At 58.0% G+C, this 67,812-nt stretch overlaps 2 protein-coding genes across 5 annotated transcripts; one reads left to right on the top strand and one right to left on the bottom strand.

Annotated features, from left to right (window-relative positions):
* Positions 1 to 12,153: 12,153 nt before the first annotated feature.
* MRPL21 (mitochondrial ribosomal protein L21) lies at positions 12,154 to 25,335 on the bottom strand. Its single transcript, XM_027045247.2, has 7 exons — positions 25,218 to 25,335; positions 20,577 to 20,634; positions 18,472 to 18,557; positions 17,145 to 17,308; positions 14,747 to 14,799; positions 13,684 to 13,787; positions 12,154 to 12,268 (listed from the first exon to the last, which is right to left on the bottom strand). Exons 1-7 carry the CDS (start codon positions 25,315 to 25,317, stop codon positions 12,204 to 12,206), a joined length of 630 nt encoding a protein of 209 aa, XP_026901048.1. The 5' UTR covers positions 25,318 to 25,335; the 3' UTR covers positions 12,154 to 12,203.
* A 39-nt stretch (positions 25,336 to 25,374) lies between these two features.
* On the top strand, positions 25,375 to 50,120 carry IGHMBP2 (immunoglobulin mu DNA binding protein 2). 4 transcript variants are annotated; one of them, XM_053202809.1, is made up of 15 exons: positions 25,375 to 25,539; positions 27,822 to 27,991; positions 30,518 to 30,701; positions 30,937 to 31,034; positions 32,326 to 32,489; positions 34,906 to 35,106; positions 36,930 to 37,077; positions 38,501 to 38,675; positions 41,272 to 41,454; positions 41,768 to 41,886; positions 42,308 to 42,402; positions 43,338 to 43,461; positions 44,297 to 45,133; positions 45,287 to 45,363; positions 47,319 to 47,409. In XM_053202809.1, the coding sequence occupies exons 1-14, from the start codon at positions 25,454 to 25,456 to the stop codon at positions 45,325 to 45,327; spliced, it is 2,625 nt and encodes an 874-aa protein (XP_053058784.1). In that variant the 5' UTR covers positions 25,375 to 25,453; the 3' UTR covers positions 45,328 to 45,363; positions 47,319 to 47,409. The 4 variants fall into 4 exon arrangements, with proteins under 4 accessions (XP_053058784.1, XP_026901432.1, XP_026901435.1 ...); XM_027045631.2 differs by lacking the exon at positions 45,287 to 45,363 and adding an exon at positions 49,907 to 50,120 and having other exon boundaries at positions 25,376 to 25,539; positions 47,319 to 47,491; XM_027045634.2 differs by lacking the exons at positions 27,822 to 27,991; positions 45,287 to 45,363 and adding an exon at positions 49,907 to 50,120 and having other exon boundaries at positions 25,401 to 25,539; positions 47,319 to 47,491.
* Positions 50,121 to 67,812: the final 17,692 nt, after the last annotated feature.

Genomic DNA, 67,812 nt, shown 5'->3' with positions numbered 1-67,812 from the left:
CCTTCCCCCTGGTTTTAGCCTAGGTTATTGTTATGGTTATTATAAGATGGTATGTTTAGGTCCAAATTCTGACCACCGTGCTGGGGCACTCGACCTTGTACGCTCCCATTTTTGTGCGCGTGTAGTGTGCACGTGAATACGCTTCTGTTTGATTTTCTGCCTCTAATCTGCCTTTGGCCGTCCGTTCACAGGGCCCCGACCGCGGAACCTAGGGTGGGCAGAGGAAAATATTTTTTCCCTCCCCTGCAGGCATTGTTTACAAAAATGCATCCTACATTATATAACACTTAGTAGAGACAAATGCGTTGAAAAAAGTCCGGAAGACTTTGCCATAAATTGTTCCTTCTGGAGAGGATGTGCATTTGAATAACGGCCAATAAAAAGGGATTCTTTTTCTTCCTCCTCCCTCCCTCCTTTCTTTTTTTCTTTCTTTATTCCTCCTTCCTTCCTTCCTTCTTTTCTTTCTTCTCCTTCCTCTTTCTTTCCTCCTCCCTTCCTTCCTCCTTCCCTTCTTTCTTTCCTCCTTCCCCTTCCTTCCTTCTTTCCTCCTTTCTCTCTTTCTTCCTTCCTTCCTTTTTTCCTTCATTCTTTCTTCCTTCCTTCCTTCCTCCCTTCCCTTCCTTCCTTCTCCTTCCCTTGCTTCACTCCTTCCTCCCTCCTTCCTTCCTTCCTTTCTTTCTCTCTTTCTTTTTTCCTTCATTCTTTCTTTCTTCCTTCCTTCCTCCCTTCCTTCCTTCTCCTCCTTCCCTTCCTTCCCTCCTTCCTACCTCCCCCCTCCTTTCTTTTCTTTCTTTCTTTCTTTCTTTCTTTCTTTCTTTCTTTCTCTCTCTCTCTCTCTTTCTCTTTCTTTCTTTCTTTCTTTCTTTCTTTCTTTCTTTTCTTTCTTTCTTTCCTCTTTTCTTTCTTTCTAAGACAACAACAGGCCCAAAATGGAGTACCTTCACTCTGGCCCGCCAAGACTTCTTACCTAATCTGACTGCGGTTTCAGCCTCTCCCAGGCCTGGGGCTTGAAACCAAAGGTCTAGAATTTCCTGGTCACACTAGTGAGCTCATCTGCTTGATAGACTCCCCCCTCCTTTCCTTTCTTTTGCTAATATCCTCCTTGTCCGCCTGCTCTGTTTCTGCCCATGAAATCCTATAAAATCCTTCCGTTTTGCTCAGATCCTCAAAGCTCCTCCCTACCTGCTAGGTCACCTGCTTCCCAATTCATGAATTGAATCTGTTGAATAAAGCTGATTAAGTCTTTAAATTTGCTCAGTCTCAGGGCGCCTGGGTGGCTTGGTCGGTTAAGCATTTGACTTCAGCTCAGGTCGTGATCTCGTGGTTTGTGAGTTCAGGCCCCGCCTCGGGCTCTGTGCTGACAGCCTGGAGCCTGTTTCAGATTCTGTGTCTCCCTCTTTCTCCGTCCCTCCCCTGCTCGCGCTCGGTCTCTGTCTCTCAATAGTGAATAAATGTTAAAAATTAAAAATGTGCTGTTCCATTTCTGTTACGCCCCCAGGTAGGCCACTGTGTGTGTTGTAGCTTCTCTAAGCTTCAGGCTTATTACCTGTAAGGCGAGGATCACAAAACCTACCTTGCCGGATTTTTTTTTTTTTTTTTTTTTTGAGAGAGAGCTGGGAAGAGGGAGAGAATCTCTAGCTGTCTCCACACTCAGTGTGGAGCCCGACCTGGGGCTCGATCCCCTGACCCTGGGATCTCCAGGGTCAGAGAAATCAAGATACTCTACCCCCTGAGCCACCCAGGGGCCACCCCTCCCCCGCTTTCTAAATATAGTTAACCCACCCTGCAGGATTGCAGGATTGTTGTGAGAAATCCATGGGCGTGATGGGTGATTTTATATCAACCTGACTGGGGCGTCCGGAGACCTGGGAAAACGTTATTTCTGGATGCGTTCTGCAAAGGTGTTTGCAGAAAAGATCAGCCTGTGGCGGCTGGAGTGAAGAGGGTCGCCCCATGTCCCCAGGGATGCGGGCGGACACTGTCCCATCCTCGGGGGCCTGGATGGAACAAACCGGCACAGGAGGGACGAACTTGCCCTCTCGGCTTGGGCTGGGGCCTCCACCTTCGGTCCCCGGACACTGGCCTCTCCGGCTCTCAGGCCTCCAGTTGGCTCTGGAATCATTCTTTCCAGGGTGTTCGGCTTGTACATGGTAGATCACGGGCCTTCTCCGCTTCCCTGCCCGTGTGAGTCAGTCTCTCACGATAAATCTCCTCCCGTGTGTCTCCGCAAATCCTGTGGGTGCTGTTTCTCCGGAGAGCCCTGACTCCCACGGCGCGCCCATTTGGTGACACGCAAAAGGGCTATGGTGCAAAGGGTGCCTCCTTGCCCTGAGAGATGCACTCGGGCCAGACCCTGGCGGCAACTTCCAAAGATATTCCGTGTTGTGACGCACATCGACTTGTCTGCAATTCCTTTCCCAAGTAAAATGGTGTCTGAAGACGGCTAGCTCAGGGGCGCCCGGGTGGCTCCGTCGGTTGAGCGTCCGACTCTTGATTTTGGCTCAGGTCGTGATCTCACTCATGGTTCGTGGGTTCGAGCCCCGTGTCGGGCTCTGTGCTGACAGTGTGGAGCCTGCCTGGGATCCTCTGTCTCCCTCTCTCTCTGTTCCTCCCTCACTCGTGTGCCCTCTCTCTCTCTCAAAATAACTAAATAAATGTGAAAAAAAAAAACAAAAAAAGGAGAGAAAGAGAGAGAAACAACCAGCATAAGCACCTGAATGTGCCCGGCTGAGGACGTCCCAGCTCTGCGTCTGGGTCACCAGTACTGCGTGGCTGGGACCCTACACAGGAATTTGGTTTCACCTGTGTACGAATATTTTTTGAGCATAACTGGTCTGAGAAATCAGCTTGCCAGGCAGGCCTGTCTTTAAAACCAGCATTCAGGGGCACCTGGGTGGCTCAGTCGGTTGGGCTGCCGACTTCAGCTCAGGTCATGATCTCGCGGCCCGTGAGTTCGAGCCCCGCGTCGGGCTCTGTGCTGACCGCTCAGAGCCTGGAGCCTGTTTCGGATTCTGTGTCTCCCTCTCTCTCTGACCCTCCCCCATTCATGCTGTCTCTCCCTGTCTCAAAAATAAATAAAGATTAAAAAAAAAAATTAAAAAAAAAATAAAATAAAACCAGCATTCATTCATTCACTCATTCATTCTTCCTTTTATTTACACAGAGTTCACGTCATATTTTGTTGTATACCCTTCATATGACTCCATGGGGTTTTGACCATTTTGCAGACAAAAAGAGTGAGCCAGAAACAGGTTAAGCAACTTTGTCTGAGCTCCCATGGCTCACAAGGGCAGAGCTGGGATGCCAACCCCGAAGGTACCCTCCAGCGGAGACATGCAGCACTGGGCTCCACCAGCCCAGGTCGGGGAACGGCTTGTCACCTTGTCCCGTGTGGGGTGCCGGGCCAGGCTTTGTGCAGAAGGCTGAATCTACGATTATGTTGTCCTTGTTTGCGAGGAGCTCAGCCCCCCGGGCGGATAAACAAAAAGACTTGGGGAGCTTCTGAGTGCGTGTGTCAGGACCTGGAATGAAGGGTGAACCCCAAGGCAGGGAGACCGGCCCGATGGCTCGCGCGGTGACCCAGGCATCGGCTTGCCACTGTGGGGCCAAAGGAAACAAATGGATGTCCCAAAGGAGGGACAATCCAAGCGCTGCTGTGAAGGTTCAAGGGCAGAACTCCTGAGCCGTTGGTTCGAGGAGGAGGAGGGGGAGGGGTGCGTGATGGTGCCGGTCCCCGTCGGGTTCCTGGAACAACACATGGCTGGGGGCCCAGCCACGGTCCCCAGATGATTTCAGAAAGAACTCCTGACCCCGTTACACGGCCCCTGGGGCTGGCCTCATGTCCCTGCATCTGCAAGGTGACGTTTCATCACCAAAAAATGTACTATAATGGATTCAAATGCACATTCACTGGGTTCCACTCGCCCCCCTCCCCCTGCTGTCTGTGGCCGCATTTGGGGTTAAGGGATCGGCAGGGATGGGAGTCAGAAGGAAGGAACAGAAGTTGGAACCGGAGGTTTTGTTCTTAGCCGCCCCTAGGATGTCTGTCACGGGAGAATTTAGATCCATGCGCCTCGAGGTGACGTCTTAGCAGCTCTGTCTGGCAGCGACTCGAGGTGAAGGGTGACAGGCTGGCGGGTGGGCCACTGGGGCCGTTGGGTTGGCTCATTCATGACTCCAGCCAGCTGGCGCTGGGCGATCCCTGGAGGGGTGTGGGATGCCAGGGCGAGGAGGAACCGGGTCTCTGGGCAGCTGGCTTGGCCTTTGAAGGAAAATGTAACACATGTGGATGGAGTCCATGGCTAGACCCGGGCAGGGCCACAGGCTGGGAGCCGCGGGGCACGTCAGCAGAGTTCAGGGCTGACCCAAGGATGTGCCTTTGGTGTCCCCCCCACCCCCGCCCCGTCTTGACCACTGTCTTGGGCTTGGGTTCCTGGGCCTGCTGGATGAAGGTCCCGCAGACCGGGGATGGGGGGCGGTGGGGGGTTCACACGATTTGTTGTCTCGCGGTGCCGGGGGCTGGAGTCTGAGATCACGCCGTGGGCAACGCCACATTCCCCCGCAGGGGCCGGGCAGGCGTGTGTCCCGGGGCCTCTCCCCTGGCTTCTGGTGGCCCCTCAGCTTGTGGCTGTGTCACATGGTGACCTCGCTATGTGTGTCCACATGGCCCCTTTTCCCCAAGGACACCGGTCACGCTGGATCAGGGGCCACCCTAGTCCAGCGTGACCTCATCTGAACTCATCACGTCTGCAATGACGCCGCCTCCGAGTAAGGCCATGCTCTGAGGTGCCACGTGGGTCCGGGGGGGGACACAGTTGAACCCGTGACGACCACCCACCCCGTGTTCTTTTGGCCTCCCTTCTCCGTGTTGGTCCCGGTGGCGGCTACACCTGTGTGTGTGTGTGTGTGTGTGTGTGCCCTCAGGGTGGGTGCTTGAGGCTGGGCTTTGGCTTCCCCTCGAGTAGCCTGAGGCCCGGGACTTGGCTCCTGGGTGACGAGAGGACGGCTGGGCCCCTTGGGAGCAGAAGCAGCGCGTGGCTGCGGTCAGAGAACCGTGTCCTGATAGGTGGCTCTTCCCCATGTGGCCGTGAGCAGAGTTGAGGAGACGCGCCTGCCCACGGCCTCTCCCGTCTGCGCGCAGCCCGAGAGTCCAGCTGCCTTCCAACCTCTGTTCACGTCCAGATCGCAGATTCCCCGACAGGTGTTTCCCGAGGGGCCCCCCGCGTGCCAGGTCCAGTCGCCATCCGGAGCCCTCGAGGGGCTCCGCTCTGGGAAGCCGGCCCAGCCGCGATTTGTTCGACGCGGGCCCCGGAATGCGGCTCGGGCGCATCCGGTAAGTAGCGAAGTGTCTTGAAACTCAAAACGCATTTGCGTCAAAGCCCATAATTTACTCTTACCCCGGGGAGGAAGATTTCTGCTCCACGGTCCAGCTTTTTGTCGCGGAGTCTCTGGGTCTCTCGCACGACACTGGGTCTCATTGTGGACTCAGAGATGCAGGAGTCTCCCGGGATGTTCTGCGTGCGCGTGCGTGCACGTGCTCGTGCGTGTGCATGCATGTGCGTGTGTGCGCGCGCATGCATGTGCTTGTGCGTGTGTGCATGTGCTCGTATGTGCGTGTGTTCATGTGTGTGCGTGTGTGCACGGGCACGTGTGTGTGTGCATGCATGCATGTGCTTGTGCGTGCATGTGCTCGTATGTGCGTGTGTTCGTGTGTGCATGGGCATGTGTGTGTGTGCATGCATGTGCGCGTGAGTGCGTGCGTATGAGCATGTGTGTTTGGCATGTCCTCGTGCGTGCGTACATGCGTGTGCTTGTGCGTGTGTGAGTGGCTTCCCCAAGAGGAAGGAGCAATGGGCAGTGCTTTGCCGTGTGCTGAGCATCATCACACATGGGATTGTATTGAATTTGCACAAGTGGCTGAGGGGTGGCTTGCTCTGAGTTGTGTGTGGGGAATAGAGGCTCCCAAAGTTTCTGTTTTGTTGGTCCAAGTGTATGTCAACTGTGTCTCTGATTTTCTGCATTTCTTTTTCTTATAAAAAAATTTTTTTGAAGGTTTATTTTTTTTTCAGAGAGGGAGAGAGACAGAGTGTGAGCAGCGGAGGGACAGAGAGAGAGGGAGACTCAGAATCCAAAGCAGGCCCCAGGCTCCGAGCTGCCAGCACAGAGCCCGATGTGGGGTTTGAAAGCACAAATCATGAGATCATGACTTGAGCCGAAGTCGGACGCTCAACCGACTGAGCCACCCAGGCGTCCCTATTTTCTGTATTTCTGAGGCTCTGGCAACAGGGGCCTTGCTGACCCTGGAGGGACAGCCCCCCCCCAGGGTTAGCGATTCCTAGAGACAGCAAATAACTAGCCTGAGAGGGTGGCTTTCAAAGGAGCCCACACAGAGCCCTCTCTCCCACCTGTCTTACTGGGGTCTCACCCTCAGGACCACGGTCCCGTGCCCTGATCAGCCCAGGGCAGGTCCCAGACAGCCGGGACAGAGGCCTTGAAATGATCCAAACTAGCCAAGCCCCCACTTGTTCATTCCGCCTGCCTCTTCCTTCCCTCGAAACCACAGTGATGGTTCCTGCCCCCAGCCCCGTCTCCCTCTGCCTCCTGACTGACCCTCGTGCTTTCCCGTGTGGCCTCCTCCTCTCGGGCTCTGTGAGCCGCAGATCTGTTGTCCTCACTGTACCTGAATGACAATGAAAACCTAGATTTAAAAAACAGAGGGGTGCAGAAGAGGGGAGGAGGGAGGTGGAGCAGGAGGACCCCAGGCTCGTCTCGTCGCACAGACATGACTAGAGAAGCCATCGGGTCTGAAACTCCCAGAAATTGACCCGCCAGAGCAGACTTCACAGCTGCAGAGAGAGAAGAATGCTTTTTGCTGCACAGAATCCCACCTCGCGTATTTTATTGCACAGAAAGCGGAATGCAGAATTTAACAAGCCCGGTTATAAAAGACTTACGCCAGATGCAAAAGAATAAATAATCAATAAGAGATACAACAGAGGGACGCAGCTCCCCGCCGGCCAGGAGAAGACGTTCACATAGGTGACCACCTGGCACAGGCGTTGTGGTCCTGGGCAAGGGTACCGAACGGCCAGGGAAGGGGTCATCGTGTCCTTCTGGATACTAAGACTAATGGCCCAGGCCAAGTGCCTCCTTGAGGCCAATAGCACTGTGGCCCCATTTGGCCGAGGCTCGGGAGGCGAAGTCGTTTGCCCATCAGAGCTGGGACTCTGAACAGGGTCACCTGTCCTGAGGCGGTGGAGGAATCCCACCAGAGAACCCCATACGGCCCCTGCAGAGTGAGCGCGGCAAACTCATTAATGCTACGTGTAATGCTACGTGTCGTTCGTACAGTGATGTTAAAAATCTGATATATGGGGCGCCTGGGTGGCGCAGTCGGTGAAGCATCCGACTTCAGCCAGGTCACGATCTCGCGGTCCGTGAGTTCGAGCCCCGCGTCAGGCTCTGGGCTGATGGCTCAGAGCCTGGAGCCTGTTTCCGATTCTGTGTCTCCCTCTCTCTCTGCCCCTCCCCTGTTCATGCTCTGTCTCTCTCTGTCCCAAAAATAAATAAACGTTGAAAAAAAAAATTTAAAAATAAAAATCTGATATAACTGGGGAGGGCACGGGGGAAAAACAGGTGGGCTTTAGGGGGGAGGGAAAGGTGATGTGGGGGAAGGGAATTTTCTGGGGTGACGGAGGGCTCTGAACCCTGGTCTCAGATCCTGCCCCCTGAAATAACCCCACTTCTAGAATCTTCTCTTAACATCCTAGGATTTTTTTTTCCCCCAGTTCAAACATTCCAGGAGAGAGAACTCCCCAAGCTGAGCTCCAGGAAGTCCCGGGCAGCAGACAGAGGAGGGGCTGGGGGCGTGTGCAGAAGGAGACATACTTGGCTTTCACATTGGGCATCAGGCTGGTCAGGAGAACAAGTTCCCTTAGGCTCCTTCGGAGACTTGGAAGGTCTCCTTAAGGAAAACATTCCTTATCGGTGGAAATACCAGTTTCATTTCAAAGTATGGGGTTGAAAATTCAGTAGAGTCTTCCCTGGAAGGGCAGGCAAATCACGAGAGGACACATGTCTGCACTGCATCCTCCTGTGAGAAGAGTCTTTCCTCGGGGCGCCTGGGGGGCTCAGTCAGTTATGCATCTGACTTCGGCTCAGGTCATGATCTCACGGTTCATGAGTTTGAGCCCCGCATGGGCTGTCTGCTCTCAGCATAGCCCACTTTGGATCCTCTGTACACCCCTCTTTGCCCCTCACCTGCCCTCTCTCTCTCTCTCTCTCTCTCTGAAAAACAAATAAACATTGGAAAACATTAAAAAAAAAAAAAAGAAAGAAATTGGGGCACCTGGTGGCTCATTGGGGTTGAATGTCCGACTTCGGCTCAGGTCATGATCTCGTGGTTAGTGAGTTCGAGCCCCGCTTTGGGCTGTTTCAGATTCTGTGTCTCCCTCCCTCTCTCTGCCTCTCCCCCGCTCTCACTCTGTCTCTCTCTCTCAAAAATAAATAAGCATTAAAAAAAAATAATAAGTAAAATGATCCTTTTACATTAAAAAAAAATGTTTATTTATTTATGGGCTCTGTCCTTCAGAGATCATTCCCAGAGACAACCTGTTAAACTGCTGACCCTGAGGTCTGGTGAGGAGCCTGGGGGCAGGTAAGACCCCCCCACCTCGCAGTTCTGTTCTGCACACGGAGCCCAGACCCCTTGGCCCTGCCTGTCGTGGTGGCCTTCAGCCGGAGGAAAGAAAGAAGAAACCTGGAGGGCGTCTTTCAAGGACGTCAGGCGGCCTGGGTTTCTGTGTCTCCAGTCCCTCCGTGTGGCTGCACAGGAAGCGGGTCAAAGTGCACCCAGCCTTCCAGCTGCTTGGCTCTCGTCTCCTGCGGCCGCTGCTGTGCCCGCCTCCACGGAAGCGGTCCTCGGGCCCAGGTGTCGGAGGCCCTGGGTGTGGGGGTGCCGGGAGGAAAGGTTCTGACCCTTGGGCTCCCAGAGCCATGTGCAGACAGGTGAGCTCCGTGGGCACCACTTTATTAGTTTAGTTTTTTTAAGATAAGCCTACTCTTTCTGATATATATAAAGTTCATCCATTTATTTTGGGAGAGAGAGAGCATGAGTGGGAGAGGGGCAGAGAGAGAGGGAGAGAGAGAGAATCCCAAGCAGGCTCTGCACTGTCAGCACAGAGTCCCACGCGAACTCACAAATGTGCCATCACGACCCGAGCCGAGGCCGGACTCTCAACCACTGAGCCACCCAGGCGTCCCCCTGGCCGACCCTTGTAGACATCGCTGAGTCCCACCTGCACTTTAATGCTTCCAGGGCTGTGTCTTTCCGTGGCTCCCGTAGACGCTGGGCCCCATCTCCTCCACAACCTCCCGGGTCATCAGCCTCGCCGGTGAGTAACACAGAATCTCATCCTTGTCCTGGAGCTGGCTGTCCAGGGCGGGGGGAAGGCCAGTGAGAAACCCGGGACAAATAAATACACATGTGCTGACCCCGGGGAGCAGACAGGGAGTGGACAGCGACCCAGGGCAGGGTCCTCCTGAGATGAGATGGCCTGGCAGCCCCCTCCGAGCTAAGACGCAGATCCCTCGCAGCCGGGCCTGCGGGTTAGGGCGGGACTCATAGCCCTTGTGCCAAACCCCTGGGCTGTCCTGCCTCCCAGTGTCCCCTTTCATGCTTTTCTTAGTCTGCCCCCTGACTGCGTTCTCAGGACATTCCAGGATCCGCTGGGGGGCTCTGAGAGGGTGAGCGGACTCTGCAGGCCAAGGTGGGTGGAGGGAGCAGGGGGCTGGGTTAAAGGGAGGTGAGGCAGGCAGGTGCCTGGCCACACCCCTCCCCCCTCCCCCCTCCCCCGTTGTTCCTGGAGCTGCAAGGTGACCCCGTGGAAAGAACGGAAAGCTGGCCTAGGGGAGCAGGGAGGTGCTGTGGCCCCCCTTGCGCCCTACCAACCCCGGGGGGCGGCCTGTGGCGTGGCTTCCGCCCCAGAACAGCACAGCTGTCGGGAAGGGCCTGTAAGGAAAAGTTCACTCTGCAAAAATACAGATGTGGATCTTTTTTTTTTTTTTCAATTTTTAAACAAATGCTTGTTTATTTTTGAGAGAGCAGGAGTGGGGGAGGGGCAGAGAGAGACGGAGACCCTGAATCCCAAGCAGGCTCCGGGCTCTGAGCTGTGGGCACAGGGCCCGACGCGGGGCTCGAACCCACGGACCGCGAGATCATGACCTGAGCCGAAGTCGGACACGTAACCAACTGAGCCACCCGGGGGCCTACCAACTTAACCATTTTCAAGCGACAGTTCGGTAGCATTAATGATTGTCACAATGGTGTGCAGCCATTACTGCCGTCTACTTCCAGGCTTTTCCATGACCTCAAACAGAAACCCTGTACCTATCCAGCAAGAACTCCCCGTCCCCCCCCCCAACCCTGCTCTCAGCCCCCGGGAACCTCTACGCTTTCTCTACGGATTTGCAAATTCTAGACGTTTCATACACGTGCAATCGTACGGTTTGTGTGCTTTTGGGACTGGTGGCTTTCGGCATCGGGTGCTCAAGGTTCACCCGTGTGGTGACAGGTCAGGGCCCCATCATTTTTAGGGCTGTACGACATTTCACTGTGTGCCCACCGCCCACATCTATCCACCCACCTGTTGACGGACACGAGTTCTTTCTGCATTTTGGCTACTGTGCACAGGCCTCGTCCAGTATGCTCAATGCTTCGTGGGCACCCGGCCAGCTCCCCAGAGCGGGGGTTCCGCCTCTTTCTAGGTGGTGCGCGCGGTCACTTCTTTGTCACCCGAGTCCTCACAGCCGTCCAGCGAGGCGGGCACCGCACGCCCGGCTCCGTCTGGCTCCAGAGCCGAGCGGTACGGCCGGAATCGGTTCCGCGTCCCGGCGTGTGGATGCGCCAAAGGCAAAGAACGTGGAAGGCGGATCCCGTCCTCAACTGTGTCAGCACGACGACAGTCCTCAGAAGTTCCTGGCGTGGCCTCGGCGGGAGTGCACCCCACGCTCCGGGGCTGGCTCCCGCCACCCCTCACACCCAGCATCACGGGCGGGGGGGGCCTGCTGCCCACTTGCGCAGCCCCGTCCTGCAGGGCTGCGCCCCCTGCTGTGCACGGAGGGCACTACGGGAGGGAGACCCCCCAAGGGTGGCCGGCACCGGGGGGTGGGGCGGGGGCGGGCCTCCGCCTACAGAGCTGTCTTCTTCCTTCCCTCCCCTGCCCACCCCCTTGCAGGGAGGACCTGACAGGCGACTACCCCTCCTCCCCATGACTCCCCGACCCCCCAAGCAACTCCCCAGGACTCCTGCCGAAGAAAGCATTCACCCCGGTTCCACAAAAGGTTGTATTGTGCGACTTACAAGCCCTAACTGTTCTTTGGGAGGAAGGCCCTGCCTCCGGGGAGGACACAGAACAGGGCACACAGAACAGGGGGAGAGCCCCTCTCCCCCACTGGCTCCCCCTGTCCCGGGCCCACTCTGGGTTCAGGACCTGTCGTCCCTCCTCGCCTGGGGGGTTAGCTGGCCTGACTCCCAGCACACAGATCTGGGCGGCCCCAAAGGCTTCTGGGACAGGCGGCTGCTTCCAGGACCCACTTGGGAACCCCTCCCGCCCCTCACTGCTCCAGGCTGCCCACTGTCCCTCCTCCTGTCCCCGCTGCCCTGCCCTTGGTGAGAGCGCCACCTCCCTGCACCGCAACCCTCCTTTCCTGCTGGACCGAGAGCAAAGGACAAGAACAGGGACTCTGGGCCCAGAAGGTTCGAACCCCAGCTTCTTGAGAAACCCAATCACTAGACACAGGTACACCCGGAGATGGGGTCCACTCGCTTGCTGTCCACCCACCTTGCCCAGAAGTGGAAGCCGGACTGTTTCTCTTGGCGTGGGCTCCCGGGTCCCGGCTGCGCCCCCCTCCACACCCTCGGACCCCACCGCCTGCGCTGGGGTGGAGGACGGCCAAGAGAACCAAGTATCCCTTGCGCAAGCCTCCAGGCTGCAGCCCCGGGAGGGCCGTGCTTGTGATTCTTCCCGAATTCCAGGCTTCTCTGGCTCTGGGAGGCTGGCTGCTTAAAAAACTATGCTCGCAGACGGGGGTTCAAGCTGCAGTGGCCTGCCACGGGCACGTGGAGATTTTACGTCACAACTCAGAAACCCGGTCTCCGGAAACCGGGAGTTTATTTTTACACTCTGTAAATAGTAGCTTCGCGATCAACACAAACACGGAGCGATCTCAATGGCGTTCACCCGGAGGACAGTCTGTGGGTTCACGATAGCTGGAAAAGACAGACAACAGGGTCACCGCTCGGCCACGGATTCTGCCGCTGTTCGTGAGCTATAGTGAAACCCTGCTGCTGGGCCACCCGAACTTTCCATGGCGTTGGCCTCACACCGGCTCTCCCCAGGCGGCAGGCACGTGTGGGCCCCGCCGGCCACCTGCCGTGAGCGCGCCGTGGCGGGTGCTTTCCTCTCTGCCCACACGGCCCACGGGCACCATCAGACACAGCAACACCAGGGCCTGGAGGCCAGGAGCGTCCTGGCCTGGGGGCGGACGGCCCGTCTGCCCGAACCTGGGGCTACCTGATGGCGGCAGAGTGTAGGAGAGGCTCCTCCTGGCCTGACCTGCGGGGGGGCCGGCCTACTGGTTCGGGATATTTTAGGGACTCCCCACTATGAACAGCTTAGGCAGCCCTTACGGCGTCACCAAGGACCGTGGGTGCTATGCGCTCCCGGAGGCAGGATTCCATAGCCCGCGCGTCCCAGCCACGAGGAGCCCCCACCCTGTCAGTTAACCGGGCAACGGAAGGTGGCCGTGGACTGGGGCAAAGAAGGGTGACGTGTGGGGGTCAAAAAGAACGGGGCGCACGGGCCAGGCCTCGGCTGGGCGCTCCCCCAGGACGGGGGGGGGGCAGAGAGTGGGTAGTGCCAGCTGGACTGAGACCCAGGTGGGTCTCCTCCAGCCTGGGGCCTCCTCCCTGTGAGCCCAGGTGCCCCGGTGCCCTCTACCCTGGATGCGTGGAGCCCGGCACCCACACCAAGAGGCTGGGCGGGGAAAGCCGGCCTCCTGCCCTTGTTCAGGGGACGCTCTCGCCTTCCTGACCCCTCGCATCGCACCCTCTGCAACACTCCTGCAGCGCGCTCCAAAACGCCCCGGGATGAGGCCTCCTCTCCCCTTCCCGCTCACTGGCCGCTGAGCCCACCCCACGGCCCCTCTCTTCCCTCACGTGCTGCTCACGAGCCCCTGCCTGTGCACCCACGCGGGGGACACGCACAGGTGACACGCACGAGTGAGGTCTCTGCTGTGAAGTCACCCCTCAGACTCGCTGCTCCCAACTCCACCCTGGGTCTCCTCGACCGCGCCAGGGTGCCTCCTCCCTGCGTGGCTCAGGCAGTCGGCCACCGCGGGTCAGGGCCTGCCTTGTCCCGTCGTCCTCACGCTGCAAGCTGCCCAAACCGTCATCACACAGCTCCCCCTGGTCCACGGTGGGCTTTGCTTCTTCCCTCTCTGACCTCTGACCTCACCCCCTGCCACCTGAGGGGAGCCTGAGGCTCCCGGGCCCTCCCTCTGCACCCCTCCACCTGTCTGTCCCCCTCAGACCTGTGAGGCCGGGCAGAGCTCCCTCCCCGGGGTGTGCCTGCTGTACCCCGGCGGAGCACGAACAAGGTGCCAGCCACACTTTCTCTAACTTACCTTTCTTCTTCCTGTAGTTTTTCCTTCTCTGAAATTTCATATTGATTTTTGGCCATGATTCTGTCTTTTCAATGACTGTGGCTTCTACCCGAACGAGATCCTTTCTAGAAGACAGAAAATACCCTTTTGATTATTTTTCAAGCTTACTAATGCTTTATATATAAGAATTTCCAAAATGAAGTTTTACTGTTGCGCGTGTGTGTGTGTGTGTGTGTGTTATAAAAGCGATATGTCCTTTTCCCTGCAGATGTTTTGAAAAGCACGTAGCAGCCTGATCAAGATCAGTCAGAAAGGACAGGGCTGGGGGGACTGGCAAAGTAAGTGAAGAGGGATAAACTCCCAGTGATGAAATAAATCAGTCATGGGGACGTGACTACAGCAGAGAATACAGTCAATAAGGCTGTAATCGCTTCGTGTGGTGACAAACGGTGACCAGGCCCGTGGGGGGCGTGCACTCTGCAACGTATGAAGGTACCACACGCCTAAAACGAACACCGTGTCGTATGTGAATTATACAATTCAACACCGTAAAAAAAGAACAGCATCAGGGTGCCTGGCCGGCTCAGTCAGTGGAGCACATGGCTCTTCATGTTGGGGTTGTGAGTTCGAGCCCCACATTCGGTAGTTTACTTAAAAAAAAAAAAAAAAAAAAGAAAAAGAAAAAAAGACAACGGGGCGCCTGGGTGGCTTAGTAGGTTAAGTGTCTGACTCTTGATTTTGGCTCAGGCCATGATCTCACGGTTTGTGAGTTCGAGCCCCGCGTCGGGCTCTGAGCCGACAGCAAGGGGCCTGCTTGGGATCGTCTCCTTCTCTCTGCCCCTCCCGCTGCTTGCATGCATGCGTGCACCTTCTCTCCCTCTTTCTCTTTCTCAAAATAAACAAACATTAAAACAAAACAAAACCAGCAAGAAGATCGCAGCATAGTCCGTCAACAAATCGTAAGGGCCTATGCCGTAATAAGTTAGTTAACGGGACAACGCTGTGGTCCGGGGATCCTCTGCCTGGCGACCCTGAGGTGGCCCGCGTGGGTCCTGGACAAAGCCAACGTGAGTGAGCGTGTTACCCGAGGAGCGGCTTGCCAAGTAACGTGAAGTTGTCGGCTCCCACCAACAGCACCTGCGGAGCGAAACAGACACATTACCGGCAAGTGACACGAGAGCTCGTCGATCAGGCGGCGACACAAACACCCTGGAGAATGAGACAGTGTGCCGATGGCATGCCGTCGACCAGGCTACCTCATGAGTCAGTGCCTGGGACGGGAGCCACTCAGGAGCTGGCGAGTGGCAGCCGGGGCAGGAAAAACCGAGCCCTCGACCCGGTGATTGTGCACCCCGGGCTGTGTGTTCGCCGTCTCTGCACATGGTGGCTCTTTTTTTTTTCCTTTTTTGAGGGCTCCTGGGTGGCTTGGTCGGTTCAGCGTCCCACTTCGGCTCAGGTCATGATCTCGCGGTCCGTGGGTTCGAGCCCCGCGTTGGGCTCTGTGCTGACAGCTCAGAGCCTGGAGCCTGTTTCAGATTCTGTGTCTCCCCCTCTCTCTGCCCCTCCCCTGTTCATGCTCTGTCTCTCTCTGTCTCAAAAATAAATAAAATAAAACGTTAAAAAAAAAATTTAACTTTTTATTGGAAGTTATGACATAGACAAGGAGAAAAATGCACAAATCCTACTGGGGTACTTTTTTTTTTTTAAGTTTACTTCTTTATTTCAGAGAGTGCAGAGCAAGCAAGGGAGGGGCGGGGGGGGCGGGGAGAGAGGATCCCACGCGGGTTCCACACTGCCATCAAGGAACCCCACGTGGGGCTCGAACTTATGAACCGGGAGCTGAAATCAAGAGTCGGATGCTTAACCGACTGAGCCCAGCGGGAGCCTCGTTCTGTGGCATCTTTTGAAGCAGCTCGTAATGCTAACCCTGCGCACTCAGGTTCAAGTGTATTTTCTGAGGACTGCGGAATCCCATCCAGCAGCCTTTCTCGGCACGGCCAAGTGTGGCCTCCCAGGAAGACCTCTTTGCGCTGCAAGGGCAGGGGTTTTTATTGAAGTTGGAGACCCACCTGAAGTTTGACTGGTAAGAAAAATACCTGAGCGTATGAAACTTAAACATCTAAAGGCAAAAAGCGTCTTTTGTAGCAGTGTAAACGGGCTCTTTATGCCAAACGATGACAATCAAAAAACTTTCACAGTTACTTCAAGGACGCTATGTTTCCTGCTCCCAGAGGCTAGATTTCCTAAGTTAGGGATAAACAACCCGCGTTAGGTGAGGCTTTCGTCTATGTTAATGTGATGTGCTTGAGAACAACGTCTTTGGGAGGTGCCTGGCCGGCTCCGTCAGTCAAGTGTGGGAGTCTTGATCTCAGGGTTGCGAGTTCGAGTCCCATGTATAGAGATTGTTAAAAAAACAAAACAAAAAGCCTTTTTAGAAGCCTTCACAGATACATTCTTTTTTTTTTTTTTTTAATTTTTTTTAACGTTTATTTATTTTTGAGACAGAGAGAGACAGAGCATGAACAGGGGAGGGGCAGAGAGAGGGAGACACAGAATCCGAAGCAGGCTCCAGGCTCCGAGCCATCAGCCCAGAGCCTGACGCGGGGCTCGAACTCCCGGACCGCGAGATCGTGACCTGAGCTGAAGTCGGACGCTTAACCGACTGAGCCAACCAGGCGCCCCCAGATACACTCTTAAAGGCTCCCATTACTTTAGACATCACAGAGTAAACCCGCTCGCGGTCACGAGCTCATGACCGGCCACTGTGTCATTAAGGAGAGGAGAGTTCTGAGGGTTGCTGATGTCCAAAACAGTTAATTAGTCCAGCTCTGGGCTCAGATCACAGGTTGGGAGAAGAACTTCTTAGAAACAGAATTTAATGCTCTGCTTCGTGAAATACATAAAGAGTTTGCAATCACAAAGGAAGAAGTCTTAATGAAAAAACCACACGTGTTATGGTACGTTACGCTAACAGTTAAACCTATCCTACAGAAATGACCTAGTGCAGAGAACTTAAATTTTACATACTTTTATAAGTAGAACAGGCCAAAAACAAATAGAGCCGCCCCAAACAGCAAACAGAATCCTAAGTGATGGGTAGAAACGCTAAGTGCACAGACGGAGCGGTGTAGAATGGCCGGCAAGATCAATCAGTCCCAGGGAAATGCCACTGAATCCATCAGGGGCGCCTGGGGGGGCTCAGTCTGTTCAGCATCTGACTCTGGATTTTGGCTCAGGTCGTGATGTCATGGTTTGTGAGATCGAGCCCCACGTCGGGCTCTGTGCTGACAGTGTGGAGCCTGCTTGGGAGGGTGGGTGGGGGGGCAGCTGCCCGCCCCTCCCTGCCTGCCACCCCTGGGGAGGATGCTGCTCTCCTGCCCCATGGGGATGCTTGCCTTCACCCGCCGACCTGAGGGAGCCTCCCCAGTGATGCGCCCGGGGAGCGGGATGGCACGTCTGGTGACTGTCACTGACGGTCTCACCTTCTCCAGCCGGATCCTCTCCCCACACGCGACGTCTAATTCATTGTCAATTAAAATCAGGTCCTCGGAGGTCACCTTCCACTGGTGGCTGGCAAAGTGCACCACGGCGAAGAGCCTGCCGTACTGGCCGGTGGCGATCAGCTCGTTCACCTTCCCCACAACCTCTGGGGGGGGGGGGGGGGGAGAGGGAGAGTCAGGACCGGGCCGGGTCGGTCAGCTACTCATGACCAGACGGCAGCCGCCCCACCCCACCCGGCCCCAGCCGCTGTGACCGTGGTACAGGATCACGTGGCCCCTGCTCCCTCTCAGCGGGACAGGAAGCTTCCCTGGCAGCTGGCACCCTCGAAAGGGGAGCTCACAGCCGGGGGGCTGCTTCCTCTCCCTGCTGCAGGCAGTGTCAGCCTGCTGTTCCCAGGAGCACAGGCGCTCGGGGCACGTGGGGCTTTTCCAGACCAAGTCCCCAACCCCATACGATACCCCGCTCTGGCCTGAGCACTGCCTCTCTGACTCTGGGGAGGACAAACCTTCACCCTGTTCGATTCCCCGTCTTTACTAAGAAAAGGCCAGAGGACAGGCAAAGCGAAAGGAGAGGCCGTTTTGCAGATAAGGAAAAGCTAGAATTATGCCGCATAGCATTGGGGTCTACCTGGAAGCTTCTGCCCACACAGCTCCCTGCTTCCGCCGCCCCGGCTCGGGTCACAGCCCCTGCGGAGCCCTGACCCACCAGCCTGCACGGGGGAGGAAGACATCCTTCCTGCCCTGAAAGCGGAGCCCAGGCCGGAAGCCGCACCGAAGAAGGGCAGGACGCTGTTTAGCTGGCGCGGCATCTCAAAGACACCACCGTCTACCCTGCGTGTCTAGCTCTGTAAAAAACACCGAGGGTGCCGCGCCCCCTCATGGCAGCCACGGCGGCCGGCCACACCGTCCCTCCTCACAGCCACAAGCCCTGGGCGGACACCCGTCCCGACACCCCGACGGTTTCTCCAACGCCCAGGACGGCACGGGCTCCCGCTGCCCACTGTGCACCCTGTTCTTCTGATCGCAGACAGATCTGTCCCTGACCCCGTGCTCCTACCAGCGGCGGGAAGCACGGATGGCCCGGGGGCCCCTCCCTCACTTACGCAGGCAGCCTGCCCTGAACGTGCTCGGTGCTCAGGAGTATTTGCTAAGTGAACGACGGTTTAACTTTTTGTGTTCGGTGGCGAAAATGGGCCTGAGCATTCACACTGGGCCACAGAGCGCCCGGCTACGTGACGTCCTGTCTGCGGCCAGGTGACTGCCTCTGTCAGGGAGGGGGGCACCGCCCTCCAGCTTCTGCCCCCGTTACCTGCGTGCTGTCTGGTCTCCTCAGCTGGGTCTGGCAGAACAACTTCTGGCCAAGGCGGTGAACTCAGCGACGTTTCAGGAACGTACCTGTAAAACGTTTTCACACGTGTGCATCACTGTTCAGAATCTGTAAGACAGGGTATGTGCTCCCAAGCCCGGGGGCCGAGGGGGGGGCACAGCAAGTGCAAACTCACGGCCGTGCTGCCACGTGACGACCGAGGACAGGCTCCCGCACAGCCTCTCGGAAGCAGCAGGGATTCCAAGGAACACCCACTAATCACTCGTAATTAAAATGGAATTCCGACCATCTTATTCCAGAAGATCCCCTCCTTGGAATAACCACGCCCCGAGCCGGCCGGTGGCCCATCCAAGGAAGCCGGGCCCTCTCAGTGTCCTCAGGGCACACGTGCTCGGAGGTAACAACACTCCACAAGAAGATAAGAAGCTCTCAGCACCTCCCCACCCCAGCCCACCGGGCTCCCGTGTCACATCTTGGCCCTCGAGGGCCCTGAGGGCAGGACTCCAACGTCAGGACCGTTTCCCGTGCTCTCCCCCTTCCCCGCCAGCCTGAACCTCTAACTCCCACCCGGCAGGGGCCTGCTCGGCCTTCATGGGGGGACAGGAGCCAGGCAGGCCTGCATCTGAAGCCCAGCTCTGCCGACAGAGTAACGCGACCTTGGCAAGCGTCTCACTAAACGGGAATAAAAGCCCCCCCCCCCCCCCCGGGGGGCCGGGCAGGGTCAGGAGGGTCAGTGTGCCTGGAAGGCTGGGCAGCGGGGACGCGCTCAGCAGCAGCGGCAGTGCTGTCGCGGGTCTGTCCTGTGCCGCAGCCAGGTGTCTGCCCGCGGCACAGGAGCCGGGCGCACCGGGCCGGGAGCCTGGAGGCAAAGAGGGCCGCGGGGTCTTTCTGACTTCCCGATCTACTTCTGCCTCCAACTACTGTCGCCTGCAAAGAGGGGAGAGCTCAGGAGAGCCCAAACTGAATTACTCAGAAACGTCTTAGGGCTTCTGTCCCTTTGCTGCCAGACGGTGACAGGTCGGCGTTTCTGCTGCAGAGCTCCGGCAAGGAGAAAAGGCCACTCGACAGGCAGAGCCGCCGACTGCGCAGCAGGACCCACGTCACTGGCGGTCAGCAGGTGCTCAACACAGACCCGTGAGTCAAACGCTCTCCGGGACGGGGTCCGCTGGCCACAAAATCAAACCGGGCTCGTCCGCTGTGCTGACCTCGGAGCTCCCAGAGACACGTCCCGGCTCTGCGGCCAGGCAATGACCTCTGACGGACCTGGAGGCGCGGAGTCTGTGCGTGGGAGCCCTGGCCCCCCTGCCGGGTCGGGCGGCACCCCGCGGCAGACTGGCGAGCTGGAGGCCCGTGGGGAAATAGGAAGAATCAGGCAAATTAACTACAATCCCCCTTCAGGGGCTCTCTCTGTAAGCAGGTTCTGTCTTCTCAATGTAAGAGAGCCCTGAATGTCTCCATTTCTGAGATCCTGTGACGCAGGGGCAGCTGACACTCTGGGACAACTTCCCGTCGGACAGGCACTGCCCTAAGCTCTTTAGACGTGGAAATTTACTGAGTGCTCACAGGATTCCACCGGGATGGACACGAACATCACTCCCATCTTGCAGAAGAGGAACCGAAGCCCAGAGTGGACCACCCGCCCAGGGACCTGCCCCAGGCTGCGAGAGGCGGGGCCGGGATAGGAGGCGGGGCTTCCTCGCTTTTAACTGCTACGCTGTATAGGGCGTGACTTTGTCAGATTCACTTCCTGTAGTTTTCCCCAAAGCGTGATGCTTTAATACTGAGTCCGCTCTTCCCAGTGGTATTTAAGCTGTTCCTAGAAATTCTGATACAACCTTCCATACTCCCAGTTGGAAGTCTCTAACTCGGGAGTTAAAAACTTTCCTTAATAAAACACAGCTACGTAAGGCCCGGGAGCACACTCGTCTTTGGGTTTCTCGATGCCCCATCCACACTTACGTTGAAGGTTTTAGAAAAACACTTTCAAAAAAGTTACATATTCTCGAAAACCCACGCACATGCAGTTTGGGCTTTAGAACGACAGTCCCACAAACGAAGGGTCGCCCGAACCCACATTTGGACATTACCCTTGTGGAACTGAAGTGCTCTGTGAACCGAACCTTCGGGAAGCCGATCCCAGGGAAGCTGAGGGGACAAGAAAAAGGGGTAGTTACTGGTATGAAATGCCACAGCTCTTCACAAAGCTAAACACACAACGCTCTTGCTGGTGCCCGAGTTAGACCACCACACTATCACGTGCCTGTGGAATAATCTAGGTCACCGAAGCTAAAAGAACGTCACTTAGTTACTGCTTGTGTGTGTCGAGATGTGCTCATCACACCATCGAAAGTTTTCAAGCAATCTCTACACTCGACGTGGGGCTCAAATTCACGACCCCGAGATCAAGAGTCACAAGTCTCTTTCTGACGGAGCCAGCCGCGTGCCCCTGACCACATCATTGAAAAGAGCCCCAAACCGGAATCCCTCACCCACGAATCCACTCCTTGACCACCAGGTACCCAGCAGGTTCAGACGCTGTTCTGGGCCTCCAAGACGGCCCGAGGGGCTATTCTCACCCCTGTACTGTCCCTCTCAGATGGAGCCGGTCTCTGTGACTGACGGCACATGGCATAAGTGATGTCGCAGAACTTCTGAGATTAGGTTATAAAAGACTGGAACGGAGGGCTCCTGCCGACAGGCAAGGAGTGAGATTGGAAATGGACTGTCCTTGGGGCGCCCGGGGGGTGGCTCAGTTGAGTGTCAGCGCATGATCTCACGGTTCGTGGGTTCGAGCCCCGTGTCGGGCTCTGTGCTGACAGTTCAGAGCCTGGAGCCTGCTTCGGATTTGTGTCTCTCTCCCTCTCTCTCAAAGATAAACAAACATTAAAAAAAAAAAAAAAAAAGAAATGATCGTCCAGCACCAGCCGACAGCCTGACTGCCATCTAATGAGAGCCAGAACCACCCAGCAAAACTGTCCCGCACTCCTGACCACCTGAAACGGTATGACATAAAGTTAGTCGTCTTTAGCGGCTGGGTTTTGGACTAACTTGTTATGCAGCAGGTGACCAATACACCAAGGGACAAAGGCAGTCACCCCCCTACTGAGTCAAGAGCCTGGAAATCAGATGCAGAGCTTAGGAGCAAAAAGAAAAGAGTAGCAACTCAGTGGCCGTTGAGGGTTTATTTATTCATTTATCTCTGAAGATGTTCTGTTATTAAAGTTCTTTTGCGGGGGTGTGTGGCTGGCTCAGTTGGTAGAGCGTCTGACTTTTTTTTTTTTTTTTTAAATTTAAATGTTTATTTACTTATTTTGCAAGAGGGAGGGAGAGCATGAGCCGGCGAGGGGAGGAGAGGGAGAATCCCAGGCAGGCTGCATGCTCCGTGCAGAGCCTGACGCGGGTCAAACCCACGAACTGTGAGATCGTGACCTGAATGGAAATCAAGCATCGGATGCTTTTTTATTTAAAAAAAAATTTTTTTTAACGTTTTTATTTATTTTTGAGACAGAGAGAGACAGAGCATGAACGGGGGAGGGGCAGAGAGAGAGGGAGACACAGAATCGGAAGCAGGCTCCAGGCTCTGAGCCATCAGCCCAGAGCCCGATGTGGGGCTCGAACTCACGGACCGTGAGATCGTGACCTGAGCCAAAGTCGGATGCTTAACCGACTGAGCCACCCAGGCGCCCCTCAGATGCTTTTTTAAAAAACGTTTTTAGGGGTGCCTGGGTGGCTCAGTCGGTTAAGCGTCCGACTTCGGCTCAGGTCATGATCTCACGGTCCGTGAGTTCGAGCCTCACATCGGGCTCTCTGCTGACAGCTCAGAGCCTGGAGTCCATTTCAGATTCTGCGTCTCCCTCTCTCTCTGCCCCTCCCCTGTTCATACTCTGTCTCTCTCTGTCTCAAAAATAAAATAAAACGTTAAAAAAAAAATTAAAAAAAAAACGTTTTTAAAGTTTATTTATTTTGAGAGAGAGAGAGTGAGCAGGGAAGGGGCGGGGAGGGAGAGACAGAGAGAGAGAGAGAGAGAGAGAGAGAGAGAGAGAGAGAGAATCCCAAGCAGGCTCCCCACTGTCAGCACAGAGCTCAATGCAGGGCTTGAACTCTCGAACTTGAGATAATGACCTGAGCTGAAACCAAGAGTCAGATACTCAACCGACTGAGCCACCCAGGGGACCCAACATTTTTTTTTTTAAAGTTTTATTTTTATTTTGAGAGAGACAGAGACAGTGCAAGTGGGGGAGGGGCGGAGAAAGGGAGAGAGAGAATCCCAAGCAGGCTGCACGGTGTCAGCCCAGAGCCTGATTCGGGGCTGGGTCCCACAAACCGTGAGATCGTGACCTGAGATGAACTCAAGACTCGGATGCTTACCTGACGGAACCACTTCCGTGCACCAGAGTAGACAACTCTTGATCTCAGGGTTGTGCGTTTGAGCCCTATGTTCGGCATGGAGCCTACTTAAATTTAAAAAAAAAAAAAAAAGTTTCCTTTGTATCTATTTTTCTGTTTCTGTTATGAACACACGTTGACCTTTATCAAATATTTCCTATATCTATTGATGCGTCTTTTTTTTTTTTTTTTTTTTTGAGCTATAATTGACATACCATAAGATTCACCCTTTCGTAGCTACCTGTTAGCAGGTGTTCCCAGCTATGGGTCTCTTGGGTTGGTTTCCTCCTCTCCTCTGCTACCTCGCTGCGCCTGGGGTTTAGCTCTTGGACCTTCTCTCTCCTTTATCTACCACCACTCGTCTGGTGACTGCACTTATCTGGATGGATTTGAGGACCACCAGTATGCTTAAGGTGCAGCCTGGACCTGACTCCCCACTTGACCATCTGCCATCACCACTTGCGAGTCTAACAGGCATCTCGAAACCTACAAAGACTCCAGGTTCCCCCGAGTGCCTGCTTCTCCTCCCCATCTCACGTGACCACAACTTCATCTCTCCAGGTGCTCAGGCCAAAAGTCTCCATCATTTCGGACCCTTCTCTCTCCTGCCTTCACAGCTCTTGGCAGTTCTTCCTGGTTCTCCTCTTCAAGAGATCCGGGTTCTGACCACGTACGTTCTCCAACCCACCCCCACCTCCCGCCTGAACTACCACTAATGCCCTGCTCTCCCCATTACCTCCCTTCTCTGCACAGCAACTAGAGTGATCCTGCTAAAACCTAGGTCGGATCCTGTCACTATTGTGCCGAAACTCTCCACGAGCTTCCTATTTCATTCAGAGAAAAAGCCAAAGCCCTTGCAGTGGCCTACAGGGCACGGGCAGCGTGATCCCCTCTGTCTCTCTGAGCCCATCTTGTTGTTCATTCCACACCCGCCGCTCAGGCTGCCTGGCTATTCCCATAACATGCCAGGCCCGTGCCAAGCACATGCCCACCTCAAAACCTGTGTTCCTTGACCGTTCTTCCCCTGGAACCTCCCTCCCCCGCAATCCACAAGGCTAATTCCCTTCTTTTCTCTGGGTCTCTGCTCAAACACTATCTCAGTAGAGAGGCTTCCTTGACCATCCTATTTAAAACTGATCCCCGGGGCGCCTGGGTGGCGCAGTCGGTTAAGCGTCCGACTTCAGCCAGGTCACGATCTCGCGGTCCGTGAGTTCGAGCCCCGCGTCGGGCTCTGGGCTGATGGCTCAGAGCCTGGAGCCTGTTTCCGATTCTGTGTCTCCCCCTCTCTCTGCCCCTCCCCTGTTCATGCTCTGTCTCTCTCTGTCCCAAAAATAAATAAACGTTGAAAAAAAAATTTTTAAAACTGATCCCCTCCCTCCCAACCTACGCTTTCTTTTTCTCTGTAAGACTTATCAGCTTCCAGCACACTATGTAATGTGTGTATTTAAAAAATATTTTTAAAGTTTATTTTCTTGACAGAGTGTCCAAGTGGGGTTGGGCTGGTGGGGAGGGGGGGAGGGAGGGAGAGAGGGAGGGAGACAGAGAGAGGGAGGGGGGAGAAGCAGGCAGGAGGGGGAGAGGGAGAGGGGGGAGAGAGAGAGAGAGAGAGAGAGGCAGAGAGGGAGAGAGGGAGAGAGGGAGAATCCTAAGCAGGCTCCACTTCGTCTGTGTTTCTTAAAGTGGGCGTCCGGATTTGAACACGGCGTTCCAGGGGTGGTTTTACGTGGAGGTAGAAAGCAGTGGTTTCCAGTGCTTTTGTAAAAACGTTCCTGCCAACTTAAAGCCAAGTTTCACCAGGGCACCTGGGTGGCTCAGGTCATGATCTCACGGTGGGTGAGTTGGAGCCCCACTCGCGGCTTGCTGCTGTCTGCTTGTCAGCACACAGCCCACATCGGATCCCCTCCCTCTGCCCCAACCCCGCTTGCACTCTTTCATCAACAAACAGTTAAAAAAAAAAAAACCTTCACCATTTCCCAGACGGGGACAGGGAAGGTTGGAAGAGTGGCTCGTAGCCTGGGGGCGATAGTAAAGCACAGGGGTCTGGAGGTCTGTATCCCTCTTCCCCCACCTCCCCGCCGTGTGACCCTGGGCAAGTTACCTAAGCTCTCTGAACCGAGCCTGTTTGCCCCCCTCCGGGTAACACCGGGCCTGCAGAGAAGTTGAAGGGCTGCGGTCAGCAGCTAAGCTCCTAAAGGACCCAGGATCCGAACCCAGGTTTCACCCACCGCAGGGCCGGTGCTATATTCGCCGCATCAGGGAAAGCGGTCAACACCGAAGGCACCGGGGCGGACACAGACACGCGCGCCCCGACCCCTCCTCTCACCCCGCAGCCCGGGTCTCACCCGCTCCGGGCCCCGACGCGCTCAGGACGCTGCGGCTGCAGGCGGACGCCAGCCGCCCGAGGCCGACCCGCACGGCCCGCGCGGCCATGGCCGCCGCCATCTTCCCGCGGCCTCGGCCGGAAGCGGAAGCGGCAGCGGCGCGAACCTTGTGCGTCGACGCACCGGGCCCGGCCTGGAACTCAGCCGCGCGACGCAGGGGGACCTCTGCCGCCGCGGGCCCGGGCCGGGCGGCGGTCATGGCCTCGGCGGCTGTGGAGAGCTTCGTGAGCAAGCAGTTGGACCTGCTGGAGCTCGAGAGAGACGCGGAGGTCGAGGAGCGCAGGTACTGGGTGGACCGGCCGGGATTTGCCCTTCTGCCCCCTGAGTCCCGCCCGCGGCGCTGTGCGTGCGTGTGTGTGTGTGTGTGTGTGTGTGTGTGTGTGTGTGTTTGGGGGGGGGGCTCGACCGCCTCTGGAGATGGGACCCTGTCGCCTCCCGGGTGGCCGTACCGGTTTGGGGCCTTCAGGAAGCCCTTTCTTCTTGGCTTGGAGCGCCTTGCCCCTGCCCCCAGCGCGTCCTCAGCCCTTCTCTTTTTCGGGGCCGGGCGGGTGGGAAAGCGCGACGATGCGGTTTCCTGGGCCCTGGTCTGGGTAGGGGACGGGCCTGGCTTTGGGCAGGGAGTGGGCCTGGACCTGGGCCTGGCGGGGGGGGGGGGACGGGGGGGAGTGGGGAGTAGTGGGGAGTAGTGGGGGTGGGGGGGCAGGGGGTGGTCCTGGGCCTGGGCGAGGGGGGTGGGGGCTTGTAGGCCTGGCTTTGGGCAGGGAGTGGACCTGGGCCTGGCGCGGGGGGGAGTGGGGGAGGTGGGCCTGGCGTTGGGCAGGGGGTGGGCCTGGGCCTGGGTGGGGAGCGGGGTGGGGGGGGGGTGAGGGAGGTGGGCCTGGCTTTGGGCAGGGAGTGGGCCTGGGCCTGGGCAGGAGGTGGGCTTGCCTGGACCGTTACTTCCAGTTGGGCACACTCATGCTGTGTGTGCGGAAAGGGCTGTGCAAGCTCGAATGGCGACCAGCTCCCCCTGGGGAGGGCGAGGCTAAGGCTGGCTTTGGGGACAGGTGGTGCCTGAGCAGAAAAACAGGAGTGAAGGTTTCCTGGATAGAAGAGGAAGGAGAGGAGCCTTGAGGAGCCTTCCTGGATGAGATGGGAGGGCAGCCTTGCACCTGAGGGTGCGTGCCATAGAGAGCCCGGCTTGCTTCTCAACGCGAATATTCATTTAGTTGAAGAAGTAACAGCCAGGGCTTATGGAGCACTGACTGTAAATGCTCTTTCCAGACCCTCGTTCCTTCAAACCTCAGTGTTCTTCTCATTTGGTGCACGAGGAGGCTGTGACAGAGCGGTTCAGTCACTTGCTCAGGTTAACACAGGTGGAGTCAGGATCGGAGGCTAGGAGTCTGTTTCCAGGGTCCGCACTGCAGACATCGATGGGCTTTGCTTTGTGTGTGGCTGTGTGACTTTGCAGGTTACGTCTCTGAGCCTTAGAGCCACCTCGCCTGTAAAGTGGGATTATTCCCACCTCATGGGTTTGCTGTGAGCACAAGATGGCCTGCTGTCAGGTGCCCAGCTCAGTGCCGGGCGCAGTGAGCACCCACAGAAGGGTAGGCATTGGTCAGATTGAGAAGGGTCTTGCGGGTGAGCTTGTGTTATATTCCGTGTGCAGAGGCCGGCTCTCCGTACAGGTAAGAGAGTGGGGTATTCACCTTAGAAATAAAACAGCAAGTTCCTCTCCTAGCAAAATGGGTTTATTCATCACAGCAGAGGATTGCAGTTCTGGACATGGAATCTGCGGCCTAAGCTCTAGGCTAGTGCAGCCAGGGAAGGGGAGGATCTTTATTTTGTGGAGGAAGGAGTTGGGAGGGGTAGTTTCGAACTGAAGTCCGTTACAGAAGGGGCAAGAGTTCGGGCGGACGGCCGCTTCTCGCTGGCTGCGTCCAGGGGTAGTGGATTTCTTGTAGGAGTTGCAGGGTGCATCATTCCTGTTGTGGGATGGTCTGGCCCCTTTGCTGTGGGGGGTCTGTCACGGACAGTTCTGGTCGCTGACATCTGTAGGTGCAGCTCCTCCTTCTGGCCTCCCCGCTGCATTTCAGTGAGGTTTTTTCTCTTCGTTTTCACGGGTGGGGGGAGGGGAGGCGGGTGAATAGATTCGTGTTTTGGGTGGATTGCTTGGGTGCCGCTGCTTGGGACTGGACAGGGCAAGCCCCAGAGGTGAGGCAGTTAGGAGGCTCTGTCTAGTCCAGACGATGTAGTTGGTGTTGGTTGAACCAGGGTTATGGTGGGGAGGATGGAGGCAGAGGCGGATTCGCGAGGGTGCAGATGGCGGGGGGTGGGGGGGGGCTACGATGGACTTAGTGACAGGTGGGAACCAGGATGTGCAGTCAGAGCAGAGCGGGGCCAGCGCGTAGCTCTACCTGCAGGAGGATGTGGGGGAGCCCGATCTCAGGGGCTTACTTGGGGGTCTTACTTGGTGCCTGTGCACGGATCTTTGTGTCTCTCTCCCTTTTTCCTTCCTCCCGTATGGGTGGAAATACAAGCTGGTGGAGTGTAAGTATTGAACTCTCAGTGTTGGGTATCTTACAGGTCCTGGCAGGAGAACATCTCTCTGAAAGAGCTCCAGAGCCGAGGGGTCTGCTTGCTGAAGCTGCAGGTGTCCAGCCAGCGGACCGGGCTGTACGGGCGGCTGCTGGTCACCTTCGAGCCCAGGAGATGTGCGTCTGCCACGGCCCTTCCCAGCAACAACTTTACTTCCGGTCCGTGCGTCTGTGACGTAGGCATATGTTGTTTACTGCTCGCCTCCCGACTGTGACTTTCGCTCTGTAAAGGCTGGGTTACGCATGACTGATTGGGGAATAAAGCATTGCAGTGAAGACCCCTTAGACATTCGCCAGTCACGTGGCTTTTTGGCAATCTAGGTCGCACCGTCCAGACGGTAGCCACTGGCCACACGTGGTCATCGAACACTTGAGACGTGGGTCGCGATTGCCGCAGGCATACCGTGCACACCCGGTTTGGAGATTGAGTACACAGATGTCTAGGCTATCTGAAGAGTAACCTTATTTTTTTTTTTCAATATTTTATTATTTATTTTTGAGAGAGAGAGGCAGAGCGTGAGCGGGGGAGCGGCAGAGAGAGAGGGAGACCCAGAATCCGAAGCAGCTCCAGGCTCCGAGCTGTTAGCACAGAGCCCGACGCGGGGGTTGAACTTGTCAACTACGAGATCGTGACCTGAGTTGGAGTCAGACGCTTAACTGACTGAGCCACCCAGGCGTCCCTAGAAATGTAAATTCTGAGATGGATCCTATTCAGGGCACTAGTGGGGAGGTCACAGTAGGGACGGGGTCCTCTGTGCTCAGCTCCGTGGCGCGCACAGACAGAACTGGACTCTGCCCCTGGGGGATTGTTGCCACCTGCTGTCTGTCTTTATAAAGTTGGGGAGAACACAGAGAAAAGGTTTAAGGTGCGGGTGAAACTCATTGCTTGAAGAAAAACAGCACAGGGGCAGTGCGTCTGGTGCCTGGTTGACCTGGGGCACACACTTTCAGACACGGAATGAATGGGATGTAAGCGTGTGGGTGGCTCTGGCTTTATCTCAGAGTGGAGTCTGTTTTGGTCGGAATGTCTCCCCTTCCAGGTGATGAAAACCCAGGCCACGCTGGCTTGGGCAAGAAAGATTGCGTTGGTTGTGATGCTAGAAGGTTGGCTTCAGGGCCCACAGGAGGTCGCTCGGACTTCTCTCCGTTTCTTGGCTTTGCCCTGTCCTGGGGTGGCTTCCTTCTCAGGCGACACGTGATAGCAGTTATAGCCCCCGTGTGCCCTCAGGTTTCTGGTCCAGCTGGACAGAGGGAGGGCCTTTTTGCCAGGTGCCAAGCAATAGTCTCACCGTGTTCAGGGGGCTCACATTTGGTCCCGTGCTCATCTCTGAGCAGTCACTGTGGCCAGGTACGTGGCAGCAGTGATTGGCTGAGGTGTAGGTTGTGTGCTCCGTCCCTGGCATCAGGGAAGCCCCTCAGAGTCACCCGGCGGATGGGCAAGTCACCCGACAGTTACTGTGGGAAGTGGGGAAATCCGTACTTGAGTGGGCAGCAGATGACCTCTGTCCCCCCGTTGATGCTCCCGTTCTGCCTGGAATGTTCTCCTCTAGATGTGCTCGTGGCCCCCGCTTCGTTCAGGGCCCATCCTGCTTACCTGTGGCCACTCAGGGGCCCTTGCCATACCCTGTTTCTAAAATGACACGCTGGGGCGCCTGAGTGGCTCAGTCGGTTATGCATACAACTCTTGATTTCGGCTCAGGTCATGATCTCACGGTTCATGAGTTTGAGCCCTGCGTCGGGCTCTGTGCTGACGTTGCGGAGCCTGCTTGAGATTCTCTCTCCCCCTCACTCTCTGCCCCTCTCTCACTTGTGCACGCCACCTCTCTCTTTCTCTCTTTGAAAATAAAAAAATTAAAAATAAATAAAATGACACCCCCGTCCCTCTCCATCCCCTCCTGGGCTGCATAAGTCCTTGAAACCTCCAGTGCTGACACGTGTGTGCTGACACGTGTGTCTTATTTCTAATTGGACCAGCACCTAGACCAGTGCCTAGCACAGAGTAGGCACTTCAAAAGGTTTTATTGACTGGCACGTTTGTCTTAATTTTTTTGTTAAAATTTTTTTTTAAATATTTATTTTTGAGAGAGAGAGATTGAGAGAGAGGGGGACATAGGATCCGAAGTGAGCCTGGTGCTTATAGCAGAGAGCCTGATGCGGGGCTCGAACTCACGAACTATGAGATCACGACCTGGGCTGAAGTTGGACACTTAACTCACTGAGCCACCCAGGTGTTGTCCCTGGCGTGTTTGTTTTATTTATTTAAAAAAAATTTTTTTTTTAACATTTATTCATTTTTGAGATAGAGACAGAGCATGAACAGGGGAAGGTCAGAGAGAGAGGGAGACACAGAATCTGAAACAGGCTCCAGGCTCTGAGCTGTCAGCACAGAGCCCGACGTGGGGCTTGAACTCACAGACTGTGAGATCATGGCCTGAGCCGAAGTTGGATGCCCAACCGACTGAGCCAGCCAGGCGCCCCGTGGTGTGTCTGTTTTAAATAGTTCATTGATCTCAAGTCAACTTTTGTACGTAATTTAGTTGTCAGTTAAACTTTTTTATTACTATTGATTTCATTTCTAAAGAAAGTTAACAGGGTATTTGAAATAATGCTGGAATTTATCATAGAAAATAATCCACAGTTTAACTTGGCTCGGTGTTTGTATAACCGGAGTCTCTGTTCCTGCAGGAGATATAGTGGGTCTGTATGACGAAGGCGGTCAGCTGGCCACGGGGATCCTGACCCGGATCATGCAGAGATCGGTCACAGTAGCCTTTGATGAGTCCCATGATTTCCAGCTGAGCTTAGACCGAGAGCGTGCCTACAGACTGTTAAAACTCGCCAATGACGTCACTTATAAGCGGCTGAAAAAGTAAGGGCGAGTGAGCCTGGGAATCATATGTTCTTTTTCCTTTAACGTGGCTCACTCACCCTGGCCGCCTGTCCTGTGGTGGAAAGGAGTGCAGTCGAGTTGAGTCTGGAGTCGTTCGGCGCCCCTCCCAGGGGGTGGTGGCTGCAGGTGGCTGTGCTGGGACAGGGGCTCGGGCACTGAATCAATGGCTGGTTTTCACCCAGCTCCTCTAATTCTCGTTTTTCTCCCTGGGCAGAGCTCTCATTACCCTAAAGAAGTATCATTCTGGCCCCGCGAGCTCCCTCATAGAGGTCGTCTTCGGTGGATCATCCCCCAGTCCTGCCAGTGAAACACGTAAGAGCCTTTTCTTCCCTGGTCGACGAGATCACTCCGGAAATACTGAGCGCAGAGTGAGCTGGGGTGTTTCAGCAAGAGGTTGAGGATGTACAGTTGGGGGGAATGTCTGTGTCTTTTTTTAAATTTCTTTGACTCACGTGAACCGGACTCTTCAGTACTCGGTGCCAAGAAGCAGCTCATTCCATCGACTTTCCAACGTTCTTTCGAGTGTTCCTAAATACATCGTTTTGAAATGTGAGGATGTTCTAGCTCAGTGATCCGTGAAAATACGTGATGGCTGGGTATAGCGTTTGCCCAGTAGTATTTTTTGTTTGTTTGTTTGAAAAGTCTCCGTTCTAAGTGCATTTTGTTACTTTTTCGGCATCTTTCAAGCTGCACGTGTTCTGGTCTTTTCTACGTACAGACACACGTACACGCACGTGCTCCCCTTCCTCGCCTGCACTTTCTCATACCCCTCAGTGGTCTTGAAGAGCCTCAGTTTTGAGGGGGCTTGTTGCCTCCCCAAGCACCGCCCGCGATGTCACACTCGTCCATCTCCTGACTCGGCAGCGCTCGGTCTGTCCCTGCTGCCTGGGGTGGCGGGGCTCATTCACGCCCTCGTGATGCCGTGCCAGTATCCTTTAAAGATGTGGCTGCCATATGGTACTTCTCCACATTCTGAAAGCACTCACGTCTCAACGTTTTATTCTGTCACCTATTTATCGAGAGGCTGCTGTGCACGGGAAACTGAATTAGAAGTTTATTTGCCGTGTTTTAAGGAGCACGCTACGTGGTGGTTATGGCAGGTGTCTGAGGAAAAGGGATGCGGTTCCAAGAGGTGGGGCGCGCTGGGACTTCGGGTCAGGTGATCGCTGCTGCTTGCCAAGCTGGTTTCAGTCTGGCCTGCCTCAACCAGGGCGCTGTGCTCACTCAGGGGTCGGGTGCCCTGCGGCGGGTGCTGGGGGCAGAGCTGGACGCCCAGGGCCCACTCTCGGAGCACACGGCACACGAGGGAAATGCTTGGCGGTGGCCGGAGGCCGCGTGTAAGTGAACGGGCGTGGCTGGGTTCCGGTGAGACCAGACGGCCGAAAGCGGGCAGCAGGCTGGTTGGGGCCCGTGGTCCACAGCCTGCCGCTTCCTGTTCTGGGAGGAAGCTTTTGGAGACAAAGCGGGTGGGTTCTGTGTTGACGGGCTGATGCCCGGGGAGACCCGGGAGGCTGGTGTGCGCTTCCTTCCGCCCGCGCCGTCTGCAAGGAGGAAGCACCGGGGGGTACGGGGCCCCAGCCTGACCGTGTTGCCTCTCCTGCAGAGCCGCCGCCGTTCTGTAACACCTCCCTGGACGCCTCCCAGAAGGAAGCCGTCTCCTTTGCGCTGTCCCAGAAGGAACTTGCCATCATCCACGGGCCTCCTGGCACTGGGAAGACCACCACTGTGGTCGAGATCATCCTTCAGGCTGTGAGACGGGGCTTAAAGGTGGGCGTGGGCGCCAGAGCCCCGACCGGGCGAAGGGGTTCCACGTGCCCGGCTCGCGGGTGCTCAGCAGTGTCCTCGCCTGCGCTCTGGGGTTGGTCAGGAACGTTCCCGAGCGTGGACTGATTGGGCGTGGGGCTGGGCCCTGGCTGATCTCTGACAGCTGCAGGGTGCCTGGGAAGGGCACACGCTCAGGAGCATCGGTCCGCAGGGTTCCGCTCGGTGCGCTTGCGGTGCCCGCGCTGTGCGCAGGCCTGTCCGTGCCCTCAGAAGCCCTGCGGTTAGTCTAGGGAGACAGACGTGTTGCCGTTAATGGGCGCGCTGCCCGTGTGTGGTGCCCAGATGACTGATTTCCCGAGATGTGGAACAGGGTGATTGTATGCTGTTATTCACGCACGTTTTCAGTGGTCCCGATGGGGTCTTTTGTCCGCGTGTGCATCCACGTGAGTCCTCGTGGGTTCTGAGCCCGTGGAAGACTTTAGAAAGTGTTTCTCGTTTAGAAACGTCAGATGCTGATGAGAATTAGAGTGATAATGGTCAACGTTCGACTTTTTGCAACACAGTTCTCCTGAGCGCTTGCTGCGTGTTTGCTCAGGTCGGGGCAACCCTGGGTGCTGGGGGCCGTTGGCACCCCCAGGTCCCAGAGGAAAGCAGGCACTGAGGTCCTGTGCCCCGGTCACAGTGCGTGGCAGGGCCAGGATTGGAACTCGGCAGACACGCTCCCCAGAGCCTTTGCTCTGTACCTCCCGCTTCTCCGCCAGGCAGAGCTGCTGTCGAGCGCGTAGGGAGGTCTGTCACTCGGTCACGGGGCTGTCCGGTGGCTTCTGCCAGGTGAGTGGTACTTGAAAACTGGATGAATGACCATTCGCTGCTGGGAAACAGGTCTGGTGGTTTGATCGGATGCCTTCCGTTTCCATAAACAGTGAAACGGGACACACGTGCTCACGCTCGGGCCCTCGGTGGGGGTGAAGGCGATGGGGTTGGGGGGGCGCCTGCCGCTGAGGCTTGTGTGTGTGTGCAGGGGGGGCTCTCCTCTCCACCTCCTCTGCCAGCTGCCACGTGCTGCCTTTTGTTTTTAAAGTTTATTTATTTTGAGAGAGAGACAGAGAGAGAGAGAGAGAGAGAGAGAGAGAGAGGGTGCGTGCGTGCCCGTGAAGGGGAGGGGCAGAGGGAGAGAACCCCAGGAAGGCTTCTCACTGCCAGTGCAGAGCCCGATGCGGGGCTGGAACTCACGAACCATAAGATCATGACCTGAGCTGAAATTAAGGGTCGGACGCTCGACCTCCTGAGTCCCCCAGGAGCCCCCGCCACCTGTGTTTCATAGTGGAACTTCACATTTTTCTCTGCTGATGGAAGGCACTACAGAAGAGTTCTAGACGCAAGATTGAGCCCATCAGAAAGATTTTTCCCTCGTACCACTTTGTGAGTTGATAAAGTGATTTCATTGGTAAGAAGCCGGATGCTCCAAACCTGATAATTTCAGAGCACACTTTAATCTTTGTGTCCTTTTTTCCCCCAGTTGCCAATTATTTAACATTTTTGGTGTTTTGGTCACCAGTAGTCATTATTTAAAAAAACTTTTTTTTTTTTTTATATTTTATTTTATATTTGAGAGAGAAAGAGGCAGAACCCAAAGTAGGCTCTAGGCTCTGAGCTGTCAGCACACAGCCCGTCCTGTGGTTTGAACTCAACGAACCGTGAGATCGTGACCTGAGCCGAAGTCGGATGCTTAACCGACTGAGCCACCCAGGTGCCCCTCAATAGTTCTTAAGACCAAAGTTCCAGATACCGTGTCAGTCTGTGGTAATGTGTTCTTTTTAAAAAAAAAAATATATATATATATATATATATATATGGGGCGCCTGGGTGGCGCAGTCGGTTAAGCGTCTGACTTCAGCCAGGTCACGATCTCGCGGTCCGTGAGTTCGAGCCCCGCGTCAGGCTCTGGGCTGATGGCTCAGAGCCTGGAGCCTGTTTCCGATTCTGTGTCTCCCTCTCTCTCTGCCCCTCCCCTGTTCGTGCTCTGTCTCTCTCTGTCCCAAATAAATAAACGTTGAAAAAAATATATATACATATTTTTAAATACTTATCTTGCGTGCGAGAGTGTGCGCACATGTGTGGGCGGGGGAGGGGCAGAGAGGAAGGAGAGAATCCCAAGTAGGCCCTGTGCTGTCATCACAGAGCCTGACTCAGGGCTCGAACTCCCGAACTGTGAGGTCATTACCTGAGCCAAAAATTGACGCCCCTGTAGCACGTGTCCTGTGGGGCGTGTCCACTCATGCTTGCGTCTGCGTGTTTATGCGTTGACACGACCTCTTGTACACGTTCCGATCCTCCTCTCTTGGCCTTCAAGCCTTCCGGTCCGTTTTAGCGTGAACTTGAGTGGTTAAGTCACTGAACGCGAGCCTTGCTTCCCCAGGTGCTGTGCTGTGCCCCCTCTAACGTCGCCGTGGATAACCTGGCAGAGCGGCTGGCGCAGTGTCAGCAGAAGGTCCTGCGCCTCGGGCACCCCGCCCGGCTGCTGGAGTGCATCCAGCAGCACTCCCTCGACGCCGTGTTGGCACGCAGCGACAGCGCCCAGATCGTCGCAGACATCAGAAAGGACATCGATCAGGCCTTCGTACGTCCCTCTGTGTGGCTTCTCATCTGAGGTCTCTCCCGGGAGACATTTCTGTCTGTATTTCTCTTGCTTTTTTTTTGGTCTCCGTCAGCTCCTGTAAGAATTTCAAACATTAGGGGGCGCCTGGGCGGCTCAGTCGGTTAAGCATCCGACTTCGGCTCAGGTCATGATCTCATGGCTTCATGGGTTCAAGCCCCGCATTGGGCTCTGTGCTGACGGCTCGGAGCCTGGTACTTGCCTCGAATTTTGTGTCTCCCTCTCTCTTTGTCCTTCCCCAGCTCATGCACCCCCCCCCCCCTTTCAAAAATGAACATTGAAAAAAATTTCAGATATCAGGATGGCCCATTAAAAATTTTTCCCCCATCGGGGTGCCTGGGTGGCGCAGTCGGTTAAGCGTCTGACTTCAGCCAGGTCACGATCTCGCAGTCCGTGAGTTTGAGCCCCGCGTCAGGCTCTGGGCTGATGGCTCAGAGCCTGGAGCCTGTTTCAGATTCTGTGTCTCCCTCTCTCTCTGCCCCTCCCCCGTTCATGCTCTGTCTCTCTCTGTCCCAAAAATAAATAAAAAACGTTGAAAAAAAAATAAAAAAAAATTTTTTTCCCCCAAGTTTTACTAAGAAAGGAAGGGCTGCCTGTTTTTGGTAGAGACTTGTACTCGGCATCTCGTAGGGACTCGACTTGTCAAGGTAGTTTCGTGAGTAGGTGAGGGGTCGTCTTCAAGAGGACCTCTCTCTAAGCGCCTCTGCTTCTGATCTTGCTGGCTGGGTCACGTCGGCAAGAAAATACCCAGCGGCCTGAGAATAAAAATTCAAAAAATATTCATCCTCCCGGTCTCTGGTCCATTTTACACCCTCCCTGTGGAAGAGAGGCAGCAGGCAGTGGGTCAGGCGGAGACGTGTTTCTTCTTGCAGTTGGGGCTCTGGAACTCCGTGGTCCTGTGACTTAACGTCCACTCGGTTTGCTCACTGTCAGCTGGCCTCACATTGGCGTGGCCTCCTCCGTGTCCCCGCCCCACAGGGCTGTGAGTCAGCCTTCCCGCGGGCCTGCGGGATAGTGGGATGGCACACGGGATGCCAGCGTGGGCCCAGCAGAGGTGGGGACGAGTTGAAAATATGTCATTCAAGGGTACATACAGGTGGCGTGGGAATGTGCAGCGATGGTATTTCCTCCGTTGCAAATGCGGATGATTTCACTTCTTGTTCCTGTTTAATCAGTGCTTTCGGGATCTTCTTCTCCGTAAGGGAGGCGCAGTAAAACCCCTCCGCCAGCCCTGGAAACCCTGTGCTCCAAAGCAGAAACCACAGATAAGGAAGGATGTCTTTTTTAGTATTGCAGGAAGTTGGGGCTTAGCTAAGCATTTTATGGGCCGGGGAAGACCTGTTACTCCCTTGGCGGATGTGGAGTGGAAACTGGCGTGCAGCCTCTCCTCTGTAAGCAGCGAAAACCCAAATCCTGGGCTGGCAGGTGCTCTTTGTTGCACGGGTGTGTGCGGCAATTCTGTGCAGGGTCGGGCAGGGCCCAATTTCCGGTTTTGTGTGAGCTTACAGTTCAAGACACCGTCTGCTTCGAGGACCTGGCCTTTGTCCCTCTGCCTCTGCCGGTGCAGGTGACAGCAGCTGTAAGGCCACAGAGGGCGTCAGGTGCTCGGTCACCGGCGTGTATCTGTTTGCTCCATCGAGAAAGGTTTTTGACATCTTAGTGCCCCTCAGGGAACTTCACGCGGTGGACCCGCTGGTTGTAAACAGAAGCGCTTTGGGAGCGAGAAAGAGCTAAGCAGGTGCAAAGTCATGTCCAAATACTTACGTTTTCTTGGCTTTCCTTTGTAGTTGAAGAACAGGCAGACCCAGGATAAGAGAGAGAAGAGTAGTTTCTGGAACGAAATCAAGCTGTTACGGAAAGAGCTGAAGGAGAGGGAGGAGGCCGCCATGCTGGAGAGCCTCAGGTCCGCAGCCGTAGTGTTGGCAACGAACACAGGTGAGGGGGCCGTGCGCCCCGCTCCTGGGAGGCCCCCTCGATGGAGGCGCGGTCCCTCCCACGGGCTGCGGGGGGTGGGTTTGAATAGAACCGTCCGTCGGTGTCGGGTAGGGTTCCCAGGGAAGCCTTCGGGCCTGCGGTCTTCCCGTAAGGAGGTTTCTCGAATCGGTACAGGGGCGCTCACGTTCCCTCTCGCGGAGCCAGCTGGCGTCTTCCAAGGAATCTGTTCGTTGAGTCTACGTGATTGCATTTGTAGGTCTAGCGTTCACTCTTTCCCATTCTTTGACAGTGTAGCATCTCGGGTGACCTCATTTGTTTCCTTCCTGGTGTCGGTAATTTGACACTTTGTCAGGACAGTGATTAGCGGGGGCGTCTGGGCTGTGCAGGCCTGAACCAGCCTTCCAGCAAGTACCGTAGAGTCAAGTGCCTCCAGGGGCGCCTGGGTGGCTCAGTCAGTCGGTTAAGCGTCCGACTTTGGCTCAGGTCATGATCTCGCGGTCGGTGAGTTCGAGCCCCAAGCACTTGTCAGTCTCCGTAACTGCAGGAGGAAATTCCTTACAAAAAATCACTATGTTATATTGAGGTATACGTATAATATCCTATAGGTTGTGTTTCGTGGTGGGTTGAGCGCCTGACTTCAGCTCAGGTCGTGATCTTACGGTTTGTGGGTTCAAGCCCCATGTCGGGCTCTGGGCTGACAGCTCAGAGCCTGGAGCCTGCTTCTGCTTCTGTGTTTCTGTGGAGAACCCTAACTAACACAGGGTTTAGTTGGTTTAGTAGCCACTGGGTGGCTCAGCTGGTTGAGCGTCTGGTCTCAGGAGCTGTCCTGTGCGATACAGGTGGTGCCCACATTTGTAGATGAGAGAGGTTCAGGGTTGGGGGCCCTGCCCGGGCTCACTGCTGTCTGTGGGGGTTGGCGCGGGGCCCGGGTCATCCTCACACGTGAGCTCTTGCCACGGCACTGCTCTTCCGAGGAGGAGCCAGGGCTGTGCTTTCGTGCCGTCAGACACACGGAGGCTTCCCCCTGGATGGACGTTCAGTTAACTGTTCGGTACATCTGGGAGAGCAGCAGAGAGGGGAATTAATTAAGCTCGAAATTCAGAAAATGATACAGGAATACTATTTAGAAAAGAGACGCCCTTCAGGGGACTTGGGCCCAGACCCCAGGGGGAGATCGATTCTGGTGATTGGACTGTGGGAGTGGCCCTTGGCCAGGGGCCCGCTGCTCACCCTTAGACGCAGCTGGGCTGGAACGGGAGGTTTCTCGTGACCTTCCCCGTTTTTATTCTAAGACGCCCAGTCCTTCTTACACAGTCTTCATGCCAGGCTGGGTTCTGAAACCCCCGGCCCGTCGTGGCCTCGTCCGGCGTGGGTGCGGCCTCTGGCACCTTCTGTGAAGGCTCACGGTTCCGATTTCCACCAGGTGCTTCTCCCGATGGCCCTCTGAAGCTGCTGCCCGACGGCCACTTCGACGTGGTGGTCATCGACGAGTGCGCCCAGGCTCTCGAAGCCAGCTGCTGGATCCCCCTGCTGAAGGCCGGGAAGTGCATCCTGGCCGGAGATCACAAACAGCTGCCGCCCACCATCGTGTCCCCCAAGTAAGACCCCTGCCCACGGCGCTCCTCGGCCCTCACCCGCCACCCCTTCCGTCTCTCCTTGGGCGCAGCGGCCCTGGCGTGCCCTCCTGCATGTTCCTGATGACAGCCCCTCGCGCCCGTTTCTTTTTTTTTTTAGTGTTTATTTTTGAGAAAGAGAGTGTGTGCGTGAGTGAGCAGGGGAGGGGCAGAGAGAGAGGGAGACATCGAATCCCAAGCCGGCTCCAGGCTCTGAGCCGTCAGCACAGAGCCTGACATGGGGCTCGAACTCATGAGCTGGGAGATGATGACCTGAGCCGAAGTTGGACGCTTAACCCACTGAGCCACCCAGGCGCCCCAAGCCCTAGCACCCGTTTTATTGCGCGTACTTGTTTAGAGGTCAGGCGATCCCACCGTGTGCTCCTGAGGTCGGGGGTCGTGGCCGCCACACGCCCGTCTGTAGCGTCAGCACCCGGCGCCGTGGCCGGTCGTGCTGGTGGCACGGAGCTTCTCTGGCGAGGCCGGCAGGCTGATGTGCCTGTTCCCGCCAGGCGAGCCTTCCTGAGCCGAGGGAGGCGCCCCTGTGGGCAGGCCGGCTGGCCTCTGGGTTCGTTGGCGCACGGCCTGGCACGGGTTCTTCCAGCCCTGACCTGTAGGTGCGTCCTTTGACCTGGGCCACAGGGGGGTCTCTGTAGAGACACAGCGGTCCCTGCCGTTGCCGAGCTGCACTGGTCTTGCCACCTCTCCCGCACCGCTTCGGCCACACCGGCCTCTGTCCTTGCTGTCCCCGTCTGGACGGCTCTTTCCCGGACCCTGGGTGGCCATGCCCTCCCTCCACTCAGTACTTTCTCAGATGAGCCCACTTTGCGGGCTCCCGTGACCACCCCACCTCAGCGCGTCCCCACTGCCTGCGGGTCCCTTTTTACAGCTGCGCGTTCCTGAACGCTCTCTGGCAGTGGTGCGTGTCTCTCTGTCCGTTCCCTGGCTGGTCCACCCAGAATGGAAGTCGTGTGCAGCCGGGACCATAGCCAGCACGTTGGTATCTCTGACCCAAGTGCATCTCTAAGTGCGCCCGGGACCGTGGCCGCTCCAGCCACCCCCGAGGCGGGGGACAGGAGGCTCCCAGAGCCCGGCGCCAGGGCTCTCCCTTCACGCAAGGGGCTTTCTTCTTGTCCCCCTGCTGCCTGAGCCCGGCCTCTCCTTTGGGGTGAGTGTGGACGGGCCGTGCTTGACCGCGGGACGCTCCCTACTTGTTCTGAGGTCCAGCAGCCGTCGGAGATGTGGGGGATGTGCCCGCACCACGTCTGTCGGGTGGAGCCTTGCTGGAGGGGGGTGTGGCCCCCGGAGCGGGGTGGGGGGTGGGGGGGGGGGCGTCAGGTCAGGATCCCTCAGAGAGAGAGGGTGTCCCATCCACGCGGTGTGGCTGGCAACCGGGGACTGCGTTTGGGAAGTTGGTCGTGGCCGGGGAATGGCCCCCGCGGTGGGAGTCAGCGTGCAGACTGCAGGACAGGAGCGGTCTGTTCCGGGGTCCCTGGGGGTCCTTGAGAGACAGCGTTGTCCTCCACAGACCTTTGTGTGGAGAACGTCTGGAGCTGTGCCCTTGGGAGCAGGGACCCTCTTGTGTCTAGGGGGCAAACTGTCAAGGGGACACGTGCTGGGTGCTTCCGTGTTTGCCGTTGGGACCGGTAACCACTTCCCTCGTTTCTCTGGCGTTTTTGGTGGACGCCTTTATTACAAAAGGTTAAGCGCGAGATCTTACAATCTTACGGGGAAGGGCCCCCAAGCTAGAATGAGTAAGCGTCCCCTGGTTTTAGTGTTACCCACGCGGCGAGAGCTGTGGTTAAGACGGCGGCTCCGGAGATCGCTGGCTGGGCGGCCTTGAGTTGCTCCCTTAACCTCTCTGGGTCGCACTCTCCTCCTAGGGAAGGGGCAAGCGCAGCGGTGACCCCTGCCTCAGGTTTTGTGGGCGTTAGGTTGACAAGTATCAGGGGTGCAGAGTGGCACCCGGGACACAGGAAGCGCCCAGTGCACGTCAGCTGTGGCTGTGCTTAAAAACGGATTACTTGCGGCCAAGGGTATCGGCTGTTGAAAAGTTTACCTGTAACAGCTCGCTGTTGCCGCTGTGCTAGATTTTCACAGACGCGGACGAGGTAGGTTTGCGTGGGTTCGTCGTTCCGCGGTTCTGGAGATCAAAAGTCCGAAGGCTTCCTCGATGGGTTCAAATCCAAGCGTTGGCAGGGACGGGTTCCTTCTGGAAGCTGCGGGGGAGGATTCACTTGTCGGCCTCTTCCAGTCGGCAGAGGGGCCGCCCCCTTCCCTCGGGGCCCCTGCGGAGCCGCTGGCAGCGACGCCCGCCCTCCGGTCCCGTCTTCCCTGCCCTGACCCTCTGAGGAGGAGCCCGTGGCGGCCTCGGGCCCACCTTAGCTTCGCGCACGGAGGGTCACACATTCGCAGGTCCCAGGCTCGGGACCCAGGCTTCTCCGGGGGCCGGTGTTCAGCCGAGCACACCCTTAACTTTAGGCGGGAACTTGGGCGGAGCGGGGTCCCGAGGTTTGAGGGGCGGTGTCAGGCGGGACAGGGGGAACCCAGGCGCCCCTTCCCGGTTCCTCTCTTGGGGCAGGGCTGCGGCGGCGGGCCTGGTGCTCAGCCTGATGGAGCGCCTGGTGGCGGAGCAGGGCACGAGCGTGGTGCGGACGCTGACGGTGCAGTACCGCATGCACCGGGCCATCATGCAGTGGGCCTCCGAGGCCCTGTACCACGGGCGGCTCACGGCCCACCCTTCCGTGGCGGGCCACCTCCTGCGGTGAGTGACCCGTCGTGCCCTCCCCGGCCCATCCTGCTGGGTCCTCATGCCCCAGAGTCCCCTGTGTCCCCCGAACCACGCGCTGTAAAGACTTCAGAGTCACCCCCGAGGCCGCTTTCCGGGAGGGGGGAGGGGCCTGGCCCTGGGGAGCTCCGTCGGGGCGCTCGGTCTCCGGTGCTCCCGGGGCTCCTCGTCCTCCAGAGGGAAGGGCCCGCACCAGACGGGGCGAAGGGAAGCGTCAGCCCTGTCGGGAAGGCCCCGGCTCTGCTTCGTTGCCCTGGCCTCACGTGTTCAGTGTCTGCCCGCGGTGCAGGGACCTCCCCGGGGTGGCCGCCACGGAGGAGACAGGCATCCCCCTGCTGCTCGTGGACACGGCCGGCTGCGGGCTCTTTGAACTCGAAGAGGAGGACGACCAGTCTAAGGGGAACCCTGGTGAGCCTGCTTGGGCAGGGCCAGCCTTTGGGTTTGGACGGACCCTCAGCTCCTCTGTGTGGACAGCAGAGGGCCTGTGATTGTGGACCTTAGGGGGGGAGGGGGGGGGGTCCCCCCCGGTGAGCTGCGGGGTTCCAGCCGGACGGGAGCGCGCGGTGCCCTTCTCAGCGGGTGGCGCTGCTTCGGCGAAGGAGCCGGCCCGGGAGGGTGAACGGGGTGGTCCCTGCTCCCCCGAGGTCCCAGCCTGCCGGCTTGCACCCAACGCCGCGGGGCCCGCGTCCTTGCTGGCTCCAGCCGGCCGGCCTGCGGCCCGGCAGTGCCCCAGGACGACGCTGTGTCCGCTGGCCGGGGCGGGCGGAGTCCTGAAGAAACCAGCACCAATGAGGGCGTGACCTGGACCCGCGGCCTGCTTGCTCCCCAGGCGAGGTGCGTCTCGTCAGCCTGCACGTCCAGGCCTTGGTGGAGGCTGGCGTCCGAGCGAGCGACATTGCCGTCATCACACCGTACAACCTCCAGGTGCGAGAGGGCCCCCTCTGCCGGTATCCGCGGGCTGCGGCTGATGGGAAAGGGGTGATTCATGGTCTCTTCTGACTGCAAACTCCAGGTGGAATCGACCACCTCACGACCGGATCCGGGGCTCACGTGACCTCAGCAAGAGCCTCTGTCCGTCTGTCCGTTTTACTTGCTCTAACGTGTCTGCCCCGTCCTGATGTCAACCTTTGTTGGCTTTGTTTTCTGGCCAGCTTCCCGGTAGCCCTGTCCGGGGGCGCTGTCCTTACGGGGCGGCCCCGGGGACCGCCTGACCCTCCACGGCATCTCCCACAGGGTCTCAGCTTTGGATCTTCCGCGTCGGGCTCGGGTCCCCATCCCTGAGCTGGTTGCCGTGGCTGGTGCGGGGTCCTTGCCCACCTCTGGGCGGGGGCGCTGGCTGTGCTTCCTGGGACGAGCGTGGGCGGACAGGAAGATCGGGGTGCCGCCTGGAGGAGGGGTGGGGGTGGGCCGGCAGAACGACCCGTATTCACTCCTTTCTTTTCTGCTCACGTCTTCTCTCTCGGCGCCTGTGGGCTTATCAGCAAAGCCTGTCTTCTTTGGTGGGAAAGATATGGCCACGGCAGGGTGTTGTGGGGTCCGTGGGTGGGCTGCCACCCCTTCCCGACGTGTGGACACCACACCAAGGGGCGTCTGAGGCAGGTGGCTGTCGTGAGCCAGAAGAGCTGGTGTGATGTCAGCGCTGGGGCGTGGGTCACGTCCGACCTGTTCACGTGCTGCCTTGTGCGTTCACGGACACCTGTCGGACAGCGGCTCCGGGGCTCTGCAGGGCTTCCGTGCAGTGGTTTTGGTTCTGCAGGCTGAGGCCCTCGGCGGAGTCCAAGGGCGGAGTCCAAGGGCGGAGTGTCGGGGCTGCCCTGGCCTGAGCTGCGATGGGGACGCGGCCTTGCTTGGTGTTCCAGGTGGACCTGCTCAGACAGAGCCTCGCTCACAGGCACCCCGAGCTTGAAATTAAGTCGGTCGATGGCTTCCAAGGCCGAGAGAAGGAGGCTGTGGTCCTGTCCTTCGTCAGATCCAATAGGAAAGGTACGTGGGGCTCAGCAGACTCCTCTGGGAACACAGAGGAGGGTCATCCGGGGGGTGCGTACCAGATTTCTGCTCCGGGCTGTGCAGGGCGGTGCGAGTGTGGCCTCCGTGAGCTCAGCATCGGGTGAGAGGCGGGCGAGAGAGCGGGCAGGGGGGTGGGGTGCAGTGAGGCCCTGACCGGAGCCACCGGGGCCGGGAGGATCCCGAGGGGCTGCCTGTGAGCTGGGTGTTGTGGGGGGTGGTGTGGGGGGGCAAAGCTGGAGGCTGAGCAGCGTGCAGGTGCGGGTGTGCTTGGACCACCTGGCATCCTGCCCCGGGGGCGGGCGGCGGGGCTGAGGCACAGAGCCTGGCTTTTGGCCTCAGGGTGCAGTTGGCCTCAGGGCCTGGTGTTTCCGCCACTGGGGCTTGTGGGTCCTCCATGTGGAGGGCGTGTGGGACCCTGAAAGGGCTTGTCTGGGCTTCGTAAGGTGCTTTCAGTGGAAGGCTGAAGGCAGACAAGAGAGGTGGGATAGACGGGGGTCGGGGACGGGGGAGAAGCTACTGGAGCATCCCCCTCGCTTTCCCGGGTCTCGGCTGCAGCCACCTCCTGGGCTGGGCGGAGGGAGGAGCCCGTACTTGGAAGTGACCGACGGTTTGGGGGGGTCCCACACCCGGACCGGGTGCCGTAGAGCCAGACTTGGGAAGCCGGGGTCGGGCAGCGGGGAGTCTGCACAGGCATGGTGTCCCGGCGGTCGCCGGAGGGGGTGTCGGCTGATCCCCGCGGTGGGCAGAAGCGTTGATTTCCTGTTTCTCAGTCTCGGGTCTGCTCGGCCACTCACTCCTGCCTCGTTCGCAGGCGAAGTGGGTTTCCTCGCCGAGGACCGGCGGATCAACGTGGCCGTCACCCGCGCTCGGCGCCACGTGGCGGTCGTGTGTGATTCGCGCACCGTTAACAACCACGCCTTTCTGAAGACCCTGGTGGATCACTTCACGGAGCACGGCGAGGTGCGCACGGCCTTTGAGTATCTCGATGACATCGTCCCTGAAAACTACTCCCACGAGAGTTCCCAGGGCCACGGCCAAGCTGGTGCGAGGCCCCGGGGCCCTGCCGCGGCTGCCGGGAAGCCTCCTGGAAGCTGGATGCGGGAGGGGGTTCGGGAGGCCCCGGCCGCCGCCGGGCTGCAGCGGAAGACGCCTGGCAGGAAGCCCTTGGGCCCTGAGGTCGGTTCTCAGCCCAGCCTCAACGGAGGCGGCCTGTGCCCGGACGGCAGAGACCGCGCGGACCGCTTCGGGGCTGAGATAGCGGAGTTTGTGGCGAGTGAGAACACGCGGCTGGAGTTTCCCGCGTCCCTGAACTCACACGACAGGATGTGGATCCACCAGATAGCGGAGGAGCACGGGCTGAGGCACGACAGCACCGGTGAAGGGAAGAAGAGGTTCATAACCGTGAGCAAGAGGGCCCCGCCTGCCCCGCCGCCTGCAGCGGGCGGCCCCACGGCCCCCGGCCCCATGGAGGCGGAGCCCCCTCCCGGGGAGCAGAGTGGCCGGGACCCCCCGGATCTGAAGGCTCTGCACCTGGAAAGGCTGCAGAGGCAGAAGAGCCGGCGGGAGCCGCAGGCCGAGCAGGGGCAGCGGGCCTCGTGCTCAGGGCCGCGCAAGCTACCGGAGAAGGAAAAGAAAAAAGAGGCAAGAGGTAAGCGGCTTTACCTGAGGAGAACACAAGCTCGGTGTCCCCTTAACGGGGGCGTTTGCCCCGTTTGAAATCCCCCACCCCCTCCCCCAGAATTGGGACGTCCTCTTGGTGCCACGGCCCTGATTCCGCGTCCCGTGCCTTGTTTTTAATCAGTTAGGTGTGAGCTCCCCGAGGGTGGCGACTGGCCACAGTGACCTCTGACCCCCGGCTCCTCAGGTGGGGCCTGGCAGGTAGGCAGCCATCGGGGTGCAAGAGCCAGGAGGAGGGGACGAGGACGGCGAGCAGGAGCCCTCGGGCAGTTACGGACCCCCTTGCGGGCGGCAGTCTCGTTCACTCACAGCCCAGCTCGCACGTCCGCCGTCCCGGGTCCCCGTCCCAGGAAAGGGGCCGCCTGCGTCCTGCGCTGCCCCGTGGGGCTGTTTGCTCTGCCCCCGTCCCACGCAGTGGTGGGGCATCCACGGGCATGACGCGGATTTCCTGCAGACTCTGGGTAAAGTCGTACTCCCGCTGTTGTCCTCTGAGCAGGGCCACGGAGCGTTTGCTTCTTTCACTGAATTCCTGGGAGCAAAGCCGCGTGGGAATCACAAGCGTGATTCCTGGTCTGTGAAAGCACCACAGAGCGGGGGTGCAGCCGGTGTCGTTCTGGGGGACTTAGCGGCCTCTAGGCGCCCGGCCGTGTGCTGGGGAGCGAGGTCAGCCCTGCTGCCCAGGAATGGGTGTTCTGGCAGAGGATGGAAATGTCAGGTGCCTCTTTAAACCACACCAAGAAGGTGCTGAGTGCCGTGCAGGGCAGATGCTGGGACGAGATGACAGGAGGACCTGGGAGAAGGTGTGTGGTGTGGTCAGTTGAGGACAGAGCATCCTGGGGAGACTTTGCCCTATGTAGGGGACGGTAGCACCACTTGGTGTTGAAGCGTTTCTTCAAGCCGCCTCCCGATCTCGCCTTGCCGCTCAGGTCAGAGCGTGACCCAGCAGGACAGGTCCCCAGAGGCTGTGCCGAGGTCCCAGCAGCTGGGGAGCAGAGGCCAGTCTGAGCGGCCCCCTCGGGCCGTGGCCGGGGGCCCCCGCGGGGAACGGTGCCACTGAGTGATCAAGGGCTGCCTGTCCCTCTGGAGGGCTGGGGGAATCACAGGTGCTCAGGCCCGCGGGAGAAGCGGTCGGTGCTCTGTTGATGAGATCTCATTTTCCGATTGGGGCCCGAACACCGTCTGCCTGGCCCCTGCGGCGTGTCCCTTTCCCGAGGTTGCCAGCGAGCAGCCAGCACCTTCTCAGGCCTTCTCTGAGCTCCCCTGGCGCTGCTTCCGGGGCACCAGCACATCTGGCCCTCCTTGCTCTCCGTAGAGCTCGCCTTCTACCACGGCCCGTCTGGGGGGACAGGGGAGGGGCACGTCCCCCTTCGCAGGTGGCCCTGCCCGGAAGGGTGGCAGTGGCTGCAGCGGGGGAACCGGGAGGCCCTGTGGTGTACCAGCTGCCCCTCCCCGTCCCCGCCGAGGCTGACCTGGCCCGTGTGCCTGGCCCCGCGGTGCGCCTCTTGTAGAGAATCTGCTCGGGGAAACGGCACGCCGCCTCGCCTTGTCCGTGCCCGTCAGCCACATAACTGACGAGAGCCACCCGGCTGGTGCCCCCCCGTGTTCCCTGCATGTCTGTGTCTGCGCGTGCGTTTGTGGTGGGGGCGTGTGTCCCACAGAGTTACGGGTGCGTGTGACCTCGTGTTCTTTTCCGCTCGTGAGCGTTCCGCAGGAACTTTCCAGGACTTGTGCGCACCTGGTCAGGAAGCTTACGGCCCCCTGGTGCTGGGGCCTGTGACTACGCCCTGGTTCACCTGGCCGTCCCGGGTACGGCAGCGTCCGTTGGGCTTCGTTTGTACAGTCGATGGCATGAGGCACGTTCTCGTCTTTAAACGTGTGCTCAGCGAAAGAGGATGTGCTTTTCAGAGGCGCTCTCCGTGGGCTGCCACCCCTTCCGGGGAGTCCGCACGGTGCTCGCAGCTCCTGGCAGTGACGGTTACTGGCTCGCTGAGGAAGGGCCACCCCGGGCTGGACGGAGGGTCATTGCCTGTTCACTGAGCCCGGAGGCAGGAAGCTGGGCAGAGCGGCTCCGTGGGGGTGAAGGTGGGTCCAGCGGGGGAGTTCTCGTCCTGCTTCTGTGTCCTTCCTCCGTGTGAGTGATGCTTTTCTTCCCCCAGGACGCGTGGCCATAGACTTGCCCGGTGAGGAGGACTTCGATGCCCTGGTCTCGGCCGCCGTGAAGGCCGATAACACCTGCGGCCTTGCTAAGTGCACAGCCAGCGTCGCGACCCTGGGTCAGCTCTGCCTGCACTGTGGCCGCCGCTTCTGCCTCAGCCACCACCTGCCGGAGGTGCGCTGGCCCTCCCGGGGCTCGGGGCGGTGGGTGGGTGGGGGGACGGTGGGGCTGTGTCTCCGGGGCTCGGTCCTGGCCAGATGCGCTCCCGACAGAAAGGGTGGCGGGTCACGAGCACGGAGTCTTCTAAAGCGGACACAGACCTGGGCTTGGTTTCTGACGCGTCACATTACAACCCAGCCGGTGGGAGTTCCGGGCAGAGAGGATCTTGTTTAAGCGCGTTTGGGGTCTTTCGGTGGGATAGTAGAGGGGAGCTGGGGCCTCTGGCCCACGGTCTGAAGTGGGCTGGCTGCCCGGCTGCTGCTTCATTCGTTCCTTGAGCAGGAATGGCTGGGGATCTCCGCCCCGGGGGGCATGGGCCGTGGGGACCTGGGTGTGAGAGCAGTGGATGGTGTCGGGTGCCGAATGTGTGGAGGGAGGGCCTCTGGCGGCAGGGGTGGGGAGCCGGGCCGGGGAGGGCATGTGGGCAGGCCCCCGGGGAGGGGGCACATGCATGCAGCTGGGAGCAGAGCAGGGGGCAGGGGGTCAGGGGTGGAGGCTGAGAGGGCCTGGCTCTGGAAGCTGCGGGGAGCGTTGGAGACCTGGCCGGGGTGCGGAGGAGGTCTCGGCAAGGCTGGGAGGTCCTGGGGCCTCCCCTGGGGCGGGCAGTGGCGGGCGTGCAGGGGGCCCCTGGGCCCCTGAAGTGGTTGTAGGTGACGATGAGAAGGGGACGGAGGGCGCACCGTGGCCCTGGGGTTTCTGGTTTGGGCCGTGGGAGGAAGGCAGCGGGGCTCTTGGAGGGAGACGGAGGGGCAGGCACAGGGGAGGGATCGAGGCACCTGGGGCGTCACTGTCCTGGGCCACCTACGTGGGGGTCCTCTCGGTGTCCCTGCGCTCTGGGTCAGGGCTTGTAGTGCTTGCCCGCAGGGAGAAAGGGCCTCCTCCCTCCCCTCCCCCCCGTCTTCTCCCCTCTCTCCCCCCTTCTTCCCCCTCCCCTGCTCTCTCCCACCTCCTCACCTCTTCTCCTCCTTCGTCTTCTCTCCCTTTCTCTACCCCCTCCACACCTCTCTCTTAACTTCCCCCTCTTTCCCTCCCTTTCTCTTCCCCTCCCTTTCTCTTCCCCTCCCCCCTCCCCTCTCCTTCTTCTCTTCCCCTCACCTCCTCCCTCATTCTTTTCCTCTCCCTCACACCCTTCCTTCCCTTTGCCTCCCCGCCCCTCCCCCCCCCCGCACACGCACACTTTCTCCACACGCACGTGCCCACACGCACGTGTGCAGTCTGTCGATGCCTGTTGACAAAGTGTATGGTGTTTTAGAAAGATTTTCATCCAGAGTGTTTAGAAATGGCCAGATGCCAGGTTTGGGAGGCCAGCGTGCGTTACTGGCACGGCCTGTGCTGGTCCCTGGTGCCGGGCGGTGGGAGCCCGCAGGGGCGAGTGGACCGTGCGGACCTCGTGCCGTCCGTGGAACAGCCGTCTGAGCACGGATACTGCTGCGGGCCGGGCCGCGAGTCTGCCTGCTCTGAGCTGCTCTGCGGGATGAGGCCCAGGGCTGGGTGGCAGGGACCCGGCCTCAGAACCCGCTCTGTCACCTGCTCCCCTTGTGACGTGGGCAAATTCACTTTCCCCAGCTCTCACCGAGGTGCCGGGAGGAGCAGCAGGCCGGTGCTGGGTGTGGAGGAGGAGGGCCGGGCCGAGGGCCACCCGGAAGGGGCGGGAGAAGGGGACGCCCGCCGAGTGGGGAGGGGACGGGCGCGGCACAGGGGTGTGGTGGGCTGTGCACAGTGGGCTGGGCGAGCCGCTGAGCTGTCTGTTCTGGGGCCTTGCTGAGTCCAAACTGGGTCCCACCCGGCAGTTCCCAAGGAGGCAGGCTTCATTTGTGCAACGGGGAAGCCCGGGCTTTCCAGGAGAAGCCGTGACGCGCACACGTGGCACCGTGGCCTCAGTGCCCGGCGCTGGGGAGATGCTCAGGGGGCTCCTTCTGTCTTCCTTCTCCTTTCAAGAACAGAAGGGGTCGTGTCAGAGCGTCCTCGAACCGCCGGGGCACGTCATGAGCTGATTCACGTTTCGGAGCTCCTGGGACGGGCCTAGCATTGGGGTCCGGTTAGAGAAAACGGCCCGTCGCCCGGAGCAGCCTGCTCGTGCTTTGGCTGCGTGCTCGTGGAAAGGCGGGGGCTCGCGCTCTGCTTTCAAATGCCGCTGCTGGTGGCACACACGGGTGTGCTGTCCCCCTGTCAGAGGACGGCGTGGCTAAGCCGAGGGCGGGGCTGGAGGCCGGGTGCGGGTGCTCCCTCCGGCCCCCCCAGCCCTGCACGTGCAGGATCCGGGTGCAGGAAGGGTGAGGAGCCCTCCAGGGCCTGGTCCGGGGGCAGCAGGCAGGACCGCGGGGCCTTTGTCCCCACTCGGCTCAGCACCGACTGCTGTGTGCCCCCCAGATCCACGGCTGTGGGGAGAGAGCTCGCGCCCACGCCCGGCAGAGGATCAGCCGGGAAGGAGTCCTGTACGCCGGCAGCGGGACCAAGGACAGGTCCCTGGACCCAGCCAAGAGGGCCCAGCTCCAGAGGAGGCTGCATAAGAAGCTGGATGAGCTGACCAGCCAGAGGAAGAGTAAACACAGGGAAAAGGAGGAGTGACCGGCTTGTGTCTTTGCGAGCACCGGGGGTGGGGGGGGGGGAGGGGGGAGGGGGGAGGGGGCGAGCACGGCTGCCTTCTGCTTCCTGGCGGCCGCGCCCCGTGACAGCGTGCAGCCCGACCCACCTGCCTGTGCCGCGGCCGTGTGGGGCTCGGGATCTGGGGGAGAAAGGGTGGGCTCTTCTGACCTGACGGGAGGGTGCCTGGGCGTGTGGTCAAGGCCAGGTAGCCCTCTCCCCGGGCATGCCCACACCCTACGTCCTCCCCGTCACTGCCAGGACCATCGCCCGGTGCGATCTCTCCTTCCCGGTCAGAACCGGAACCCCCCCCCAACCCCATCTGAATCTTGGGGTGTTGCCGTGAGGCTCAGTAAGTTCCGTTGGAGACGTGCCTCTGTGTCCCCTGCCCGGGTCCGATGCCCCCTCAGGCTTTGTAAAAGTAAATCCTGTCAGGGCCCGGCCGGCTTTCGGCCCGTCAGAGTGAGGGAGAGCACCCGGAACTCAGTGCGCCTGAGGTGGGCTCTGAGAACGTTCTCTGGGGCGCTCCTCCCACACGTCCCCCTGCAGCTGGCTCACCCTCGTCCGTCCGTCCGTCTCCTGTCCCCTGTGGCTGCCGTGGGCCACCCTGTCCCGCGGGCGGCAGACACACCTCGGGCTGCACCTGCGAGGTCTGGAGGGCCCCTCGCGTGTGGCCTGTGTGGGCCCTGTGTGGGTGGAGGTCTCTGCCGGCTGCCTTATTGAAGAGAGCCTCAGAGGAGCGTCCTGTTTTAGTCCCAGGGTGTTATTTGTGTGAACGGGATAGAAATTATTTGAGAAAACAATAAAGCCATACGCACATCACCCGGTGTCTGTTACGTGTTCACGGGGAACGTGCTGTCCCGTTTGCTCAGCGTCTCTTTCGTGGAGCCAGGGGCCCAGAGCTCAGGGCGGGCTGACGTTTGCTCTCAGCTCTTGGCATCCAGAGGGCATGAACTGCACTCTGAGCGAGGAGGGGGACGCGCAGGGCCACTGCAGGGGGGGGGGGGGAGCTTGTCCCTTTAACAGATGCCAAGAGGAGGAAAAAAATCCCCGTTCGACTTGCCCTTCTACCGGTTGGAACGAGCGTTTGAAATCGGGAAGGTCGGGGAACCAGGCCGGGCTCCGTGGCAATACCGTGGCAGAGCGGCTGCCCCCCGAGGGAAGAAAGAGGGAGGTGCCAGGGATGCTGCCTCCCTGGGGGCCCGGGGGTCTGCTGCATGGGCTCAGAGCTGCCTCCCCCTCACGTCCACCCACCTGCTCTCGCCCGACTCGCGATGTCCTCTGCCTGCCTTCCACCGGCCCCCCGGCCCCCCTCGCGCAGACCTCGCGTTCTCTGGCCCTGCGTGCCGTTCGTGTCTCGGCCTCCCTGACCGGGCGTTCGAGATGTCTGTGTCGTCCTCAGGGGCCTCCTGGGCCTTATCCCCGTGCCGCTGCCCCCCCAACGCCGTTTACTCGGCACGTTTATTGCCTGTGTCTTCGGCGCCAGGCCCGCGTACGTGGGCCACTCTGCTTTGCCGGTGCTGGGCCACCGTCTCGTGGGGACAGCCCGTTCCCACACGCAGGACGGTCGGGTGCAGTCCTCACCGCCCCCAGCAGCCCGTGGCTGGCGGCAGACAAGGAGATGACCGCAAGGTGGGGAGTTCCGTGCACACGACCCGCTGCTTCACCGTTGTTGACGGGCACAGAGGCGCTCTCCTGGCTGCTGAGGACGCTCGCTCTTTCTTCCTTCCTTCCTTTGTGGCCACGGCCATGGCGAGGCCAGGTACAGGGACGGGCCGGAGTCCGGCCAGGGAGCATCAGGGTTCTAGCCTGCGCTCCGCATGCAGATGCTGAGAGAGATGTTGGTCGTTCGTCCTGAGGGTGTGGCTGGTAGCCAACCTTCCACCTGCAGGAAGCCTGTCCGCAGGAGAGGAGGAGGCCGACACGGAACCAGCCAAAAACTGGGGGAGGGAAAGAACACGATCACACTCTTTGAGCGCCTGGATCCAGCCGCACCTGACCCCCACCCCATTCTTCCCGGTGTCCCGAACTAGTCGTCTTTCTCAGCTGAAAACAGTCTGTCTTGAGGTTCTGTCACTCGCTGCTAGAATGACCTTTGCCGGTCCCGTCGTGCCTTTGTGTATCCCATTGGGTGCACCCGGCCCCAGCAGGGAGGCGGTACCGAGTCAGGACTCCTCTGCTCCTTAGAGAGGGAGCGAGTCTTGTACCTTCACCCACGTGGTCTTCCCGTGAGCCATCCTGCCAGGAAGAGCTCAAAGAAAGGCCGCGGGGCTTGGGCTGGGGTCGTGGGAGGCCTCCGTGAGTCCCCGCCTCCCCGAGCCTGTCCGCTCCTCGGCGATGAGCTCACGGGGTTGAGACCGTCTTCACCTTGCCAGCCGTGCCGACAGGCCCACAGGATGATCGACGGGCAGCGTCACGTGTTGCAAGACCTGGGTGTGGGTTAGCAGGCTCCGTGGCAGTGGCCCGGCACGGGGTTTGCTGTGGCCCCCATGCCCCCCCCCCCCCCCCCCAGAGCCTTCACCCTCCACCGCCGACCTCCATTCAAGCTGGTCTCGACGCATCGTTGAAATATCAGAGTTGACCATTGCAACGCGTAAAGTTGCTGTTTGTCGCCCCAGAGAGACCTTGTTGGGACAATGTCCGACATTTGGCCTGGACAGGGTAGCCCCCCAGAAAGGAAACAACGTGCCAAGCCTGACATCTTAGCCAGTGAGTGTGGTCTGCCGGTAACCCGCAGGCTGCAGCCCTTCCTGGGGGAGCAGCCTGGAGCGGAGGGGTCCCTTCCGGGTGGGCGTGCTTCCTCTCCTCCGAGGCACCGAGGCGGGAGCCCTGCCTTTTCTTTTGGGGGGAGGGGGCACCGTGGCACGAAACGGAGCCCCTGCTCGGAGTGTGTCAGCCCCGGGGCGGGGGGGGGGGGGTGGTTCATTCTAGATTCACCCCATGTGTGGCTCATGCCTCTGTTTCCTCATCTGTAAAGTGGGTAAAGGACAGGACCCGTCTCCCAGGGTTGCTGCAAAGATGAGTTAGTTGCTTGAAGGTCACCAGGCCCCCAGAACGGTGCCTGGTGCTTCAGTGCTCAGGGGGCGCCCGCCGTCCTTGTTGTCTCGCAGAGCTGCGGCAAAGGTGAGGTGAAACACACAGCCCTCTGCTCAGGGCCGCGGCGAGGGCGCCCAGGGCCCCAGGCACTGGTCAGCTGCCGGCAGAAGGTGTGGGTGCAGCGAGCCCTGGCCCTCCGCGCAGGCACGCCGGGCTTCCTTCGGAACAGCAGGGCTCAGCCTCGCCCCCTGCCGGCGGCCCAGGCTGCCCACTCTGTGTTTACCCGGGTTGTTTGGAGCGTTACCCGGAGGGACCAGTGGGCTGACGGGCACCGCGCTGCTTTGGGACCTTTTAGGCCCAAGTTATAACCTGGCACTTAAAAGGAACTGTGTTCTGTGCCAGGAACACTGCAAAAGCTGCAGCCTTATTTGGTCTGGAAACTTCTTTGCTTGGACGAAAAGCGGACTAAGTAAGCAGGCTTCTCATCCGGGCGGGCAGATTTTTAATTGTGCTGGGGATGGGGCGTCCGGTCCGAGGATCCTTCTGTTGGTGGCCGCCCGGCCGCCCGGCCCTGCCCTCAGCGGCCAGCGGGCTGTCCTGGTGTGCGGCTTTATTGAAGGTGCGACGGTCACGCCGTGAACGTGAGCTCTGCCGGCCGTCACCCCACCCAACTCCCTCGTACCCGTTTGTAGTTATCAGGCCCGGAAGTTCTCCTCCGGCCTTAGTTTGCTGAGAGTTTTTGTTTATTTACTTGTTTATGAAATTGTAAAAAAAAAATGTTTTATTTTTGGGAGAGTGCCAGCAGGGGAGGGGCAGAGAGAGAGGGAGACACAGAATCCGAAGTGGGCTCCAGGCTCCGAGCCATCAGCCCAGAGCCCGATGCAGGGCTCGAACTCACGGACCGTGAGATCGTGACCCGAGCCGAAGTCGGACGCTCAACCGACCGAGCCACCCAGGCGCCCCACGTTTATACATTTTTTTGTTTTTTAAATCATCAATAGTCTTGGGACTTCATCGTATGCTTTTTCTGTGCCTGTTGAGATGGGGTTTGTCCTCGGTTGTATGAATATGGCCTGTGGCCTTAGTTGATTTTTGCGTGTCAGATCAGCCTTGAACTCCTGGATGAATCCCGCCTGACCACGGTGTTCAGTTTATGTCTATGTTGTCGAAAGGGGTAGGTGACCAAGGAATATTTGGAAACTACCGTTTTGGGACCTGCTCCAGATCACAAGTGACTCTCCTTCTATAGGGCAGCCACGGTTGGGTTCTTTTTGCGAAACGAGACAGAGAAGTCGGGACCTGGAGGCACAGACGCGCCCAAGGGTCCCCCCACGGAACGCAGCGCCCAGACCGTCCTCCGTTGTGACGCCCCTCACGTTAGCCCTCACCCGGAGCGCGGCATCAGCAGGCAGGGTGGTCCCGGCCCAGCTGGCCTGTCACCTCTTGGGGTAGACGGCAGCGGGCCCCCACGTAAGGCCGTGCAGGGTGGGCTTTAGTGGCGAGTTGGGGGCTGCAGCTCTCGTGCCTGCTGGTCAAGTCACGTACACGGGCTGTCGCCACTCGGAGGAAGGGGTGCCAGCTCCCGGTTTGCACAGCGCTGCCGTGGAGGCTGCTGGCGGCCCTGGCTGTGGGCAGGGGTGTGGGTGCCGGGCTGGGATCACACCGCTGACCCTGCACAGGGAATTTCTGGTCTGTCCTCGTGTCTTTCACACTCTTTCCTCGCGTGGAGAGGACAGAGCCTGTGGCTTCCTCCTTCCCGCCTTCCTCCCCCGCTCCCCGCCCTTAGGCCCCGGCAGACCCCATCCAGAGTGCGAGCTCGCTCTCTAAATGTTCGGGAAACCGCCTAGATGCCGGTGGCCAGCGCGTCGTGGGGCAGGGTCCCGGGAGCCACAGTGGTCCTGCCCCTCGCTCCCACCGTGCGGCCGCTCAGCTGTGCTCCGGGCGAGGCCTCCGCCAAGGACTCTATCGGTGGGGCAGCGGGGCTCTCAGGCCTCGCCGGGGGCGCCCCCAGCCCCATCACGGAGGGCGGCCCGTGTTGCAGGAGGCCGAGGTGACATGGCTGGTTTATGCCGAGAGGCACCGCCCCCCACCCCCGTCTCTGAGCCGGTGGAGAAAGTTTTAAAAACACAGAGCCACACTTGAAAGAAGATAAACATCCGTGTTTTTTCCAGGCACCGAGCAGGGCGGTCAGCGGCGTGGACGCTGTGGGCCCGCGAGGTACCTGGTGTGGCGAGAAGCAGGAGGCGCTTTGCCGTGGGTGACAGGGACCGCAAAAGGGCCGATTCTGAGCCGGGATCGGAGCCAGGTTCACACTGAACCTGGCAGCTGGGACGGGACTCCCCGATTCATCACAGGAAGAAAGGCTGTTCCCCTTACTACAGCCGCGTAATAAATTGACCCGAAACTGTCGTATGAAACGACCAGTTACCACGCCCGTGGGTTCTGGGCGCGGGCAGATTGACTAGCCCTTCTGTCCCCCAGAGCTGCCGCGGGGTCAGGCTGACGGCCCTGGTCTCCAGCCAGCTCCCCCTGAGCCCACCCTGCTTCCCCTCCGTCTTCTCCCCAGTGGCCTCTCCCAATAAACCCCACGCCTGGAGTTCCGTCTCGGGCTCGTGTCCCGCAAACTGGGCCTGAGCCGCTGTGCGCCCAGCCTCGGGGCTCCCCGCTGACGATCGGCTTTGCTGTCTGCCCCCAACGCCGAGCGAAGAACTACTCACATCTTCCCTTGGATATTCAAGACGCATCTCGAACCCAGCGTGTCCGAATCCGTGCGGCCTCATCTGTCAGCCCCTCGGTGGTGGGGTGAATGGTGACCCCTGAAAGATACGTCCACGTCCTAATACCCAGAACCTGGGGAAGTGATCTTACCTGGAGAAAGGGTCTGCAGGGGTAATGAAGGATCTCGAGAGATCATCCTGGAGGCCGGTGGGCCCTCGACGCAGCGAGAGGTGTCCTTGTAAGAGATGCACAGAGGACAGACACACGAGAGGAGGGGATGACCGTGTGAAGTTGAAGGCAGGGTCCCCAGAAGCTGGAAAAGGCAGGAAGGACACCCCCCCCCCAACCCCCTGCAGAGCCTTTGGAGAGGGCGTGCCCACACCTTTGGATTGCGGAAGCCAGGAACAAAGGAATTACTGTTGTTTTCAGCCTCCCGGTACAGCTGCCCCAGGACACTCACACGGCCTCCAGATCTGGAACCTCATCCTCCAGATCCCCCAAATTCTTGCAGTCATCCTGTCCCCCCTCTTTCTCCCACACCCCACACCCGTCTGCCAGCAGCTCCTCTTTGCTAGGCCTTCAGCAGGTGCTTACCTGCCCCCTGGGTCCTGGCGCTGCCCCCTCCTTGTTCCCCTGTCTTCACCCCGGGGCCGCTGGCTGTTCCCATGGAGTTGGGACGAGGGACTGGGGTCCTGTTCTTCCCTGGCCCTCCGAGTGTTCCCCGCCCCCCCAGCAGTGGCAGCTGTCTCCTGCCCAGACTTCTTCTGGTCCTTCCAAAACCAGCCTCTTGCCTGATCTCAGAGGCCACATGGTGCCCCCTGTTCTGTGGGGCCTGCCCTGTGAGCTGCCGCGTTCTGGACACCCTCTGTGTCCCTTTTGTCCTCCCAGGGCTGACGGTGGTCCCTGGGACGGTGACTCAGGTCCTTCCCTGTGTGGTTAGCGCAGTGCCTTTCCCTGCTTCTGCCCAGGGGAGTTTTCTGAAACTGTTTTCCTGATTGCTCTCCTCTGTGTGGTTTCTCTCTGTCCCCTTCCCGGAACACCTCCCAGGCGTGTGGCAGGTCTGGGCCCAGTTTCTAGTTCTTCTGTCCTCTTCCGTTTCTATCTCTTGGTCTTTTGCATGAAATATTTTTTCTTTTTTTATTTAAAAAAATTTTTTTTTTTTTTAGCGTTTATTTATTTTTGAGACAGAGAGAGACAGAGCATGAACGGGGGAAGGTCAGAGAGAGGGAGACACAGAATCTGAAACAGACGTGGGGCTCGAACCCACAAACCGCGATATCGTGACCTGAGCTGAAGTCGGACGCTTAACCGACTGAGCCACCCAGGCACCCCTGAAATATTTTTTTCTAAAGCTTATTTATTTATTTTGGGAGAGAGAGCGCGCGTGCAAGCAGGGGAGGGGCAGAGGGAGACAGAATCTGAAGCAGGCTCTGAGCTGTCGGCAAAGAGCCCAACGCAGGGCTCGAACCCACAAATGGTGAGATCATGACCTGGGCTGAAGTTGGACGCATAAGTGACTGGGCCACCCGGGCACCACCCCCCCCCTTCATTTTAAAGGTTATTTTATTTATTTTGAGAGAAAGCATACGTGCGAGTAGGGGAGAGGGAGAGAGAGAGGATCCCAAGCAGGCCCCACACTGTCAGCTCAGAGCCCGATGCGGGGCTTGAACCCACGAGCTGAGAGATCGTGACCTGAGCTGATATTAAGAGTTGGATGCTTAATGGACTGAGCCTCCCAGGCGCCCTTGGATGTCCTTCTCTTTGTGTGGGAGCCCCCACCCCACTGCGCCCCGGGCCCCGAGGAGTGTCAGTCACCTGTTTTAACTGCTGTGCAGACAAGACCTGTGTTTAGTCCTCACCCAGACTGGCTCGGAGCCTTCACTGAGGGGCACAGCGGTCGGAGGACCTGATTGCCGCTCCTTCTTTTTTTGGTGGTAAGATAAACGACAATACAGTTTGCCATTTGAATCCTTTTAAAAGGGACAACTCGGTGGCATTCACTGCACATGCACTGTTGTGTGGCTGTCGCAGATGGAAACGGTGTCCCCGTGAGACGCTGACACCCTCCCCCATCTCTCCCTCCCTCCGCCCTGTACACATCCGTTAGTGGCCCCCCGCCCTGCCCCCCAGTCCCTACAGACCCCTTTGTCTCTATGGCTTCCCTATTCTGGACATTTCGTCTAAATGGAATCACCCAGCGTGTGGCCTTTTGTGCCTGGCTTCCTTCGCTGAGCCGAATGTTTTATCGAGCTTCCTCCACGCGTCAGGATTTCATCCCTTTTGAGGGCTGAATACTATTTCGTATGGATAGACGACACCGTATTTATCCATTCGTAATTAATTATCCATCCAGTTGGTAGACATTTGGATTTTTTCCACTTTTTGGCTGTCGTGAATCGTGCGGCTATGAGCATTTGTGCACAGGCTTTATTTATTTTGTATTTTTTTTTTAAAGATTTTGTTTTATTTTTCTAAGTGAGCTCCACACCCAACGTGGGGCTCAAACTCGTAGCCCCGAGGCCAAGAGCCGCGTGCTCCGCCGACAGAGCCAGCCAGGCGCCGCGGGACGAGATTTGACATGAACGTATTTTCGCGGCTTGGGCATGTGCCTGGGAGCATAAGTGCTGGCTCATGGGGTCGCTCCGTGTCCCCCAGACTTCTTGAAACGCACATGGAACTTCCTGCCTGCCCTCTCAGCCGGGTTCTTTAGAACTCTCCGGTCCTTTGGCCCTGACTGTCCTCTGTGACGGAGGCGTGCTGGCCAGCTGCATTTTTCCAGCGAGGACACGGAGGCACGGGGCAGTGAGAAGACGGGCCTGGCCTCTGTGCCTCTGCCCTGTGGCTCCGAGGCCACGTCCCTCGGGCAGAGGAGCTCATCTCGAGCCTGTGTGGACCGGGCCGGGCCTGCGGGCAGGCCAAGGGGCGCCCGCGGGACACTTGCTGGCCCAGCTGTGGGCACAGAGCCGGACGCGGGGCTCGAACTCATGAACCGTGAGATCGCAACCTGAGCCGAAGTTGGACGCTTAACCGACTGATGCCCCCAAAAGTTACTTTAGTCGCTGGCCGTGCCGCGTCCCCTGGCCTCCGAAGTTTCGTTTTATGCCAGGAGCCAAGAATTGTTGTATTGGTTCTTGAAGAAAAACGTGTAGAAATAATGATGAGCACCCCTGCGCCCCTCGTGATTTGCTGACTCAGCCCGGCTGTTTCAATGTGCAGACCACCCTCCACAGGCTTTTGCATAATTTTGCATAGTCGCCATCAAGCTGTTCATCCCCTTGTGTGTTGTGCTATTTTTAACCGAACGAGTCACAAACATTTCCCGTGTTTTTTGCCTTTGTCCCAACTGTCATTTTAAAGAGTCTCACAGTCTCGCATCATGGGGCTCTCCATAATTTAGTAAGCCATCCCCCTAATGTTTGTTCTTCAGATCAGGAATTGGCAAGTATAGCCCGCAGGCCCAGTCTGGCCCAGCACCTGGCCCACAAGCTAAGAAGGGGTTTTCCATTTTCATTTTATTTTATGTTTTACATTTATTTTTGAGAGAGAGAGAGAGGGAGGGAGAGCGCCAGAGAGAGCATGTGAGTAGGGGAGGGGCAGAGAGAATCCCTACGCAGGCTCCACACTGCCAGTGCAGAGCCTGACGCAGGGCTTGAACTCGAGAACCATGAGATCATGACCTGAGCCAAAATCAAGAGTCAGACGCTTAACTGACTGAGCCACCCAGGTGCCCTAGGTTTTCCATTTTTAATGGTTGAGGAAAAAAAAAAAAAAATCCAGGGGCACCTGGGTGGCTCAGTCAGTTAAGCGTCTGACTTTGGCTCAGGTCATGATCTCACGGTTCGTGGGTTCGAGCCCCACGTCGGGCTCTGTGCCGACAGATGGGAGCCTGGAGCCTGCTTCGGATTCCGTGTCTCCCTCTCTCTCTGCCCCTCCCCTGCGCTCGCTCTCTCTCTCTCTCTCTCTCAAATATAAAATAAAACCTAAACATTTTTTTTTAAATTCAAAAGAAGATCTATGATAATGGTATAAAACGCACATTTTAGTGTCTGTTAGTAAAGTTTTATTGGAACACAGCCACTCCTATGTGTTTACTGTTGTCTATAGTTGCTTTTGACTGAAATGGCAGAATCCAGTAGCTGTGTGGGGACCGTGTCATCCTCAAAGACTAAAATGTTTCCTATCAGTCCTTGACAGGAAAATGTTTGCTCACTCCTGATTAAGATTATTCACAGGTTTGTTTTTTTTTTTTGGTTCTGCACTTAAAAAAAAATTTTTTTTTAATGTTTATTTTATTTTTTTAAAAGAGAGAGACAGAGACAGAATGCGAGCAGGGGAGGTGCAGAGAGAGAGAGGGCGGCACCGAATCCGAAGCAGGCTCCAGGCTCTGAGCTGCCAGCACAGAGCCCAACGCGGGGCTCAAACTCATGGACCGCGAGATCATGACCTGAGCCGAAGTCGGATGCTTAACCGACTGAGCTACCCAGGCGCCCCTTGGTTCTGTACTTTTTTAGGTGGCAGGTGCTATCTAAGCTTTGGGGTACAGTGGGACATAGAATGAACAGAGCATGCAGGGTTCTTGAGCCCTCAGGGCTGGAATGTTCTGGAAGTGATGTTGGGTGGGGTGAGGAGAGGGACAGTGAAATAAGATTGTCTCAGAGAGTGGCCAGGGGAAGCTCATGGGGTCTGGGAAGTCCTCTCCAAGGAGGTGACACCCAGGAGGTGTTGTTAGAACTGAGATCTGAATGTTAGGAAGGAGCAGCCATGCAAAGACCATGGAGAAGGACATTCTGGGTCAAGAGAATAGTGAATGCAATATTAGCTGAACCGATTGGGGTAACCATTTTGCAACATATGTAAATCAAATCATTGCACTGTATGCCTTAAGCTTATAGAATGATGTTTGTCAATTGTTTCTCAAACTGGGGCAAAAAAAGAGTAAGGGGAAATACTCTGAAACAGGAACAAGGTGGACACTGTTGAGGAGCCAGTAGGAGGTGAGTGTGAGTGGGACAGAGAGTGATTGGATGGTCCAGGTGGGGCGGGACCTCAGAGGCCATGGAAGGGAGCTTGGATTTTACTTAGAGCCACGCTGTGTGAGGGTCTTGTAGAAAACAGGTTGCGGGGTCAGAGAGAGTGCAGGGTTGATGGAGAGAATTGGGTGGATGGAGGATATTTTAGAGGTTGGAAGTTACAGGATTGCTGAAAGGATGTGGGAGATGAGGGGTTGAACAGAGGGGTTAAGACACCTCCTCGGGTTTTGGCTTGGGCAGCTGGTTGGATGGGGTTATAATTCCTGAGACAGAGCAGATTGGGAGAGGAATGAAGTTTTGGAGCCAGGATCTGCAGGACTGCAGGGACTCTGCTGATGGTATGCTAGGTCTGTGGAGCCTATTAGACACCCAAGGAGAGATTTTTTTAAGAAGTCAGGTCGATAGCAGAGTTTGAAGCTCAGTAGGGAGGTGGGTGATGGGATACAATAGAGGAGGGGGAGTCACTGACTCCACAATGCATTTAAGGCATGGGATGGGATGGGCTCATGCAGGAGGACAAATCAGGGTAGAAGAAAGAAATATGGTAAACTCTGACTACATTTCCTTCTTGGACAGCTCTTTGTTTTTACTAGTTATTCATTGCCTTGTTTTTCTCATTTGTTTAATTTTCTATGTACTTTTCACAAATTCATCCTCAGACATTCTCACAAAACTAAAAACCCCTCTTTCTTGGTTTTTGGTATTAGTGACTTTCCTGAGAAAGAGTGAATGGGAGGTAGTTGGTTTTTGGTTTTGTTTTGTTCTTGAGGACTTTTCTTTATCTAGTCTCAGTCTTGAATTGACAGTGCGGATTCTAGGTTGAAGATCGTTTTTACCCTGGCATCAGAAGGGATTATCTTCTGTTGTTTTGCTTCTTCCCTCAACACCCTGCATGATCTGTTTCCTCTGAGTTCCTTTCTCCATTTTGTTTTGGCACCTCGTCTTTCATGTTTAAACGTTCCCTGGAGATCATGGACTCTATTTTTATTTTATTGAAGAGTGCAGTACTAAGAGCTGATGGCAAACTCTGTTGGGTGGGGCACCTGTGATTACTGGTTTCACTATCAGTTTATAGGGAAGGGCTCATTGGTTTCTTTGGGAAAACCTTACACACTGTCTGTAGGTCCTACCTCTTGGGCAGGCCACTTCCCACAGTATGGTAGACAGACTAATGGCCCCCCAAAGATATTTGTGTCCTCATCTCCAACGCCTGTGTATATGTGACCTTAATGGCAGAAGCTACTTTGCAGATGTAATTAATTTAAGGAACTTGACATAGATTATTCTGGATTGTCCATGTGGGCCTAATTAAGTCCTTAAAGAGGGAGGCAGGCATGCGAGAGACAGAAAAGGTGAGCGGAGAGAGTGATCTGAAGGTGTTAGCCTGCTGGCTTTGAAGGTGGAGCAGCGGCCACAGCCAGAGAATGCAGATGGGCCACTAGAACCTGGAAGAGACAAGGACACAGATTCTCCTCTACAGCTCCCAGAAAGAAGTCGGCCCTGCCCATCCATTTCAGATTTCAGACCTCCCAAACTGCATGACAATGCATTTGTGTTGTTTGAAGCCACTAAGTTTGTGGTCAATCACGGCAGCCCCGGGAATCTAACACACGCGGTAAAGAACCCTCCAACCTGCCACCCGGCGAGCTGGGGGGGCGTCTCTCTGCTCTGACCAGCGGGTGCTTCTGCTTTTTCTCCAGTTTTCAGAATGGCCCCTCATTCCTGTTCTTGGCCTTGTCGCTGGATACAGACCTGAGGTTGGTTGGTTTTATGATGGAGAATAGTAAGCATTTGTTGACCAGTGCGAATTTGTGCTGGGCTCTGAGTTTGCGGAAGAGTGTGAAACCTTCCCACCTGGGTGCCCACCCTCTGGGGGCTGAAGAGCCCGTGGGCCAAGTTCATGGATTCTGGAGCCCAATTCCTGGCTTCTGAGTCCACTTCTGCCGCCCCCTGGTTTGGTGACAGGCCACTCAACCCCCCCCCCCCCCCCCCCGCCCCAGCTGCCTCAGCTGTTCGAGGAGGGTGCTCATAACACCTGCTGGTGCTGTTGGGTACCGGGCGGTGCCTAGAACCGTCCCTGGCCCCCAGTGAGGGCTCCTGACTGCTGCTTAACAACCATGTGGTGAGTGTGTCTCACGTGCCTGGCATTACGCCGTCCTTCACCTGCTTTCTCTCATGTCCTTTTCCCTGTGGCCCCATAGGGTTGATGTAGTGGAATCTTTCCCTGGGAGAAATTCCCTGGAATGGGAAGTCTTGGGTCAGTGTCGCAGCTGGGGATAGGGGAGGGAGGGGAGTGCTGTAGTCGTCATGCTTTGGGGCCTTACTCAGCACCCCCCCCCCCCCCCCAACCAGGCTGGGAAGGGCGAGGCTGGTCTCAGGCGCCCCTAGGATCCAAGGCCCAGAGGCCAGGGGATCCCGCGTGGGGTTGTGACTGGAGGCAGTTGGCACGAAGGGGGCTCTAGCAGGAGGCAGCTTCAAGCCCTGCGTCTCTACCCCGGACAGGACTCTCCAGCCCTGCTGGGGAATCCTTTTTAGGAGGCTGAGGGTGGGGACCAGGCACAGCAGGAGCGTGGGTGTGGTGTACTTGGGACTTTGCTCAGGGAGCCACTTGGCAAAGTGGGGGCTGGGGTTGGGGCTGGGAGGGGCTTGGGGTGGGCGGGGCTGGAGCTTGCGTGTGAGTGGAGCCGGGTGGAGCCCGGGGCGTGGCTTACACAGAGGGACCTGATAGGGCGGGTGCTGGGATTGGGGCGGGGCTTGTCTGGGCGAGGCCGGGGCGGGGCCAGGGCGGGGCCGAGTGACAGGCGTGGGGTTTGCACAGGATGCTGGCTCCTGTCCCTCTCTCTGACCAGGTTTTGTTTGTGCAGGACCAACAGCCCGGCCCGGAGGAGAGGCAGCCTCGGGTCACTCGGAGGGCTGGGCGCTCCGCGAGGTGGTCCCTGTGCCGGGGCGGCCCGTGTGCCTCTCTCGTGGGGCCCGAGATGCTTATGCGTCCTCATTGCAGGGTCTAGGGGCTCTCTTAAGCGGCCGTTTCTTCTCTTCTCCCCGCTCCCCCATCACTGCTTGAGAAGGGAGAGGAGTTTGGGGAGGGAAGAAGGCTTAGTGAGATGACAGGCCATTTGTCCTTTTCTCTCTGCATTTCCCTCTTCCGCGTGCTCCTGGCTCTGCCCCAGTCAGACTGCAGTGCGCCAGATCTGGAAAAGGCAAAAATGTTCCCTTTGGCAAAAAAGAGGTGAAAGGAGCCTCTGGGGGCAGGGGATCTTGGCAACAGAGTGGACTGGCAGGGAGGTTGTGTACTGTCATCCTGGCTGCCCTGTCATCCTGGCCTCCCCCGGTCACCTTGACCTCTCCTGGTCATCCGGGTGCCTCTGGCTGTCCTTACTGCCCTCTGTTTACTCTCCCTGAGCAAGCCCCGAGCTCTCCACGTTTGAAGTGGAATTTCCCAATCAAGGATGAGTACAGCCCTGCCACACAAAATGACACATAGACCATGCAAGAGCCAAGTAAGTCATGGCCTTATTTGGGATGCGAGCTCATCCTCTGGGAGCCTGCAAGTCTCCTGGAGGGTTGACATCTTTTACCTGACCCTACCTGGACCCGGGACAGGATAGAGAGGGCCTGGGATGGCTCAGGCAGGGCTGGGCTGGTTAGACGGCTCTATAACCCACTACAGACCCCTCATTGGAGGGGCCCAGGATTCCGCCTTTGGAATAGTGCTTCTCAGTGCCCAGTGATGGATGGATGCGGGACCTGTGTGTCCTTTCCACATTGAAGAGTGGTAGAGGGTGGATTGTTCCCATTATACAGATGGGAAGACAGCTCAGAGAGGGTGCAAGATGGGCCCAAGGGCACCCAGGACAGTGGTGATGGAGCCAGGGCCAAAGCCAGTCCTTTGCCTCGATCACTATAACAGCTCAGTGAGCTCTTTATGACTGACTCCTGGTGGGATGGTAGATCCAGGGCACAGGCCTGCCCACTGTAGTGCAAAGGTGCAACTCAACTCAATTCCCAGCTAACAGATAGGAACACAGAGAGGTTGAAAGTCAAAGGAGGCAAGAAGAAACAAGCACCAACCAAAAGAAGCCTGGTGGAGCCAAGTTAATATCAGATAAAATAGATTGTAAGGAATAACATGACTAGGATCGAGGACGATAACTTCATAAGTTATCACCAAAGCGCCAGCTCCCCTGGATGACATAACACTCCTAAAGCTGTATGCTCCTAATAACATCATCTCAAAATTGATAAAGTTAGGTAGCAGCTCATGCATGGACTTGTTTTTTCATTCTGGAAGTCAGGTGTTGTTTTTTTGTTTTGTTTTGTTTTGTTTTGTTTTGTTTTGTTTTTGATGGACTTCAGTCTTGGCCATCAGCCTTGGGCAAGGCTGAAGAGTCAGGCCCTCCTCTTGGGGAGTTTGCCCTGTAGAAGGGAGAAAAAAAATCACAGATGCATGAAATAGTTGGAGACCAGGGGCTGGCACTAGCTGAGGAAGGTGTGGGTTTTGTACTGTAGACACACTCACGCTCACAGATGGCAACACCAGCAGGTAGACACATTCCTTACTCTCTCATTGACACAGTCACACACGTGTGCCCACAGGAACGGTCCTCCCGCCCAGGTGTGGGGGAGGATGCTTAGGGGTTTCATTTGAGGAGGGCCCTCTGGGAGGTGAACTGTGGACTTGAGCTTTCTGGATGACCACTCTGCCTCACCGCTGTGGCTTTCTCCCTGTCCCTTGTCTGGACTCCCACAGTGTGCCTACCAGTGGGCATCCCACAAACATGTCCTGGGCCCCTGTCTGCCAGGCATCATCCTAGGCCTGGAGCACAGCAGTGATCAAAATGGTCATGGCCTCTGCCCTCTTGGTGAACACGTAAACACGTAACGTATCTGTCAGTGGTGAACGTACCAGGGAAATGAGGCAGGGTGGGAGTGTATGTGTATCACAGTTTTAAAAATATTTATTTTTGAGAGAGAGACAGCGTGAGCCAGTGGGGGAGGACAGTGAGAGAGGGAGACAGAGAATCCCGAATCCCAAGCAGGCCCCACCCAGGCTGTCAGCACAGAGCCCCGGGTGGAGCTCGAACCCACTAACCATGAGATCATGACCTAAGCTGAAATCAAGAGTCAAACGCTTGACTGAGCCACCCAGGTGCCCCATGTATCACATTGTTTTATGTCAGGTGATCAGGAGAGGCCTCTCTGAAGAGTTGATATTTGAACAGTGACCTGTGGAAACTGAGGAAGAGAGCTCTGTGCACGGCTTGGGGAGGGGCGTTCCCGGCAGCGGGCACAGCAAGTGCAAAGGCCCTGAGGCGGATGCTTGGTGGAGTGGAGTAAGTCCCTGAGGCAGGGACACCTTGCAGGCCGTGGCCATGACTGTCGCTGCCCAGGAGTGTGTGCAGGAGGTGGGAAAGGGCCCAAAGGAGAGTGTGAAGGAAGTGAGGGTGTCCCACATCTTGCAAGCCGGTAGTGTTATTCTCACTGGGTCAGACATGTTAAATGCCTACCGTATGCGTGGTCTGTGCAGGGTTGGGGTGTGTCTCCTGGGGGGCGCTGACCCAGCAGGGTGGCAGTCACTTGGGGGGCTGTGCCCACCCCTGCTCCCTGTTCTGGCATGCAGGTCTCTGGGTGAATGGGGCTGGTGCAGAGGCCCATGGTCCCGACGGATCCCATGGCCCCGGATGCCCCCTCCCCTCCCAGCACCCTCCTGCCCGGGCCAGGTCTCCTAGAAACGCTGCTCCCATCAGGTCCTGTCTTCCGGGGTGCCCTTCTCTGCCCGTCCCGCACCACCTACCTGGCGGCTCTGTAGCCACACCCTCTCTTGCCCACGGCCCACGGCCCCGCACAGCCTCCTGCCAGTGTGGAAGGTGCTGCTCATGCGGCTGGGCACAGGGTGGCCGCCCCATCTGGTCACCGCGCGGGCTTTCAGCTGCTGTGTGCGCAGTAAGGCCCTGAGGCCATTAAAATGCGGAACTACCTCCTAACCGGTTGATGCCTTGCCCCTTCCTTGCCCCCCTTCGTTGCCCCTTCCTGGCCTCCCCCCACATCCCCCGCCGTGGCCTAGTTGCTCATCTTCTTGCCCAGGACTCGCGGGACCTCTCTCTCAACATCAGATTCAGCATCTGAAGGGTGGGCACCCGGCGGCTGCCCAAGGCTGTGGAATGCCTGCCTCCCACACCTGACTGGTGTCAAGATTATTCTGTATAAACGTGCCTGGGTGGCTTGTCCGCCTCCTCTGTGTCCTGCCCCCGCCTGCAGGACCCGGCTCATACTGGCCGTTAGCCAGTTAAGCGGCCACCGGGCGCTCAGAGTCGGGGAAGGGCAGGAGCCCGGGGGGAGCCGTGGGGCAGAGCTGTGAATGGCCAGCGTCAGCGGGCGGCCCCGGGGCAAGGGCGTCCGGAGGCCCCGCTCTCCGGCTCGGACCTGGTTGGTGCTGGGGGAGGGCGTCCGCGCTCCAGCACAGGCTCCCCGCTCCGCGCCCTGCGGAGCACGGTCCCCAGGAGCTCACGCGGGCTCGCGCCGCCCGGACCGCCCATCGGGAAGTAGATGACAGGCTGGGCGCTGTGGCTCACGGCCGAGGACAGGCACTCCGGGTGGCGGAACACAGTCTTCGTCCGCCGGGTTGGGGGTGGAGGCAGGTCGAGCCAGTAGATGCCGAGGGGCGGGGAGGGCGCAGGTGAGGAACACCAGGACGGAGGCCGGGATGACCGCGAGTGGCGGCGTGGGCCGCGGTCGCCGCCAGGAGCTCCTTTGAGTCTGGATGACGAAGACCCCGCTGGACGGGATCGTGATGGTCCCGGAGCTGCCCCGCGTGAAGACGTGGAGGATGGTGTCCACGTGGAGCCCTGCCACAGGTGGGCGTTTCTGGGCGCGCCGTGGAAGGACAAGGCCGGCGTGGTCGGCAGGAGG

This window comes from Acinonyx jubatus, chromosome D1 (assembly GCF_027475565.1).
Source record: "Acinonyx jubatus isolate Ajub_Pintada_27869175 chromosome D1, VMU_Ajub_asm_v1.0, whole genome shotgun sequence".
Classification (NCBI taxonomy): domain Eukaryota; kingdom Metazoa; phylum Chordata; class Mammalia; order Carnivora; family Felidae; genus Acinonyx; species Acinonyx jubatus.
Note: the sequence above shows the minus strand (reverse complement) of the source record. Positions and strands in the feature narration are given on the sequence as shown.

Excerpts from the sequence above, each read along its gene's own strand:
- MRPL21 (XM_027045247.2), bottom strand. The coding sequence starts at position 25,317 with ATGGCGGCGGCCATGGCCGCGCGGGCCGTGCGGGTCGGCCTCGGGCGG. Across the intron at positions 20,635-25,217 it reads CGCGTCGGGGCCCGGAGCGG|CTTCCCTGGGATCGGCTTCC; the intron begins GTGAGACCCGGG and ends TTGTCCCCTCAG. Across the intron at positions 13,788-14,746 it reads CTTGGCAAGCCGCTCCTCGG|AAAGGATCTCGTTCGGGTAG; the intron begins GTAACACGCTCA and ends TCTGTCTTCTAG.
- IGHMBP2 (XM_027045631.2), top strand. The coding sequence starts at position 25,454 with ATGGCCTCGGCGGCTGTGGAGAGCTTCGTGAGCAAGCAGTTGGACCTG. Across the intron at positions 31,035-32,325 it reads CAGTCCTGCCAGTGAAACAC|AGCCGCCGCCGTTCTGTAAC; the intron begins GTAAGAGCCTTT and ends CCTCTCCTGCAG. Across the intron at positions 42,403-43,337 it reads TCACACCGTACAACCTCCAG|GTGGACCTGCTCAGACAGAG; the intron begins GTGCGAGAGGGC and ends TTGGTGTTCCAG.